At 34.5% G+C, this 72,089-nt stretch overlaps 2 protein-coding genes across 2 annotated transcripts; one reads left to right on the plus strand and one right to left on the minus strand.

Moving 5' to 3' along the window:
- Positions 1-5,894: 5,894 nt before the first annotated feature.
- Positions 5,895-31,999, minus strand: LOC126967044 (cellular tumor antigen p53). The gene is made up of 10 exons (XM_050811362.1): positions 31,699-31,999; positions 31,382-31,447; positions 28,085-28,223; positions 26,796-26,894; positions 26,234-26,423; positions 24,785-25,013; positions 21,725-21,818; positions 19,699-19,788; positions 16,563-16,640; positions 5,895-11,424 (listed from the first exon to the last, which is right to left on the minus strand). The coding sequence occupies exons 1-10, from the start codon at positions 31,707-31,709 to the stop codon at positions 11,236-11,238; spliced, it is 1,185 nt and encodes a 394-aa protein (XP_050667319.1). The 5' UTR covers positions 31,710-31,999; the 3' UTR covers positions 5,895-11,235.
- A 10,665-nt stretch (positions 32,000-42,664) lies between these two features.
- On the plus strand, positions 42,665-67,977 carry LOC126979588 (uncharacterized). Its single transcript, XM_050828963.1, has 16 exons — positions 42,665-42,842; positions 42,992-43,121; positions 43,193-43,408; positions 44,922-45,091; positions 46,664-46,754; positions 48,382-48,441; positions 49,113-49,157; positions 50,287-50,362; positions 52,941-53,028; positions 53,772-53,980; positions 54,370-54,580; positions 56,964-57,038; positions 59,531-59,723; positions 61,716-61,892; positions 63,601-63,757; positions 64,607-67,977. The coding sequence occupies exons 2-16, from the start codon at positions 43,013-43,015 to the stop codon at positions 64,608-64,610; spliced, it is 1,881 nt and encodes a 626-aa protein (XP_050684920.1). The 5' UTR covers positions 42,665-42,842; positions 42,992-43,012; the 3' UTR covers positions 64,611-67,977.
- The last annotated feature ends 4,112 nt before the right edge of the window (positions 67,978-72,089 follow it).

Consider the following 72,089-nt stretch of genomic DNA (forward strand, 5'->3'; position numbering starts at 1 on the left):
TGAAACTGGTAGATCGAATTGCCGTAACACCTCTATCTGTTTAAATATTAATAATCGTGCTATAAATTCGGAAATAGAAATTGCAAATGAATTTGATAAATACTTCTCCAAATCCCGATTGTCACGACCAAAGACCTTAACTCTTCGCCAAAAGCGATGATATGCTTAAATTACACGTACCAGTATCTTCCACTGATTTGAAATTTAAGTATGTTACAGGTAGCGATATAATAAAAATCTTCAAATTAATTAACCTAAAAAATACAAAAAACCTATGGGGCCATTCGACTAATATTGTAAAATACATACTTGACATTATAGCACCTGAATTAGCAATAATATTGAATGAATGCATCTCTCCCTCATCTGAGGGTGTGTTCCCTGACCTCATGAAATACAGCAAAGTTATACCTTTGTTCAAATCGGGCAGTCCTTTTGACCCTGCTCATTTCAGACTTATTTCAGTGCTGCCTGTTTTTAGTAAAATTTTTGAAAAACTTTTGCTTCAACAGCTACAAATGCATTTTTGTAAATTAATGAACAAAAATCAGTTTGGTTTCACTAGGGGCTTATCAACAATTAATGCGGGTACTAGACTCATTGAGCACATCTTTGACGCCTGGAAAGAGTCACAGGATGCATTGGGCATTTTTTGTGATTTGTCCAAAGCATTTGACTGCGTCCACCATGAAACTTTATTCCTAAAACTAAAACATCATGGAGTGAAAAATAGAGCCCTAAATCTGTTAAAATCATATTTAAGCTAAAGAGTTCAGATAGTCGATGTAAATGGCAAACGGTCTTCGGGTAAACCTGTGGGAATAGGTGTTCCACAGGGTTCTATTCTCGGTCCTTTCTTGTTTCTTATATATATTAACGATCTACCGTTTGTGGTAGATGATAGCCATGAGATTTTATTGTTTGCTGATGATACGTCACTTATTTTTAAAGTGAAGCGACGTGCGGATATTGATGACGAGGTAAACAATGCACTCTCAAAGATAGTGTGTTGGTTTGAGACGAATAATCTGCACTTAAACAGTAAAAAAACAAAGTGTTTACGGTTCATTACACCAAACACAGCGGAGGTACAAACCAACGTACTTATAAATGACCAGAAATTGGAACTTGTGGACCCTACGGTCTTCTTGGGTATCACGTTAGATAAAAAGCTTCAGTGGGGTCCACATATTGCCCATCTAGCAGATAGACTCAGCTCTGCGGCATATGCAGTTAGAAAGATTAGAGAGTACACGAATGTTGCGACCGCTAGATTAGAGTACTTTAGTTATTTTCACAGCATCATGACGTACGGTATATTACTATGGGGTCATGCTGCTGACATTGATATAGTGTTTGCACTGCAAAAGAGAGCTGTTCGTGCTATATATCAGCTTGGTTATAGACAGTCTCTCAAAGAAAAATTTAAAGAAATAAATATTATGACTGTTCATTGTGAGTACATTTATGAAAATTTAATATATGTTCACAAAAATCGTCACCTTTTTGCTCTTAATATTGACTTTCATTATTATAACACTAGAAATAAGGGATTGCTTGTAACTAATTCTAGTAGGCTTCATAAGATACATAATAGCTTTAAGGGTAAATGTATACACTTCTACAATAAAGTCCCAGCCACTGTTCAGGCATTATCTATAAATAAATTTAAATGTTTTATAAAAAAATGGCTCTGTCGTAAATCCTATTACTCCACTGCTGAATATCTAAATGATCGGACAGCCTGGGACTAGATTGTGATTATTTTATAGCGATAGAAATGACTGTACAATACTGTATATTTTTTTTGAAAAGAGCGCAAAAAAAAAAAGAATGCTGGGAGAGTTTCTTGCGCCGCTTCTTCTCTCTCAGAGCGCCATTTGTTTCCGAAGCGGTAGTAGTATCTAGTAGTATAAGAAATGACATCAAAAAGAATTCTAAAGGAATCAATTTTGAGAAAATAAATGCCTTTTTATGCCATACAATAGATTTACAGCTAAGCTCTGTCTGATACACTGGCTAAATATTACAGAAAAATGAAAAATTGTAAATAGATAAAAATGAAGGTCAGTAGAATCCAAAAATTAAGAAAATTTGAGATTCCATGGTGATAGAACCTTTCCAATACATTCATTAGTTTGGAGTATATAAGTATAGACATAGAATTTCCTGCAAATTTTTGCAATGATGTATTGTTTGTTTTTGGTTTGAAGAATTTTGTCTAAAACAGTGCTAATACAAATAGGACTTCTTTAATTATTTAATGTGCAAGTCTGAGCTTTAATAAATATTTCTTGAATTTGTTCTCAGTGAGTGCTGTAAACTGTCTGGTATTTTATTGTAAAATTAAATACCAAGACCTATGAAGTAACCATTGACCCTGTGGCATGCCTGTCTCTATATTGGAACCCTATAGTTGTATATCACAAAAATCTACAGACTGTTTACAACTCTTTTAAGTAAGATGTCATTAAGTTCAAAGAAAGCTCGCAAAGACCACAAAACTTAAGCATAAATAAAAGGGTACTAAAATCCACTCAATCAAAAGTCTAAGAATGGTCACAGAAAATAGCTATTTTATTATGGGAGTCCTTCCAAGAGTCAAACACATGTTTAACAAGTGTCATCTATTGTTGACTTTCCCCAAGTAAAATGAAATTGCTTGGGGTGTTGGTACCTAGTTTTTTGTGTATTACTGTAAAGTATGACATAAGACTTAGGAAATTTATAAAAATGATTTTTTAAAAGACAGGGTACCTGTCACATTAAGCTGTATTTCAGTAGATATATTATCTTTTTTAATGATACCACAGACTGGGAATGGAGCGTACACCCTCAGGCTATTTAAATTGTAATGAAGCATACCAGCTTATAAGCTGTCACAAACAATCCTAAATATTCTGATAATGGATCGTTAATAAGTTCTAGAAACTTCTGTGCATTCAGGTTTGCGTTGATAAAAACAGGGCCGATTCTTTGGTTTCCATGAATACCTGCCAAAACATTAACAGGAAAGCGGTATTTATGAGATTTCCTCAATAAATGGATTAGTATGGCTCAACTGACGCATGGTTCATCTATTTGCTGTCGACGTTTCGGCAATTTTGACGTAAGGGTCTATCTGATTGCGTGTAGATCTTGAGGACCGCGTTCGCATCGACGCGTCTGTGTACAGGTCATCTGGAAGGTAAAGCCGAGAGCTCCTCGAACTTCGCGTTACAAAGAGACGACGTTCCATTTTATTGCTTCTGCCGCTTTTATTACGGGAGTGTTCCAAAGAGCTGTTTGACGTGATACCAGCTTCCGAATTCCAACTTCGTACGATACGCGACACATTGGCATATCATCCCCACCGCCTGGATTTTCTCTGGCATTTCTTAACTTTCATCCACGTACAACCATGCTATGAAATGAGCTTCCTTGGTAGGTTATTCCGGGGATGCCTTTTAAAAAGGGCTTACACCTTTCTAAAAGGCCCACTACTGTGATTCCTCTGGTTTTGCAAGAGAATGTAGGCGGCGGTAATCAATTAAGGTCAGGTGACCTGTACGCTCATTTGTCCATAGAAAAACTTTTAGCAGCAACTGGCACAATTGTATGTTAAGTAGCATTCCCGGTTCAAATGCAAACCTGTATATTATTATGATCAGATATATTGCCTCGAAAAAGCAATCCCGCAAGATAATCCCGCATGTTTTTGCGTGACTGAACCATCAGAATCGTGATATTTGCAGGATTCAGCAAGAGGGATTAAGACCTCCGAAATCAGTCGTAATAAAGACATAAAAGACCATATTTTGTAAAAAGGCTTTGACATGGGAGAACATAGTTTTTTTTATTTGTCTGGACTGAAAAAGTTAGCTAGTTATTACAATAGTCAGTCATTGGTGTTCGTATTTGAGTTGAAGGTATATGGATCATACTTTACTCGACTTGTAATTTCCTTTATCAGAACCCCAAGGTAGCTCATATGGCCAGGTTGTTAGGCTTAGGTTAATCCAAAACCTTAACACCGGTGAATTAACACGTAAGAACCACTCTATTATGTAATCCCGCCACTCCAGCGTGATCCTGTAAAAATTTCGTCCGAGACTAGTCTCGCAAAAATGTTGTGGGACCCCGGTGCATTCCCAAAAAATACTTAAGGCTAGGGGACCGAGCCAATGGCCTTGAGGCATCGATCGGAGCTAAGTTACCTCTCTCGCACAAGATTGCCATAGCTTTAATTCAGAAGTAGGAGCATGTTTAATTTATTACAAACACAATACAATTTTCTTTACAAAACTATGTTATGTTAAATAGTATTGGTGTACAATTAATAAATTATCGTACAATTTTTATCCATATTGAATGATTAGCATGGCTGCAACTGTAAAACTTAGAGGTATTTTGGTGATTTTTTATTTCGCACTGTATATAAAAAATAGAAATGTAAAGAAAAAAAATGTAATTTCTTCTCATATTCTGCAGATATATAATAATTTTTTGTAAAAATAAATATAAACCGTCAAGAAATGGTTTCAATTATGCGCTTATTTGGCAATTTTGGTAACATCAGAAAGGTGTTTGTTTCCCGCACCACTGCTTACAATTTTATATATGTCCTCGACACTCATGCGTTCAACACACGTACCGTATAATATTTGTGATCTATTATAATATTATAGAGGTGCTCTTTGCGAGTTCATCTAACGTCAGAGGCGATTATTTTCTTTAGTTTTAAAGTTTTCTTTATTATTTATTTTAATATTTATATTAGTGTTGTTGGCAAAATTTTATAAACATAATTCCTACCTACTAAATTAGATTGAATAAAATAAATACCATAAGGTCCATTCTACCTACTTGTTTCAATACAATGTTGAATATTGATAATAATTTTACGACATGCAGGTGCCTTTCGGTATTCCTACGAAAATAGACCGTTTTTGCGAAAGATAGTTTTGCTAAAATATTTTTATCTCTGGCCGTATCACTAAAGTGCCGACAGCGATAAGCCGAAAACAGTTTATTGTTCTAATAATGGGAATTGCAGCTTTACACGTGCAATATAACAGATGCTCCTAACAATGCCTATTTTAAATGAGTTGTTAGAACTAAATAATAAATTATAAGGCCACTAGTAATTTTTCTAAATGCAGTGCAGTCAATCTGCACACGTACATGTAACATAAGCCTTTATACCTAACAATTGCACTGTGCAAATATATGTATATTCGCTACTACATCCAACGAATAGGTTATGTATGAAAACACACCCAATCATTATAATGAAAAAAATGGATGGCATAACACTAAATTATTATCCTTTTTACATTTATGAATAGATTTGATTGTTATCCACATTCTTGCTGCTATGAAGTAATATGTAGGTATGAATTATCGTATTTTTCAAAATAAGGTGAAAAAATAAATATTTCAATTCTAAAAAATACAGTGTATTTGGGACATATAAGTAATGTTCATTAAATATCGTGAAAAAAAATATTTTGGAAAATATAACAATAAAAAACCAAAAACGTGGTTTTTTGAATTTTTCATATAAATTTTGAGGTTATTTGGAATTGTAAAAACAAAAGTTGTAGATCTTTAGTTTTTACCTTAAACACCCCCCCCCCTTTCCACTTCCCGACCTCGGATCACCAGTAATTTATTTTTGTTATATTCTCTTCCATTACCAATGGGCTTCATTCTGCTATTATTAGTTTTTCACTTTTATCATTTTCAAAGGCTTCAGCACTGGTCTATTTGCAGTATGTGCGAATATATAAATATGGGTGAATTCAATTCCATAATATAATATAGGTAAAAATCTCAAAAGTTATTGTTATCTAAACTGCAAAAAGCACCCAATGTATTAAGTATATGGCTGGTATTGACAAAAAAAAACAACCTAGGAAATAATGTAACTTTATTTTGTGTTGAGAGTAAACAAAGGTTCTGTCATAGAACATAATAATAATAGTTTATCAACACCATAGACTTACAATATACTAGAGGGATACAAACAACACATTCGAGAGAGGACATCTCTAACAGGCTGTCGTATACACTACAGCCATTCCCAATATACTATCTACAGATTAAATTACTACCTTCTTCTGTCAGTAATTAGCTGTCAATAATCTGAAGCTGTCCTGATAAGTCACTCTTATCACCTTATATTGGGACGCGTGAATTGCAATTTCCATACAAACTTCTATCGCTGGTAAGCTATACGTCGTCCCATTGTAAGACAGTTTGTACGGATAAGGTGAGTTACCGTCGATAAGTTTAATGGGACAGAAAAGTCAACGATAGTTACGATTTTTATCTCAAGTAAGAGATAGACTGAATTTTGGGGACGGCTGTAAGTCTACGATCAACACAATTAGGTACTTACTACAAAAATTTACATAAAAAATCAAAAACATGTCAAAAAAAATTTACTCACTTAATTAAAACTGGGCCTTACGAAAGACAAATTTAAATTATTTTACTAAAGGAAAACTGTTACAAAACATTGATTAACAATACATATTATAGTGCCAGTATAATTGTTTTTATGTAGGTACTTGCAACAGCAGAGGATTCACACTTTGGTTGGTACTTTATAATAAGGAGTGTAGTTTTGTATGACTATTATATTCAAAATCATATTTTTTTAATGGAAGAGGAGGCGTAAGGATCACCTGGTGTTAAGTGATCACCGCCCCCACATTCTCTTGCAACACCAGAGGAATCACAGGAGCGTTGACGGCCTTTAAGGAAGGTGTACGCCCCTTTTTTTAAGGTGCCCATGTCGTATCGTCCCCGAAACACCGCACAAGGAATCTCATTCCACAGCTTTGTAGTACGTGGAAGAAATCTCGATTATTAATTTATCAATGATTGTTCACATTTCCTTTGATCATATAAATGCAGAGTAAATTATTTACTAATAACGTAATACTTTCCTTCCGTGGTTTTGAGGACAGCCCAATTATTAATATAGAATATAGAACTTAAGCATGTAACTGAAATTTAAAAAAAAGTGTTTTAAAACTAAAGGCGGAACATGAAGGCAATTAAGAAAATGACACTCGCAGATAATTCAATAAGTGTGCAATTAGTAATTTATATATAAGTATGAGAATTTATTTCCATATCAATTAATGTTTCATCTGTTCGAAAAATGTTCGACCGAAGTTTCGTATTCAGTTCAAACCACATTCGGCCCATCAATTATTGTAATGTTATTCGAGTATTTTTCAAGTGGTATTAATGTTTAGTGTGAGCTAAAAATGGAGATTCTTAATATACAACGGTGAGATCTATTAGGTATACGATGATCTCCGATCAAATGGCCACTAGGGTGGTTTTCCTGTCACGCGGAATTCCTTTCGCATCCCTATTATTTTAAACGTTTGTTTCCTATCACGCGCCAGGAACGCGGATTGGTCATTGTCTTGCGTATAGCATTTGTTGCAGGTGGGACATAATTGTCTTGCGTATGGCCAGGAGCGTTCTTAGTTAACGCATGCCGACTAGCTCCGCACGCGGAAATAAATCTACGTGACAGGCAACCGTCCTTACGCTAAGGATAGTATTATGCGTGTGAGCTACGGGCACTCTCGATAAGGTGACCGAGTATTTTGATCAAAACATACGGGTTTCATACGTTTTTCGACACACCTCAAGGAAAGAACTGGACTTATAGTAATACAAACTTATCTGTGAAGTGGCAAAAATAGGAACTACGGTCGCCACGTTGAAATATCATTCGACTGTCAGTGTCCACTACTTTCGAGTGTTCTGTGTGTTTTATTGCGATACTTCTGAATTTTAAGCGTGTAATATATAATATATATAAAACAAAATAATAATATAATTAGCAACACTGAAACTACGATGGCGTCACCCATCAGTTCACAGATAAGTTGGTAACACTGTTCTTTGTTATTAACTTAATTGATTGCATTTACAAACATAATTGATATGAATGTCACAGCACATATGAGTGCGGTAATCATAATCCTTAAATCGATGTAATCAGATCCACGTCATGATAAAGTTGTAATAAATAAACGCAAAGTAAAGTTACTCCAAAGGAATTTGTGACCCACTGAAATAAGTGGTGTACATCATGGAAACTTATAAATAATTGTAGATCGTAACAAAACTAAGAAAAAAGCAAATCGTAAGTATAAAAAGTGGGAGAAAAAAAAATATACCTAAAAGTAAAATATAACCTAAAATTATTAAACGATATCTACTTGTTCAATCAATAATTTGCGTCTTATGCCTAATTACTGTCTGCTAATAGATAATATAATATATATGAGAAAGGTTGGCCAGCAGCTAATAATTGAGGATTCACAATTCATTCTTTTTTCAAGCAGGTATCGAATCTTGTAGATACCTACTGATTTTAGAATCATAAAACAATAATAATCATAGTGAATCTTATTTTGAATTACCACTGAATTACTGATTTTGAGTAGGTATAGATAATTTGATGGTGTCGGAAAATCCATATCAAAAATGTCACAAAAAATTTAAATGACAATTGCGCAAAACGTTCCGTTAGTGCAAGATGACTTATTTTTTTAATAATTTATTTCTTTTGACTCCCATATCTTACCGCCTCAATTATTTTTGTATAAACATCGTAACTTAAGTTTATTATTAGTATAAACTTGTACGATGCTTCCTTAATTTTTAAATTATGTGGGTCCATTCTCGCCACCCCCTTTAAGACTTATACTGTTTTATAACAAAAAAAAAAAGTTAAACATGCGTTGAACACTTATTTCAAAAAGGTTTTATTAGCAATCTGTGTCTTTCTGTTGTTTAGCGTTCAATCTTTAGACATTGTGTATACTTCAACATGAGTCGAAGCTTGTCTAAGGTGTGTGTAACGAACGGAAAGATCATATTCTTATGGAAAATTTAGGTTATATATGATGACAGCTGACAATAATGGCATTGCATTCCTTTAACTGGTCTTGTACACTTAATTTTATGTTGTGTCTAACGACATTTTAGTTGAACACAAAAGCTGTTACCATTTTAGACGTCACTATTGTTAAGGTCACTGACGTTGTTATAGTTAGGTCACTATCCATGTTTAAATTTTTTTTTTTGTAATAACACCGTTTGTTAATACAGTTAATAAGTAATTTTAAACTTGGGAGTAAATTTACACTGCGTTTATTAATAGGACAGATTAAGTATAATTACATATTATCTCAAAATTAGTAAGAATTGCATCATCGTAAATTTATTATACATGATATTATAAGCAGGAATAGAACAAATATAAAAATCAAAGCCAGAGTTTCAGTTCAAAACCAAAAATCTTCTCACCTCAATAAGGCTACTCGCAACCTAGGCGCTAGCAGCTATTTCGGTCAACGGATCAGCCTAGCTATCCAATGTGGAAATGCTGCCAGTATTCTTGGAACAATGACAGTTTAAATTTAATGTAATCTCAGTATTGTAAATATAGTTATAAAATCAATAAAATTTGAATATCACACATTTGTCTGTCGGAATAAATAGCTACATCTGGTGGGTTATTACGGGTTTAATAGAATTGAACCAATAAATTCTTAAATTAAACCCTTTTAACGTGACAGGCAATACGATTAAAATATGTATTAGTGAATAATTATATCTTAACAATTTGTTATATTTTTTTAAAGTGATAACCCTCACATCTGGGATTAATTACACAAATACAATTTGAAAACAACATTTATGAATGATGCGGCACTAGAACCAGCGACCTGTCGCGTTCCGTGCGAGCGCTCTTCCAACTTGAAGCCACAACCTTAGAGTTTAACAAGGCATACAAGATTTATCAACGATATGTCACGGGTTCAAGTCCCGCATCGTTATAAAATCTGGTTTCAAATTTTATTTGTGAAATAATATCTGGATACATATATAATATAGTAAATTATTATTAAAACTAGCACAAATTAATAAAACATATGGAAGTACATTCTTATAAGGCACTATGGTTTAATCTTAATAAAAATAAGAACTAATTAAAACGAAACAAAAGTTATTATTCTAAAAAAGTGCCTCAATAATAACGGCTTCAAAAATTATATTCGTCATAATTTTGGCACAAAATATCGAACATAAAAATATACCTAATCATAAAACAAATAGTACTCGTTAAATCTAAATTGGGTTTAAAAACCTATCTTACTTATTACTTACTATAAGACTTCTAGACCCACAACATTGGTCCCTTATATTTAATGGAATAAGTGTTGAAAAAGAGCTGCAATGACGTGTCTATTGACTAGTTGTCGCTACTTTATTATTGTCACTGGTTTTTTTTTATTTGCACTCATTTACATCGCTTATAACATGATTAGTCACTGAAACAAATAAACTTATCTTTATCACAAATATCTAAAAGAGTTGTAAAACTTAAACTTGATAATAGTGCTTTCAACATGGGCATTAACTTAGTTTTTTATGGAAATAGGTGAAGAAGCGAGCAGAACACCAACCCAATACGAAAAGTTAAAAATGTAACACACGCAATACGTTAAAAAACGACCTATAGCGTTGCGTATCTCGATACGGCTCCTATCACATAATAAATATACATAAATTATCATTAGTTACTTTATTTTAGTTTATCTTTAAGGCGACGTCACCAAATTGCCCAACGGAAGATAAGAGCTGTTTTTCAAACCAGCAAACATGCTGAGTTGGGACCACTTTGTGACGTATAGAAAATAATATTCCTCAATTTTGTTTTATTGTACTATATCGTTACGAATAAACTATGGCCAAATGTAATTTCCTTGACCTACTTGACTAAAGTGATTTTAACTAGATTAGATGCATCTGCTCAGTTTCTAAGGGCTGATAGATTTTTGACCAACTGGTGTCCTTCGCCGTTGATATACATCGGTCCTCGGTAAAATTCAATAAGAAACGGCAGTTAAAAGTAATATTGATTGAAATTTCTTTGAACTTTTTTTAAATTTAACAGCCAATGGTCAATGGTTTTGAAAAATTCCCTATTTCTTAAGTAGTATATATGCTTTTCCATATTGTAAATCGAAATGACGTACGCCCCTGTATGAGCGACTAAGAGGTCAGTTCAGGTTGTAAATAGGTCAATGACCGACAACACCTGCTGCACGACAGCGCTCTAGTTAATAGACACACATTTTACATCTTTTTATGTTGAGCTAATTCTTGTAAATGTAAAAGAATAAAGTTAACAATATGTGTGAGTATTTTTTAAGGAGGGTTGGCTTTCACAGTCAATGAACTCTCCAAGTTTTCAATGAGTGCCTTCAGATGCGTGATACATCTGTCTATTGCTTCGGTGTGTTTCTGCATCATGAGCTTATATGTCCGCGCCTGCTCCATCATGGTGAGTGACACCCTGAGACCCGATATTGCCGCCCTCACACCAACAATATCCATCTGTTGAATTATGGAATGAATATTATTCGCTGACACTTAATTATAATAAAAGTGATTTATCGCAACACAATCCAATCACACAATATAAAGACTAAGAGACGGAATTTAAAGGAATATAATATGTACGAGGGGAGGTCAAAAAGTTCGCGGAATGACTGGGAAAAAAGATGAAATGATACATTATGTTATTTTTCCTTTTCAATATATTCCCCCTTAACACGAATACATTTTTGGGATCTGGCATATAACTTATTAATACCGTCGAAAAAATAGGTTTTGTCTTGGGCGTCAAAATACGCCGAAATCGCCGACTTGACTTCATCATCGTCTCTAAATTTTTTTCCACGCAGCTCTTTCTTCATCTTTGGGAATAAATAAAAATCGCTAGGGGCCAGGTCTGGACTGTAGGGTGGATGGCGTAGTTGTTCAAAACCGCATCGATGAATGGCAGCCGTCGCAACATGACTCGTGTGAACGGGCGCGTTGTCGTGCAAAAGGAGTACACCTTTTGTCAGTTTTCCTCTTCTTTTTTCTTTAATAGCTTCTTTTAATCGGTCCAATAGGGAAGCGTAGTACTCTCCCGTTATAGAAACACCACGTTCTTTATAATCGATCAAAAGAATACCTTCAGTATCCCAAAAAATAGTCGCCATGATCTTTCCGGCCGATTGCGACACTTTAAATTTTTTTGGGGGTGGTGTGCCTTTTTTGTGCCACTGCATCGACTCCTGCTTTGACTCAGGCTCATAGTGGTGAACCCAAGTTTCATCACCGGTTACAATTCGGGCCATAATTTCTTCCCTAACTTCTCCACAGCGGTCCAAATACTCGCGGGAACAGTTGACGCGCTCACGTTTTTGCAGCGGCGTGAGCATTCTCGGGACCCACCTTGAACACACTTTACTCATGCCAAGATGTTGATGAAGAATATTTAAAATTGTGGTTTCTGATACTCCAACTGATGCTGCAAGTTGCTTCTTCAACCTTCCGTCTTCCAATACAAGTTTTTCAACTTTTTCAATGATTTCCGGCGTAGTGGCCTCAATGGGCCGTCCAGGTCGAGGATCATCTTCAATTGACTCCCTTCCTTGCTTGAAAAGGCCGTGCCATTTGTAAATCATGGTTTTACCAGGAGCAGAGTCTCCGTAAACAGCTAACATCTCTTGCAAAATAGTTTGAGGCGTTTTTCCTTGTTTGGTGAGGAACTTTACGACGGCGCGATGTTCAATTTTCTCCATAGTGGCTAGTTTGTTCCCGATTTACTTGTTCACTCGTTTGTAACTCGAAAGCTAATGACCCAATTAGGCTAGAAATTGGCATATATAGTAATTATGAGTTACTCAAGTAGCGGCTACCTGGAGGAGCGACCTCACCCCCGCCAACCCCGCCATTCCGCGAACTTTTTGACCGCCCCTCGTATCACAAGTTTTTAATAACAATAAAAAGGATTATGTAGAATAGCAACATGTAAATATCCAGTCAGTTTTTTTTTTCTACTAAAGAACTACTAACTATTAAACTTTTTTTAAATGATGCTTCTAATTATGGATAGTGACTAACATCATAAAAATACTACTTGCTGTTATATTAAAGAAAGTGAATCAATATAGAAATCCAGCCGCTAACTTAACATTACATGATGAATTTGAATCAACATAATTTGTAACTCTCAATACATTTAAATTTCTCTAATGTAATTTAGTGTGTACTTGCTTTGTGTCCAAAATAAAAATAAAGTTTGGACACTTCATGCCGTTCCGCATGAGAAGATATTTATATTAAATCTGATTTCTTTTTAATTTTCTACTAGCGACAAAATTATAAAGTGACTACTTACTATGATGTTAAAAATTTTTCAGAATTCTTGATTTAGTATTCTTTCTGGTATCATTTCTAATATTACTACCACTTCCAAAAAGCAAGAGCCCGTGGACCCCAGACCTACGTCATTTTATAAAAGCTGAAAGTTTGTCAGCGCATGCTCCCAACACAGGCAAGAATGATGGTCCATTATGGAGTTTGGGTTGCAGTGGCTTTGGCAGGTAAACGGTACTAAAGGTGTGTAAAATACTGATATAGACACATCAAATAATAAAGTGCGATTCTTCGGTATTACCTTCAGAATATTATTAAAAATCACGTTATTCATTGTCAGACATTTACCATCGTGACAACCCCTTGCCAGACACCCTTAAGGGTCACGAAATTATAATTATACTTACGTCATAGTATAAAAGCTGATTTTTATCTTATATATAAAAATCTCGTGTCACAATGTTCCTTCCCGTACTCCTCCGAAACGGCTTGACCGATTCTCATGAAATTTTGTGAGCATATTGAGTAGGTCTGAGAATCGGCCAACATCTATTTTTCATCCCCCTAAATGTTAAGGGTGGTCCACACGACATTTTTTTTTAATTTTTTTGACATTTTTTTTTAAATTTTTTTGATTATGAGTCAGCATTAAAAAATACATACAACTTCAAATTTTCACCCACGCGATTTTAATATCGGCAATACAACGTTTGCTGGGTCAGCTAGTATTATATAATACTTAGTTAATAAGTAGATGATGTTTCCTCATTAGCCGGCCACTTTTGATAGTTCCAACCCCTTGCCAGACGAACATGTAGGGTAGCTGTAGGAGAGCGCGAGGGAGTATGATATGGTTGAGTGCGAGTGAGATGGCAAAGTCTACCGCGGTCTCTCACTGCGCAGTTACTATTTCTACTACGTATGTATTGTTTAGTACTCAGTACTTGTTTACGTCAGCTAAAATAATATTGTATGCTATCTTCAAGTAATATTATTTTAATATACATTATTAATTAACAATGTAAAATATTCGAATATATAAAGACTATAATTCTACAATAAAGTCCCAGCCACTGTTCAGGCATTATCTATGAATAAATTTAAATGTTTTATAAAAAAATGGCTCTGTCGTAAATCCTATTACTCCACTGCTGAATATCTAAATGATCGGACAACCTGGGACTAAATTGTGATTATTTTATAGCGATAGAAATGACTGTACAATATTGTATATTTTTATTGAAAAGAGCGGAAAAAAAAAGAATGCTGGGAGAGTTTCTTGCGCCGCTTCTTCTCTCTCAGAGCGCCATTTGTTTCCGAAGCGGTAGTAGTATAAGAAATGACATCAAAAAGAATTCTAAAGGAATCAATTTTGAGAAAATAAATGCCTTTTTATGCCTTTATAAAGTTAATTCAATATTATTGGTGTATGATACGTAGATTATATGTTTACAATTTGTTTATGTGACTTTGTGAATAAAAGTGAGTTTGTTTTAAAAACAAGTCATGGATGATACATTAATTTGTGTTATTTGCAACAAAAGTATTGATAAAATAACATTATTTTCTGACGAGACATTGAAAAAATGTGAATTAAGTTTAAAATAATATGTAATGTCATCAATCTATTTTTTTATCCTTTATAATGACTAGTATCATAAACATTTTCCTTTTTTTAAAGACGTTATTTACAGATTAAATTAAAAATTAGAATAAATTAAGGTAGTTGTAGCATCGAATGTCTTTTCTTAGAATGTTTTCAAAATTTACATAGACTATCAGTTATATAAGTCTGCGCCAAAATGTTTATTTGTATAAGTCATTCTAATCACGAATATCTTCTTACGATTTACAATGTTTGTCTGGCAAGGGGTCGGAACTGTCAAAAGTGTCTGGCTAATGAGGAAACATCACCTACTTATTACCCAAGTACATATATATCTAATATATAAAATTCTCGTGTCACGGTGTGCGGGACCGAACTCCTCCGAAACGGCTTGACCGATTCTCATGAAATTTTGAGTGCATATTGGGAAGGTCTGAGAATCGGACAACATCTATTTTTCATCCCCCTAAATGTTAAGGGTGGTCCACACGAAATTTTTTGGAACGAAGTTCCTTATCACGCGTTGTGAAAGGGGGCTAGACGGAAAAAATTCTTACGAAAAGTTGTCACGACACTTTTTGCTATAGTAAGCTATTGTTAGCTGTGCGGCGTGCGCATATTTCTATTAAAATTATTAAATATTATTAAAATTTTATTACAATTCCTTTATTAATTATTAATTAACTATTCATGTTTCTATTAAAATTATTAAATATTTTTAAAATTCCTTTATTAATTATTAATTAATTATTCATGTTTCTATTAAAATTATTAAATATTATTAAAATTTTATTACAATTCCTTCACTAATTAATCGAAAGGAACTTTGTTCCATCCGGGTGTCCCTTGACACCTCTCAACTTTTTTTTTAATTTTTTTGACTTTTTTTTTTATTTATTTGATTATGAGTCAGCATTAAAAAAATAATAATAATAAAACTTTAATTTGGAACAATTTAACAAAGATAATACAAACAAGTAAAAACGATGATAGCTGCAAAAGTATAAACTGCATTAAAAAATACATACAACTTCAAATTTTCACCCATCTACGATCAACAGTTACTTTTGTATCGCGATTTTAATATCGGCAATACAACGTTTGCTGGGTCAGCTAGTATATTATAAAAATCAGCTTTTATACTATGACGTAAGTATAATTATAATTTCGTGACCATTAAGGGTGTCTGGCAAGGGGTTGTCACGATGGTAAATGTCTGACAATGAATAACGTGATTTTTAATAATATTCTGAAGATAATACCGAAGAATCTCACTTTATTATTTGATGTATTTAGATCAGTATTATACACACCTTTAGTACCGTTTACCTGCCAAAGCCACTGCAACCCAAACTCCATAATGGTTCATCGTTCTTGCCTGTGTTGGGAGCATGCGCTGACAAACTTTCAGCTTTTATAAAATGACGTAGGTCTGAGGTCCACGGGCTCTTAGACCAAGAAGCGGCGCAAGAAACTCCCCGCATTCTTGTTTTGAGCTCCTTTTAATAAAATATACAGGCTGTCCGAACACTTAGATATTCAGCTGTGGAGTAGTAGTATTTACGACAGAGGCAATTAAAAAAAAACATAAATTTATTAATAAACAAACCTGAACAGTGGCTGGGACTATGTTATAAAACTGTATACATTTACCCTCAAAGCTATTATCTATCTTATGAAGAATTTTACGTGTCGTTAAAGTTATGTTAGTACTTACAGCTGGCAATGATACGATTGTGTCGTCTTCAACATCTGTTTCTTGTTTGTCTACTTTCAGGGGCTTTTTAGTTTTAACCTGAAAAGACAAATTATTTAATTTCTATTTAATTTTAATATTGACACACTTTTTACACAAATTATCTTGCCCCAAATTAGGCATATATAGCCTGTGTTATGGGTATATATATGCAAGACAACGATATATTTAATACAATATACTTACTTAAACATACATAAATACATTTAAACATCCATGAATCAGAAACAAACATACACATTCATCATATAAATGCTTGAACCTACTGGGATTCGAACCAGGGACCTCTTGCTTAGTAGGTAGGATCGCTAACCACTCGGCTATACAGGTCGTCAATTAAATTAAATGTTATGATAATAATTATAATGATTAACAATCTTTTATAATTCTTACGAGCTTATTGATATTGTGTTACCTGAACTCTGTTTCAATCGAACTCTGTACAAAGGTAACGGGCATAAAAACAGCAAGACAAAATATGGCCTCAAAAACGTGTTTCGTAAAAAAACCTAAAATTATAATTTTGAATTTGGCTATATGACTATATGTAATCAATCACATTAAAAAAAACTAAAATTTTTTTGGAAACTTCACTGGTGAAAGTGTGAGTTTAAAACTCAATCTATATCTATACTAATATTATAAAGCTGCAGTGTTTGTTTGTTTGTTTGAACGCGCTAATCTCTGGTACTACTGGTCCGATTTGAATGATTCTTTCAGTATTGGGTAGTCCATTTATCGAGGAAGGCTATAGGCTATGTATTTTTTTTTCAAAATAAGGGATCCGTAATAAAATTGCTACTTTGTAACACAAGGTGTAAAATCGAAAACCTATTTTTGCGTGCGCTGCAAAAACTATTGACAATAGAACAAAATGATGTACAGGCTATAATATAGGCAATATTTTATTACTTATAAAACTATCGCGTGAATTATACTTTATATGGCAAAACAACGTTTGCCGGGTCAGCTAGTAATATATAAAAGAGAATGTATGTTTGTATGTTCCTTAATAACTTGTAATAATGAAATATTTTGTAATAGATTCGTTGAAGCTCAAGGAAGGTTTACATACATAATGTATATGGCAAAACAACGTTTGCCAGGTCAGCTAGTTGATCAATAAAACTCTGTCAATATTTATTATTGTAATACTGTTTGTTTCCTAAACGTTAACAAATAAAGAAATAAATATTCATATTTTGTTTGTAACGCATTCTCTGCTGTGTAGTAATAATTTTAAAAATGTAAGTTTCAGTACAGAAGAGGAACAATTCAACGGTATGAAACTCGTGAGGAAGTAACTGCTCACGAGTTTCAACCAACAGGCTGCAATAGGCAGCCTAGGCAAACAATGTGTAATAGTATTTACGTAAATCAATAGGGACTCAGGCAGCCATACAATAAGGTGCAATTCATATCCCAGCAGCTGTGATATGCGCGTGAATTAAGTTGTTTTATTTCAAAAATACATCGCAAGTCTATTATAACAATTATCAATCTACTAACTAATTACAATCAATATATAATTATAATAATTTTAATGCTAACAACTAAATATTCCCCACACTTATGTTCTAGTTAAAGTGCTGAGGTGGAATTGCACCTAAAGTTAATTTGGGTAGGGCTGTCACTCTTAACTCGTGCCCATGTGGGTTAAAAAGGCTGACTTTTAACCTATTTTTTATTCACCTAAAAGTTGCCTCTCTTTTTATTTTTTATTTTAATGGAATAGGAGGACAAACGAGCGTACGGGTCGCCTGGTGTTAAGTGATCACCGCCGCCGATCTTGCAACACCAGAGGAATCACAAGAGCGTTGCCGGCCTTTAAGGAAGGTGTACGCGCTTTTTTTGAAGGTACCCATGTCGTATCGTCCCGGAAACACCGCACAAGGAAGCTCATTCCACAGCTTTGTAGTACGAGGGAGAAAGCTCCTTGAAAACCGCACTGTGGAGGACCGCCACACATCCAGATGGTGGGGATGATATCCTAACTTGTAGCGTGTCGTGCGAAGGTGGAATTCGGCGGCAGGAATCAGGTTGAACAGCTCTTCGGAACACTCCCCGTGATAAATGCGGTAGAATACACACAATGAAGCGACGTCTCTACGCAACGCCAAGTGATCCAGGCGTTCAGAGAGCACTCTTTCTCGTATAATCTTATTAATATTTACCCACAACCATATCTTGTAACTTGGACCACCACCTTCAAACCGGAATGCAGAAATGAGCTAACAAGAGGAACAAACATAAACTTGTTATGCCTACTACTCGGTTGGGTCGAGTTAGTCTTTTGATGGGCGATGTATATGCTTCTACAATATGATCCCAGAAAATGTACAAAAAAAAATGTGTTACGAAATTTAAAAGAATTGTTAAAAAACGTTTGTGTGGGAAAGGTTATTAAAGCATAAACGATTTTCTTAATGACACCACGGACTGGAAATAAAGCGAACACCCTCAGGCTCTTTAATTATAAATGTTTATTGTACGATATCACATTGTAATCCGTATTTTATATTAAAAAAAAAGCCCGCTGAGTTTCTTGCGCCCATTCTTCCCAGGTCTGAGGCAGTCTCTTTTAAATGGGTGGTAGTTTTTGACGTTCAATAAGTGATTTTAAATCCTATTTTGAATAAAAATATTTGAATTTGAGCATATTCGGTTCTCACTGATTTTAAGTTCCATGTAATGACGACTGTCACAATGAGAAATAAAGTTCTTTAAACCGAAAAGCGCTAAGCTCGATCAATGACAGCCAAAATTTTTAGTTCAGTATTATCAGTGCTATCCAAAAGTTAATTAAGTACAAAATAACAAACGCAAATTGAGACTATGAATATTAAAAAATTATATCTTTCAAATTCAGATAAATACCCCATTATTTACTAATAGATTATAACAGCTGTGAAAAAGTGGAAAAAATTTAGTTTAGAACTAACCTCTATTTTGAGCACGCCAACTAACACATAATGTCATACAAATCGCGAGTGTAAGACGTAGCTTGTCACGAAAACTAAACTAATACACCTGGCCGGTTTTTATCGGTTGTCTAGACGTATAAATTATCTAAGATTAAATATAAAGTGATTCAAACCTCGGTAGTCGCATTTGCTTCGTTTTTTGTGACCACTTCAATGCGAACCTTCTTGCTCTTATCCTCCCGAGGTGGCGCCGGTCGCTTTTCCTATATAGTTTAATATAATTAACAATTAATTTAATTACACTTATCGGGTTGCTGAACCCGGTGAAACTTAGCACCTGCCCTGTCGCTTATGTGGCTGTTACCGTGGCCACTATGAGGTTTTTTTTATGACAATAAGGGACGAGACGAGCAGGACGTTTAGCTGATAGTAATTGATGCGCCCTACCCATTACAAAGCAGTGCCGCTCAGGATTCTTGAAATACCCAAAAATTCTGAGCAGCACTACAACTGCGCTCGTCACCTTGAGACATAAGATGTGAAGTCCCATTTGCCCAGTAATTTCACTAGCTACGGCGTCCTTCAGACCGAAACACAATAATGCTTACACGTTACTGCTTCACGGCAGAAAAAGGCGTCGTTGTGGTACCCATAATCTATCCGGCAAAGGAGCCTCCCACTGGTAGTGTCTGTCATGTTTTTAATTGGGGGGATTTCACCATTATCGTGGTGATAGTGGTTTTAGCAGGCGGGTCAGCGATCGCAGTTGATGGTGATGTTCTCATTAAAATATGCTACTGCCCATCCTCCGTTCTTTATATATCTTAGTCGCAGTTACGACACCCATGGGATGGCCGTTGAAGCAATTAAGTCCTGGAATGGGGACCACGTACCGGAAGACGTAGTATTGGTCTCCCACAAGATGGACCGATGATCTGGTCAAGATTGCCGGAATACGTTGGATGAGCGCAGCGAAGGACTGATCACCGTGGAGATCTTTGGAAGAGGTCTTTGTCCAGCAGTGGACGTCTTCCGGTTGAAATGATGTTACTCATTGAATGTAAACAGTGCCAGCAATGTTTTAATACAAACGTTCTCGACAGTATTCTTCTCGGTTTTTACAACTAAATCAATATGTTTTTAAATAAAATCAATATCATCCGTTTTCTGGGTCGCTTTGATTTGCTCTATTTGATATTGTATTTGTTGGATGCAATTACTATTTGTGACAGTAATCACGACCATCATGCTCACGATGCATGCCTTACACTAACAATCAATTCAAGCTCTAAAGGTATTCCATATAGGATCATTTATATTTATACAGTTTATTATTTATAACTTTTTAAGCAATAATTTATATTATTTAAACATGATTCATATATTGGATAATCAATCAGTCAAAATCCTTTACTCTTTGTGGTCAAATAATTTTTCTACAGAATTATGAAATATTATCGGAATATTAGTTATCTTTATCGCACGGTGCGTTCGTTCGGTCGCGTTAGCGAACTTTGAATGCCTAAAAAAAATTTTACAAAAAAACAACCTACTTACTTAAAAAAACTATTCCAAAAAAATAGATATTATATGTGTCCTCCAATGTGTATGTAGTTACAAAACTATCGTGGCCGATACCGACTCCAAAAATAACAATAATTGTAACTAGAACTAAATTAGGATATCATCCCCACCATCTGGATGTGTGGCGGTCCTCCACAGTGCGGTTTTCAAGAAGCTTTCTTCCACATGCTACAAAGCTGTGGAATGAACTTCCTTGTGCGGTGTTTCCGGGACGATACGACATGGGTACCTTCAAAAAAAGCGCGTACACCTTCCTTAAAGGCCGGCAACGCTCTTGTGATTCCTCTGGTGTTGCAAGATATTGTGGGCGGCGGTGATCACTTAACAACAGGTGACCCGTACGCTCGTTTGTCCTCCTATTCCATAAAAATAAAAAAATAGAATTAGATTAAAAAGATTGTATAAAAATACGTATTATTTTTACTGTTTAGTTCATCAATTATTGTTTTGCAATAGTTTTTTTGAAGTCTCTCATACGAATATCTGTGTATAACTTGTAGTACGTTCTTCTTTGTCTATAATAATTATAGAACCTAGAATTCTGTTTATTCCCATAAGAACTGCCTTAATAAAAGTTTTTTTTTTTGTAGAAATGTTTATTGTTGAAGAATATACCTTATTCTTGATATCTCCCTCGTCTCGTAAAATGTCACGTCGCGGACACGAACACGCCCGAGCGCCCACACTCTGACGACCGAACACCGTGCCCCTGTAAGCGATATAACTAAATAAAAATAGTTCACAAAAAAAAAGAACTTATGACTTCAAAACTCAAAAGTAAAATAACTTGATAGACATTTAAATTAAAACACCTCTTATGCAAATGTTATACCTTTAATTTTAATAAAATACTATTATTTGTATATAATCAAACATAGGCTGGGGCAGAGGGCATCCACAGTGCATCTCCATCGCAATCGGTCCTGAGAATCTCTCTTAATTTCACTCCAAGTCTTTCCGTAAAATAAATGAAAACTCATAAAAAAGCCAGTACACAAACTATGACAACATCATCATAAAACAACAAGAATATTCATAAAATGAAAACTACTGGGCCAAACTATTTAAATTTTTTCAATCACGTAAATTGGATCATAAATCTCAGCGTAATAGGTGTACATACATAAAAAAAATACCAATCGAATTGAGAACCTCCTCCTTTTCGAATATAATAGAATAACATACAATTCACCTGCCACCACTCTAACATAGAATGATATGTTGTCAGTAAACTAATTTTAATTAAAAAAAAAAATATTGAATTAGGCGTTACTTTGCGGAAATCCATAATTATACAAATGATTTAAGATTTCTTTAGTGTTAATTCCGCCAAAATTTGTTTTAAAACAATTCGACACGTGTTTCGCCTCCACACGAGGCATCCTCAAGACGTGTTGTCTCGCCAAAATCTGGCACGAGACTGAATCAAATCTGGTGGGTCTTCCGCGTAGGTCCTTACGGGGCTCGGGGTAACTGTTCGGGGCGATGGCCCCTTTCAGTAGTATAAACGCCGCCTGCAACTACAGACGGGGCACTGGGTGGGACCGGTTGGTCCGTGGTGTCATGTCCGGTGGTATCTTGCTACCGTGCGATCAAGCCCGCGTAGTGTCGCGAGCGATCTGCGGACTGCAGCCGGTTTGTAGGTCCGTGGTTAACTTGCGCCCGCCGCTCAGCGAGGTCGAGCCCGCCGGTAGTGTACCGGTGAGCGCCCATCAGCCAGCGGCGAGGAAGCAGTCGTGTCCTAGGAGACTAGGTCACGTGGTAGTCCTCTTATGTCCGGCGGTCGTCGATGGTATGAATCAAATGAGCCGGAAGCCGCTCTTTTATACCCTCGTCCCATGAAATGACGCACTGTGATTGGTCGGCTGTTGTGACGTATTACCCCCGGAAGAGACACGTAACAAAGGTGATGGGACTAAATTTGTTTGTTCATTCAACAATGTAAACATGTTATTTTATTATTTCTAATTGCTCTAACACATTTAAGCGAAATCCTTTTTCACATGTATGTAAAATATTAAAATTATTATTGTTTCCGAGTGAGTGACCTGTATCAATTAAATGTTTCGCGAAGTGTGATTTTCTAGTGTTATAATAATGAAAAATGAGAATATATAATACAACTGCAGAATTTGGTGAGTCTTAAGAGTTAGATAAAATTAAGTAAAAAAAGGGGATGCTAAAGAAGAGTAAATACAGTAAAACAGCTATTTTTAGAATGTTTTTTTGCAAACATCTTTGATTTCCATCATTGACGTACGATAAACAGCTAGAAGGTAGAGCGGTGTTGTATACGTGAACATTAACTTGTACAGATAACATTAAAACATTCATTCAAATAAACATACGTACATATACGCTCATAGCTTTATCAACTTATCTTTAGAAACAAAAGTTTTAGCAATTCAAATGTAATTATTTAGCCTAATGATTAAAAACGTCAAGTTACACAATTTTGTTAATTTAAAGAAGCACTTACCAGAAATGCAACACCATCCTTTTTAAACGCGGATATGCTGTTATATGGACAGTTTTTCACTGAACACTTTGTCATTGCGTGGCGTTGTATTCAAGGCGCGGTCGATATTCAACTCAACGAAAACTCTGCCTGATAGACGCTTAGGCAGAGTTTTGCTTTTGACAATTTTTGAGCGTGATTGTTAGTTTAGTTGTTTATTGTACGTAAATGATTTTCATGTAGTGTTCACGGGTGGACATAAAAAAAGTTTGAGTATATAATTTAATATATAACATGGGTTGCATTTTATTTATAGTTTTCAAATGTGGACTCAGAAATAATTTGAGTAACATGAGCTGTATTTTAAGTTTAGTTTTCACTTGTAAAATTAAACATAATTTGAGTAACATGAGCTGTATTTTAAGTTTAGTTTTCACTTGTAAAATTAAACATAATTTGAGTAACATGAGCTGTATTTTACGTTTAGTTTTCACTTGTAAAATTAAACATAATTTGAGTAACATGAGCTGTATTTTATGTTTTGTTTTCACGTGTGGACTTAAAAATAACTATAGTAACATGGGCTATATTTTGTTTTGTTTTCACAAGTGGACTTAAAAATAATTTGAGTAACATGGGCTTTTACATTAGCTGGGCTGAAACATTTTATATTTAGCTCACGTTATTAAAATTATTTTAGTTTGGGTAAAATAACGTGAGCTGTATTTTCTTTCATGTGTAGACATTATAATAATATGAATAACATAAGCTATAAATAAATATTTCTTATTTATAAATATCTTATAGAACAACAGCATGCGTTGTTTTTTTAGACATAAATAAATATAATAAAAAAGTACAAGTACTAAAAAAGAGTAATACACCAAACAAGCGATATTTCTGCATGTTTGTTTGTACTAAACTAAACTACTGGGTGATTTTTCATGTGTCTTACTTTGGCACGGGTGGACATTAAAATAACTTGGGTAACATTAGTAGTAGTATGTAATTTAAAAAAAATCAGTATTACTTCAAAAATTGCAATAATGTACACATCATAGCCAATTTTGATTTGCAACATTGCTGTTAAAAAAGCGAGGTGTTACACTTCACTTTTTCATACTATCAAATAAGCCTGAATGAAGCCGGGTTGATCAGCATGTTGCAGATATAGTTCTTATAAAATATTCAAAATTAAAAAATAAAGCAAGACTTACATTGCATCTTCCAAAGTGAATATTATATCAATAGCTCTCCGATTGATTCCCGATGAACAGCTGTTCTTACAGACAAAGTGGTACGCGTGTTCTGTGGGCTTGGACAGTCTTACAAGCACCGAGTACCACGAGTCAGCCAAGTCCGGTCGACCACAGTAGTAGACATCCTGAGTTCCCATCTCTCGGCTCGACCTCAACACATTCTTTATGACGGCTGGACTGAGATTCACTGCAAAATATACATTCCTCATATTTTTCGTTTATCGGTCAAAAAAAAATTAAACTATTATAATGTAATTAAGATAAAGGATTTTTAAAAATAATCAGCAAGTTCGTAATCGAATGTACTATTCTAGTTCCGGTTCCCATTTTCGCCCCCGTTCCCAACATATTATATGAATCTTATTGCGAGGAAGATTGCTATGGCAAACTAAACCATATACTATAGTTATAGCTTATCGACGTGAATTTCAGTTTTTCACATATCCCGCGGGAACCATGGACTTTTTACCGGGATAAAATGTACCCTATGTGCTTTCCCAAGCTCTAGTCTAGCGCTGTACCAAATTTCATAAAAATTGTTTCAGTAACTCCGGCGTAAAAGCGTAACAAACAAACTTACATTCACATAGACAACAACGCCTTTTTCTGCCCTCAAAAAGTAGTGTAAATACTATTTGTGTATCGGTTTCTAAAATTTCTGGACTTGTTATAAAATTGCTGCTTAATAAAGGCAGTGTGTATAATTTACTATCAGGTAAATATTTGAAAGAGCGACATCTCAATTCAATTTCTTAATATGCAATTAGGGGATTGAGCATTTTATCAACTGTAATGAAATAAGAAGCCCACTGAGTTTCTTGAGCTTGTTCTTATCAGGTTTAAGGCATACCTTTTCGAATGGGTGGTAGTTTTTAACTTTTAATAAGTAATATCATATCCTATTTAGAATAAAAATATTGGAATTTATTTCAATTTGATTGCGTAATACTACAATAGATAGCGCTACAACTCGAGGTTGAACAAACATACCAAGATTTATGGATCATTTGGACAATTACATTAAATTTTGTCACAAATTAAATTTACACTACACAGATTATATAAGTACCTACCCAAGATTATAATTATATCGTTTTCAAAAGATGAGATCGTGAATGCAAAGCACATCCACAGATCACTAAGCAGGGACTACTCTAAACAATTTTTTGTTTTAAAGTTATATCCTTCGTGGGTCCCGCACTTCCAAAATTTTGGTTACAAATTTAGAGATTACTCTATAAATTTGTCACTTAACTAGGTAACCTCTTAAGTGTCACATAGAATGATGACAACTATCTTTTGCTCAAGAGACATGTAACCTTAGCAAAAGAGTTCTATAGATGAATAGCTGATCAGGGCATGTACGCCAAGACTGGCATTAGACTATTATAAAACAATTTAACTTACTAGCATTTGAAGATTCATGGGCGTGTTGAAAGCACCGTTCAACTCTCTTCTCTGCCTGAGCTAGATCGGAGAACACTGTGGTGGCTCGTACATACATGGGCTGACCAGCCAGCTTGCTCGAATCCCAATTAAATCTTATAGAGAAATTGCACAACATATCCACATAAATTCGGTTGAGATGGTGAGAATACTGAAAAAAAAAAAATTTTTTTGTTTCCTTAATTATCATTGACTGTTGATTGATGTTAAATAAATCATTATGGGATTAGGATATGTCACTAAGAGGAGACAATTCGACCATCTGAAACGGTTTTTAACTGATAAGGGACTCTCTAGTCACTACACAATTGCTAGTAGCTTTATTGACTACGTATTTGTTTAAGTAGATTAGTAGTAGTATTAGTAGTAGTAACTAGGGTAACTAACTTTAACCATTATCTTCAGAAACTGTGGTATTTGGAATGAGAAGATTTTTTTATTTTGATATGACATTGCTAAAAATAATATAACAATAAGGGAAATAACAGTTACTATAGAGAGAAATTTCACTATTAAAAATTACCAAATATTTCCTTTTTATTGTATGAGATCCATCAATTTCCACTGCGAAATTATATTCTCCAGAGAAATTTTTCCTCTCCGGTGGGCCATGAGGGGTTACCTAAAAATAAATAACAATTTATATTTTGTGATTTGACATTATGAATATCAATCACATCACACACATTAATGAAAAAGAATTTTTCATTCACATAGAAGTAAATGGTGTTTTGATATAACATGTACTCATGTTATATCTTTTTATATGGAAGAAGAGGATAAATGAGCATATAAGATTATAATGTCACCTAATGTAAATTGATAACCACAACCCATAAACCAATCTTACAACAATATAACAGCCTTTTAGCTGGCAGCATCCCTTCTCACATAATTTTTTTAAAGCTGTCCTTAAAATAAATTGGTAAAAAAAAATTACATATTTGGATTATAAATAAGTAGGCAACACTTAGAACTGGGAACAATGCTAAATTGGCCAAAAAATTTTATTCTATTCTTTCTAGTGGCTTCTGTTGAAGGGGCACCACAACTCGCCAATGTCACGTTTCAGTAGACCAACAAGCTAAGAGTGTGTCATTTGATCAGTGTAAACGAATTTACAAGTGATTATAGGAATGACCAGTGCCCCAAAACCAAAACAAAAAATTAAAATCATAACTGACAGATATAATTTTTTTTATTGCCAAGATCCTACAGAGAGAAGCATCTAGAAGTTCAGAAGCATACAATTACAAAAAAAATGGATATTTGAAACAATGATAACTGATGCACTTACACTAGGTTTACATTATAACGCAGGACATACTGCCAGGATGTAATGGCAAGAGATGGACTTTGCTTACAACAAAATGGCCAGAGCATATAGGAAAAAGACAACAGTTATTAGATTACTATTGCTAGATGCTTTTATCCTATGTAGGCCACATAATAAAATGACATAATTAAATCTTTGTTTTAAAATAGAAGGCATCAACATACTGGAAGAGTTTTTCGCCACTGATTCTGTTTTAGAGCGCCTTTTGCTTCTGAAGTTGTAATTTAATGAATATCAAAAATATTTCTGAACAAATTCAATTTATAACAAAAACGGCTTTAAGCTGGGTATTAACTTATTTTACTATCTGAATACACTCACACCCCTCACTCATGTGGTGTGTTGGTGATAGTTGTAGTCATCCAAGTGAACTTGGTCTAGGACAGTGATAACCAAGATAGCATAGGCGCCTGGATTAACCAGCAGGCATGATATATTACTGATCAATTAAAAAATTATTTATCATTCTCACTTACTGGTATAAATTCGTTTTGTGCATTCATAGCATTAACGGCTCCAATGTCCAATGTGTCTTCATCAAACTGCAGTTCAATTGAAAAATCATTGTTTTGTGTATAATATGCCAAGCTGTCTATGCATATATCATTGAATGTCCTGTAAATTGGAAGAAAAATAGTACATTAGCTAATTTTATTGTATCTACCTGTCAAGGGCAGCACTTCACTTGTGAGCCTCATTGTGGAGTAACACATGTGGTGAAGATTAATCTGAGTGTGTGAATAAGAGGAAATTGGTGGCAGTAATTACAAGAAAAACAGCTCATTGGATCAATGAAATAAATGTGGTACTATCAAATGATGTTATTACATGCTGTGCCATGTGATGAAGCCATTCACAGTGCTGTAAAATGCTGTCTATACATATACAATGACTTATGCTGGGTAGTCTTGTACTAGTTTTCAAGAGTGCTCCCACAGACGAACTAAGCCAACTAGTGCCCACATCCCTTGCTCCTTGTTCTTTAGTTTATTATCAATCCATAATATGGATGCTATATATTAGTAATATGTGCTACAGATCTTTTGCGAATTCCAAATACTGTTATCTACTTCTCAAACTAAATTATTAAATTGTTTAGGCTCAATGTACAAAATATTCTGTTCACTAACTATAATAGTTTTAGTTCATACCTGGGGTAGTCACTGTGGTTCAGAGTTCTTTTGTAAACTACCCAAAAAGGCTGATGGGGCAAATGATCAATATCAGATTCGAGAAAAAAACAAACAAACAGACCAACCTAGTTTGTTAAGGAGTTGCGAACGAATTGCAATTCAAGTAGAGAACTATTTTGGCAATCCTAATGCTGGGCACAGTTAGGTTGGTGTTCCTCTTGGAAAAACTCTCAGGAAGCCCAAATGATGGCTACATTGAGAGAACACAAAAGCCTTTGTTGTATCCAGGTGAGTGCCAAGCCTTCTCCCACACTTAACACATCACTACAATATAATTGTGTTTCAACATCAAAGGAGTGTTTAAATACATAATAACTTGTTTTGTGTGTCTCATCATTTTACAGTGCAGTAGTCTGGTGGCCACACACTAAACTTAAAACCGCATGTAACAAACTACAACATTTCCAAAGACTAGCCTGTATGGCTATTACAGGATGTATGCGAACTAAACCTACCGCAGCTTTAGAAGCCATGCTGAATCTTCCAGTGCTACACCTATTCATAAAACAAAGAGGCAGCCTCCGCTTAGGTTAAAGTTTAAAAGGTTAAAAACACAAAATCTTTGTAAGACCAATAAATCTGTATCTTCAGAGGTTCTAAATGAGGTGATTATAAAGGAACCACTGCTGTTGGCAGTAAGGTTTCCAAAGCAATTTATTTTTGACAAGAAATATAAAATACAGCTGCATGAACAACCGAAAGAGTGTCTTAATGGAAAGGAGCTCTGAATCTTCACTGACGGCGGCTATCCCGATATAGAGTGTTTTCGGAAGATATAAACATAGCTGCAACACTTGAAGCTCATAATTCTGCCTTCCAAGCGGAATGCATGGGCATCATCAAAGCGGCTAGAGCGACTTTGACATGTAAGTTAAAGGATTACTCCATCCGGATCCTTATGGATAGCAAATCATTACTACAAGTCCTACAAAGCAATATTATTACCCCAAAGCTTATATACAACTGTAACTGTTCCCTGATGGAACTATGTGATAACAACAATCATGTAACTCTGCAATGGATCAAGGGTCACAGTGGCTCCAGAGGTAATGATGCTACTGACGAATTAGCAAGGAGGGGCTCAGAGATGATAGCTATTGGACCGGAACCAATAGTCCCTCAGTCATAAGGCAGCACACCAAGGAGATGAGTGGACGCCGACAGACAAAGCTAGGCTCTACCATGCATACATCAGAGGCTTTCTCGCAAGCTGGTGAAACTTACACGATCAATATTACATAAGATAACTCATCTAATAATGGGTCACGGCCCCTTTAACAATCATCTGTTTAATATAGGTGTCACTGATAGTCTGTGCAGGGTGTGCATGGCAGGAGAGACAGCCACACACCTCATCTTGGAGTGCTGTAGTGTGGCCACATACCAGGCCAAACACCTGGGGTCAACGAGGACTCTCCCCGAAGTCATGGCTGACATCAGAGGTTTGAGTAAATTCCTTGAGGAGTTGGGATGGCAAGATTAGCAACCCAACCCTATGACACAAAATAGGCGCATAGCAGACATCGAGTTGCGGAAAGTAGCCAGTGAATACCTATATGTATACCTTTGTGTGTCTCATAGCACATATTTTTAGAACATTTCCACAGTCCGGGCATACACCCAGCTTTTTCTGCCAGCTTCACACCTTTCATACATGCTCTGGAATCTGATCATGGAATTTGGGGCAAGATCGACCTTTCCTAACACTTCATTTCACATTAGCCTTTAAATAAATTAGCGCAGTCCTTCTATTTTCATTAATCCTCTCTGCATGATCAAACCACTTACATTTTCTTAACAATAGCTGTCAGTACAACTTCAAAGTTCTAATTTCTACCACATTTATTCTGATTCAGCCAAAATGCCTTTATAAAAAGGCAGATGAACCTTGGAAACATTCTGGCCTGCGAATTATGTAAACTTTATCTGATTTTACTCTATTCTGACACCTTCACACTATCCATCTCTTGTAAACAAACCTAAAAGTACAAACTCTTTCGCTTGTTCCACTGTCTCACCAACCAAACATTACATTCAACTCTCTTAAATACCAATAGTATCTTACTTATGTTCACATTCATTCTTTTATGAAGGTGACACTGAATGATTTTAGAACTTGCCACTTGTAAACAGTATGATAAAAATATATAATTTATTTTATTTTTAAAGGAACTCTTTGCCAATATGTTTTTTTATTCATATGTTTTACTAAATGGTTAGAAAATGAAAATTTTCTGTGTCACATCAGCATGAATTTAATGTGAGAAAATTTTAATGCAATGTATAATGTATAGTAAAAGTTTGTCTATTACTAATAGAGATATTTTTACCAAACTAAAAATTATGGAAAGTAATAGATGGCTATCCAGCTTTTAAATATCTATAAAATATTAATTAATTTTGTGAGAGGTTGTGGTAAACCAAATTATTTTATGGAATCCTGTTTTTCTTTAAAAAGACAAGAGAATGGTATTTTAAAAATTGTATATTAAGCCATAGAAATTACACTTAATATTTTAAGGGTACTTTAAAATTTAAAATAGTTTCAAAAGATTGAAATTACTTTGAATTGATACATACATTAATGTGTCACTATCTGGTAACTGCATTTCTTCATTCTTCATCATATTTTCTTGAGTATTGTAACTGAAATATAGGTTAGAATTAATGTGACTGAACAGAAATTAAATAATAATTTATTTTAAGTACCTGATATAAATATCTCTAATTATTAGAATGTTATTATTTTTACAATACTGGTTTCCAGTGACGAAGAATAATTTCATTTCCAGCATAGTAGCATTGCACAATAAGTACATCGATTTGATATACCGCCTAAGCGTCCTCAGAATATATAAAACAATTGTAAAATTAATTGTTATTAAAATAATACACACCCGTTCAACATTTTGTAATTATTTGATTTAAATCTAGACTAGGTTAAACTTCCAGGTTTCAACTTCGAACCACAATATACCCTTACCCGCCGTGGCCTGTGATTGCCAAAGCGGTCTAGCGAGCCGTTAAACTTTGTAATTGAGCATTAGAATTTTATTATACTATGCGAATTTCCTAGATAACAACCAATGGATTATAAATATAAGAATTACTATCTAATATCTATAATACTCATAATAACAATAAAACCCTTTTGAAACTAATGATCATTCTTCTTACAGGTACACAAATATGAAATAAAAATAATAAAAAGTAAAAACAGAATAGCATTTATCAAGCACAATTTTTTTTTTAATTTTATGTCCAGGGTAACTATGACTGTAAGGCTTAGCACGCACTGCGATTAAACGCATAATTTTAAAAGTAAGTCTGAAAACGTAAAAAAAACACATAGCTTTCTATACAAGCGCACGCATTAGCGACTTTTTTCAGTAACTGATTTTAAAAACGCAACTTGCTACATTTTGATCGCGGTTTGTAAAAGCGTGTTTTTTTGTGCCCCATAGTATTAGTATGATGGCGCACGCACGGCGGTTTACCGCATTCGGTTTTCTATTCAGGCTTGACTGGGCGAGCGCAGAGGATAGATCTTTAGGTGATATTGCCTTACGAAATGCAGTGTCTTTAAATTGTAGATACTGCCCCACAGATTGTTATAACTTGTCAAAAGGACCAATGGACATTCTGTAGTAATTAATAAACTTATCGGGATGCTGCCGCACGTCGTTCTATATTTTGCAAAAATATCCTTTCAAATGTCTTTGATCTGTTAATGGGTGTACCCTATGGCGGCGCTGTTTTCGTATATTTTTTTTCTATTTTGAAAATCAAAGCCGCAACACATGCTGCTCGCCAGAATGGTGATACTGGGATAAAATTAAGCAAAACGCCAACCGTAGTGCGAGGTTGCATGCGGTTTGGCCTTTTCCAAGCCGCTCGCCTTTAATCGCAGTGCGTGCTAAGCCGAACACCAATATATTATTACACTCTTTGGTCAAGCTTTTAACTGATAAAATTTAATTTGTCTATGCTTTTCATTTCACAGTTCAGCAGAGGTATTCTATTCTTTATATTGTGGATTTTGTGGAGAGGTCGAGGTTGAGGTAGGCTATCAAGTAATGAGTAAAGGTACGGTGTTAAGAGCATTTCAGTTTTAACGGTAATGATCAGTGTTTATAAACAACAGTTTTAAAATTTTATTTTAAATCTGAAACAAATACAGAAGCTGTTAGTAAAATCACAAAATCACTTAAAATACACAAAGATATACTAAAATATATAAATAATCATGTTAGTGTAGCTGTACCTACAACAAATAACATCAATGTCTAACATCTAACCTTTAACGTAATGCCTTCGTAGCATCACAGATCGTAAAAATATTAATCGTGCATTAACAATAATAACGTATGCCAAAAAACTCTTTCTTAAAAGAACATGTTATTATTATTTTATATACCATAATATTAGCTCTGATAAGAACCATTTAATAAAGATGTACATCAAGTCATAGAATCATGCAGATCATCAGTAGTCATCTCATCGAAGTACAAGCATCGTCACGTACTCACGTGACCAGTCATATTCTACGCGTTACACAACCTCACAGCAAGGACGAGCGTGCTCTACTAAAGCGCGTAAATATCTATTCATTCAATTTTAATCAATCAGCAACAGGAGTGAGTGCTCATTGACACCCGCCGATCGAGCATCGACGCGAGTTTACACAAGCGCTCGCTGGCCGGCTCACTACGACAGCATTAGTTTTAGAGCGAGAAGAACACATTGTATTATTCTCAATTCTAATTGAATTAAACGTTTAACTAATTGGTCAATATGTAAGCTTTAGTATTGGTGTTAACTAATTTTAAGGATTTTGTGTATATATCGTGTAACTGAAATAAATCATACATTCCTTATATTCCTCACATTCTTCTATATCTATTCATTCAATTTTAATCAATCAGCAACAGGAGTGAGTGCTCATTGACACCCGCCGATCGAGCATCGACGCGAGTTTACACAAACGCTCGCTGGCCGGCTCACTACGACAGCATTAGTTTTAGAGCGAGAAGAACACATTGTATTATTCTCAATTCTAATTGAATTAAACGTTTAACTAATTGGTCAATATGTAAGCTTTAGTATTGGTGTTAACTAATTTTAAGGATTTTGTGTATATATCGTGTAACTGAAATAAATCATACATTCCTTATATTCCTCACATTCTTCATACTACTCAAGCAGTAATTGTTTTATTCAATCTCCAAACGCAGAGACTCCAAATTAGTATTAAAAGTGTTACTTAAAACTTAATCCTCTTTCTCTTAATATATTTACATAAAATATTTTCAATTGGAGTAAAAACCTGGGAAAAGATATACTTAAAAGATGTAGGACGTGGAACTATGAATATACGGTAGACATTTCCCTATAAATCTAGACAACAATCACACAGTGATCCCTAATCCTAAGTTTTGCCAGAAATACATAGAGTATACCTGGAGTGCAGGCATGGTTTAGCTGTACCTAAGCTGAAATTGTTGAATTATTAGGTATAAGAGAGCTCTTAAATTTCAAGAACTATGATTTTGGTGGTGTATCAGGTTGAAGATCTCCATAGTATTTTCCTTTCAATATTTTGGATATTTTCCAATTTCTTATTGGATCAATTATAATACATCATCGATTTCAAATTGTATCGTATTATCAATCGGCATAATAATAATCCAAACATTTATATAATTTACTTGAAACGCCCCAAAATTATAATGCAAAAGTTGCTTACGATCTACTTCATTGAGTCTGCAAAATAACTGCTTTAAAACTGCTGTCATTGCAGTTCAAATTTTAAAATAATTTGACAAATACGATTATTTTGTAGTAAGCGGCGTGCTGTTGCAGTAAAATTTTAGTGGAATAGCTATTCCTTCACCGCAATGTACCAGCAAATAACTGCAACAGGCCTGCTTAATGGAATACCGATATGTCAAAATTTTATCTTTGTAAAAGGCGTTGCGTTGCAGTTGCTGCAACTGCACTCAGTTGCAGCTTTTGAAGACTGCACGAATCCTGCAGTAGAACTGTTACAAAATTAATTTCTACTAATGAATGAATGCTCGAAAAAAGATTTGAATTAAATATAGTTGGTTACGAAACACTGAAAATACTTGAAGAGGGTTAATTCTAGTAATCGCGGAAATTGAAATCTATTATTTTATACATTTTCTTGTCTGAAAATATGTTATGGTTTGAACTGATGGCCTCATCGAAAAAATTAAGTGCAAACCAATATAATATACAATACAATATGCAACTTGGTTTAAGCTGATGGATTGATTGAGTATATGCAAGCATAATCTAACTAAATAAAATGAAAATAAAGTTAAAAAACTCATAAACGCTTTAAAAATCTAGCATTGTAAATAATAAGAATTTGGTAAAATTTATAAATTTAAAAATAAAAATGCATAAATGCCTATTGCAAACCGCGCTACGATTTACTTCATCAAACCTGCAAAATAACTGCAAGAAAACTGCTGTCATTACAGTTACAATGTTAAAATAATTTAATAGAATACGATAATTTTGCAGTAAACGTGCAGTTGCAGTTCAGTTTAATTAGTGGAATAGTTATTCCTGCACCGCAACGTTCCTGCGTTTTTAAACAATACGTTTAACATGTTTTATAAACCGATTAGGGGCGTGGCTTAACTGTTTGGTTAAATGGATAACATCACCCACGTTCCTGCCTGCGGTGCCTGCGGTGAGGGAAATTAGCACACAATAATATTAAATTATTAAAACTTTCGTGAGTCATACTAGTTTCGGACCATTCGGAGGTCCTTCATCAGGACCTAGGCTAGGACTAGTCGGTAACGACACCGACAAAAACGTGAGTAAAGCCGTATTAATAAATAACTAATATGTTAGCGTTCATTGAATGAAGACATATCATTCGTAGTTAGTGATAATTCTATTTAGTTTGAATTTAATAGAGTGGAATAAAGAAATTACTTTGTTTTTTATGTGACTGATTACAGAACGACTGGTTCTTTGGGATGTTATATTGGTAGCGTAAAGACACTACTCACATCATTCTTCCACATCCTTTTTTTTATACGGTGGGACTACATATAACAACAACTTTTGAAAATCACAATCGTTCAATATTTAATTCTTAAATATTGAACGAATGTGATTGCAGGTATGGTCGAACCCGGAATCAATTCCTGTTTCGTCTATTGAGAACTAAATCTACTATGAATACAGCAGTTTTGTTAAAAAATTAGCGTAGTGGACCAGGCTTTACTGGAATACCGATACGTCAAAATTTGATCTTTGATAGGCGTCGCGCTGCAGTGCAGTTACAGTTTTTTTGTGGAATAGCTCAGCAATAGATGCATCGATTCGCTAACACTGTATATGTAAAGGTATTGCTCGATCACGATGTAATAATGAAATATAATTTAAAAAGATTTAACATTAAATATAATATTACCAAAATTAATACTAAAAGTCCCACGATTCACGGTCCCTGATTGACCATTTATGAGCATGATATAAGGCCATCGCTTCTATCACACAAAAAGCCCTGGGCTTCAACGACCGGCCCGGCTGGTGTGAGTTGTCCAATGTTGTCGTGATTTATCACAATCAATCACAATTCGGTTTATTCTGTTCAGTCTTTTAATTTGCTGTTAGTGGTTGGTCATTATCGTATTTTTAAAAGACGAAACGCAAGCGTTCTCCCGACGACGAAAACCGTTGTAGAAAACGGTTGTCGTTGAAATTGGGTTGAAGATGGTTTCTAAGCCGTCTTCAAACCAGTACCGACCACAACCGCTCTTTAAAAATTAGAACGAAACTTATTTGATATGGAATACAATTGCGTTTTTTTAGTGAAATTGTTGCAGTTATTTATAACTGTTAGTGTAATAATTGTAATAAATATGTTTCATAGTCAAGAAATCTAAAATCTATACTTGAATGGATTTAACCATGTCATTTCGAACGATAAAAGGTTGTGATCAATGGTTTTGAATCTGAGACAGTTGATATTAGCTCTGGAGTTCCACAGGGATCAATTCTTGGCCCTCTCCTCTTCATCTTATTTATAAATGACATTGACTCGTGCTTTGAGGACAGTAAATTCCTGCTATACGCTGACAACCTTAAAATATATCACTCTATAAACTGTGTTGATGATGATTTATTCCTTCAGAATGATTTCGACTGATTCTCTGTCTATTGTGCTAAAAACAAACTAAGCCTCAATCTTCAAAAATATAACTTCATATCATTTTCACGGAAAATAAAACACATTAACTTCACTTATTTACTTTGTGGGACTAGATTAACCAGGGTATATTCTGTACGGGACTTAGGAATTTAACTCGACAGTAAACTTATTCTTGATACACATGTTAATAACATAATTAATAAAGCTTATAAGATGTTTGGCTCTGTGATGCGTAACATTCATAGTTTTAAGAAGACTTCAACTGTTTTACATTTGTATAGATCACTTGTTCGATCGCAGTTAGAGTATTCTGTGAGTTTATTCAACCCTTTTTACACTAAATATGTAACAAATATTGAAATGATACAAAAATGTTTCCCCGCAATATATATTATAAAAATACAAAAACTTATATCAATTACGAGCAGTTACTTAAAAAATACAACATGTTGAGTTTAGAAACGAGGCGTATACAGTTAGAGATTATGTTGTTATACGACTTATGCAACAATAAATATGACTGTATTTTTTTATTGACTTAACGCGTAAAATTTGTTATCGTGTACCCATTCGACACCACGTGAGAGCAACACGTTACACATCAATTATTTGCCTTGACAAAATGTCGTACTAACGCTGGCTGTCACTGCCCTATCGATAGGGCCGTAGATTTATACAATAAATATTTTAATGAAATCGACGTTTTTAATGAAGAAAAACACAAATACAGGCGCTTAGTCTTGGATAAATTAAAATTGTTAAATAATATATAAAACTATTTGCTTCAGGAAACACGTCGTGCACTTAGTTTATAGGTAATAATTAAGTACAAAGTTTATAAATATTATATAAGATCATTCATGACCCCACTATTATTAGTAAGTCGTGGATAACGGGGTTGATTGTACACATACTTAACTATTTGAACAATTAGTTATAAGTAACACTGTTTGTATGATTGTTTGTTGTCCTAAATAAAATAAAATAAAAAATAGCATAGGTTGGTGAGTCTATCGGTAATAGATTGTCAAGCGTATGTTTCTATTGTCAGGCAAAAAGCAAACTTTTTATTGTAAGAACTACTTTGACAATGAACGTCGAACGATAAGGACGATGCGACGTTCGCGGCGACGCAACGTGTGTCGTTGCATGGTCTAACACTCGACTGTATTTTCTTTGGTCTCCGCTGTGCTACAACTAGATATTGCACCACCTAAGAACAATAGCTTCTTTATTGCGGCAACTTCAAGTCGTGATGATATTTTGGCTGCAATTCAAAAATACAACAAAACCAACGCAAACAACAAACTTAATACACAACTGCTTCGTATTGGAGGAGAATAAGCTCAAATATATGTATCAGAGCATTTATGCCCCGATAAGAAAAATCTTCATGGTGCCACCAGGATAAAATATAAAAAGTTGGTCTACAAGTTCATCTGGGTTCGAAATGGTCAAATTTACATTCGCAAGGATGAAAAGTCACAGGCAGTACGTATATCATCCCTAAAGTTTCTAGATGATATTAAGCAATAGTGTCGGAAGTCACTTAGCTATTGATCCCTGAACGTAGCTAATCTTCATGCTTAATATTTACTACCAAAACATCCGCGGTGTAAAGACTAAATTGACAGAGTTCTATTTAAGCATTCTGAATCAAAATTATGATGTAATTATTCTTACCGAAACGTGGCTAACAGCTGATATACATCATGAAGAATTATTTGATCCTAGATATACTGTTTACAGAAATTGATAGGAATTGTTCCCAAAAATCTAGAGGAGGTGGAGTCCTAATAGCAATCCAAAGCTTCTATGTAACCAAAAGAATGATAAATCTTGAAACCAAAGATGAAAATGTGTGGGTATCCTTAGGCAGTCAATATAATAGTCACCAATCAAGTTCGAACCAAATAGGGAATGTGCTGTTTACCTTCCCCCGCCACTAAATAGAAGTGACGTGAAAGATTTTTTTGAGTGTGCAAATGAAGCTGTTTCCTACTTTCAGGAATTTATAATCGTGGGTGACTTCAATATGAGCTCAATATCATGGACTGACAGTAATCAACCAAATGTTTATGAACCCAGGAACTATGATAATTACTTTGGGTTTAATTTGGTCGATTTTTTATCATTAAGTGGTTTAAAACAAAACAATAATGTAATGAATTGTTATGACAAGATTTTGGATTTGGTTCTTTCAACTAATCAAGCTCGGGTAACTAAGTCTAACATAATCATTAGTAAGCTAGATCCTTTACACCCACCTCTTAATATTCAAATAGATAAAATAAGCTTACAATTTATGAAAAAAAAGCCAAGAACCAAATTTAATTTCTTTAAAGCTAATTATAACACTATAATATCAAGTCTAATAAATGTTAATTTGTCATAAGATTTTCTTGTATATATTCATAAATTGTTAATTTCTATAATATTTTGTAATAAGTTTAATTTAATTTACTAGTATTTTGTTTTAATTTTTAAGTCTTGTTTTTGCCTATTGTAAATATCTATTATGAAATGCTGTGAATGCCTTAAAGTAATAGATATACTAGACTATATAGAACCTTAGAATATTGTGTAAGCAAATGTCATGTATACGTATTGTTGGTATTCCAATAAATAAATAAATACATTTGGATGCTTGTATGCGATGCATCTTGACACTCAATGGCATCTTTCAAATTTTGTATCATACGCTTCGTGTTATTTTACGTTCAAATTAATAATTACTGATGATATGTGATCCCACTGTCTTTCTTATTTCTTGTAGTATTGTTTTTGCAATGATTTACTACGCAATCCAGCATTTTAGTTTCAATTATTAGCAAAGTTTAACAGAACAATTGGCACGTCACACATTGTTCGAGACTGGCTCGAGTACGCCCATTTGGGCGTAGTATCATTTGCCGCACTATGTGACTACGCCTGCGATATTTAGTTGGAGTGCAGCGGAGACCAATCCATTATGTAAGGCTTTTTTCACCTTGGACGTAAAAACGGTGTCGTCGTCGCAGAACAGAAAACGGTCTTTAGAAACGTTTCGTCATTGCAACGCCCACCAATATTTGCTGTCATTTCTTTTACATGCAAAAGACCGTTGATGGAAGATGTACACTAGATTTGCTGTCAGCATATGTAAATGAGATAACAAAAGTCTACGTAATATAACTATAAAACTATAACATAGTACTGAAGTCTATTATGTTTTCTATTTTTCCTTCTGGTCGATTTGTACTAGGTTATAGACAACATATTTGTCCCATATTTAAATAATAACTGAATTCACACCAAATAACTCAATTTCGTATTAACAATCAGAATTTATTCAATTAGAATTTAAATGAAATAGTATTGCACCATGGCAACCAATGTTTGTTGGGAACCGATGAACTGGGTCGAAACAAAAAATTCTCATACGTGAAAGGGGTAATGCCTGTCCAGCGACGAATAGTGGCAGAACACTGAAAATTATGTGAAAATAGTTTTGATACTTTGATAACTTCTGAGTTTTCTTAACTTGTAATAAACGTACTTTATTGATTGACAAGGTAAACAAAAGGTATATAATGTTTTTTATTAAAAAAAAGTAAATAATAAATCAAATTTTATGAATATTAATTTATTCGGTTTCATAATCAAAATCAGATTCCAAATATTTAATTCCAGAAAATGAATCATAAATAACATCCGAGCTGCATATAAACGGTTCCAATGCAGTATTTGTACTTTCAAACCTCTCTTCATATTTATTTTCTACGTTTATTACGTGATATATATACTTTTTCAAGTCTTCTGGAGAAACATCTGGAAAACAGGCTTTTTTTAACTCTATTTTTGCGTTGTCCACTCCTAAATTTTTGCTAGCTGTTTTTCATAATAATAATAATAGATAACAAGCATTATCCATTACTATGACACAGGGTTCATTCAAATTGGGTATTAATAATTTTTCATGTAACCATTTCATGAAATTGCTTCTATTCATGTATTATGATAATCTGCCGTTTTTGATTCTGTGCTATATACCAACAGTGCAGGAACAAACCCCTTATTAACCGACTTCAAATAAAGGAGGAGGTACTCAATTCGTCGGTATGTTTTTTTTAATGTTTGTTACCTCTAACTAACTTTGGACTGGGTGAACCAATTTTGATAATTCTTTGTTTATTTGAAAGCTAGGGCTTTTTGCAATTTTGGAATTTGATCCAGATCTGACAATGGCAACCATGAAAAAACCATAAAAATCTTTAATTTGCTATAAGTATGTGAGCGACAAATTTACGAATAACTAAATATGGCGCCAACCGATTTCAATAATTATTTTTGTAGTGGAAAGGATATGCTTCAAAGGAAGTTTGGTAAGAGTTTGGTTAGCTTCAGATTCACTTAAATTCTTAATATACAATAAAATTTTAACATAAAAACAACCAACTTCAAAAACACTATTCCAAAACAATAGATATAATATGCACTAAAAAGTATGAAAATAATTGCGTAGTATTTTTATACAATCTAATTAATTAATCTACTATTTTTGAAGTCAGTATCAGACAAGGTAGGTTTGTACTACATACATAGATATAGGTGAGATGTGCTTGAGTCGGACACGCGACGTGAGAAGGCGATAGCGGGGCCGCGGCTGGAGGACACCGATTCCAAAAATAACATCAATACAATCTGAAACCAAAATGCGTTATATTGTGATAAATAAATTAATAAATAAAGAAAATAAATTCCAAGTAACTAATTAATTGTCTTGAGTTACGTAACAGCAATAGAAATGATTGAATTACGTCATCGAAAATATGATATTTTTATATATTTAAAAATATAAAATAGTGTTGGCAGATTCAGAATTCATAAAAATTTGACTTTCACGACTCTCTGGTCAAACTCTAGCAGATATTGTAGTGTATTTCGGGTACTCACAATACCAATCAAATTTATGTGTCTCTGTTGTTACATTATTATTGTTATTTTAGTGACGCATCTATTTTTCATCTTCTTTCTACGCAGTAGACCAAGAACACACATTATTAAAGTGAAACTTTTATAACATCGTCTCAAACTTTTTCATCTGTGTGTTGCATGTCGCGTGACGGTCGGGCGGCGCCTATAGTTCGCAGCAGCTGACCGTGTAGTGTAAAGACTATTACTCATTTGTGCCAATGCTCCACGATATTTTATTTGTTTATTGATTAAAACATAATATACGATATATAATTTCGATACAAATGCTTATATTAGTAATTATGTGGAAAGTAGAAAAGGAAAATTTTGCTGCGTGGCTGCATACATACAACCAATAAATATATATTATTTATTCTAATTTAATGCCTACAACTCCATTGTTGATAGAACTTTTGCGTGGTAATAAATATGCTTCATTTATCTGGCTTATTTTCGGTATTATATCTCTTCCTACAAGAGTACTTGTTGAAGCCAGTTGAAGCTTTCCGCAACATGAAATTATAACATGAATAGAATTTTCGAGGGCAAACCGTGCATATAATATCTGCAATGCGTTTAGCCCTTTGTGAAAAGTTGCACTTTGTACATCGCTGTACATAATAGTATTTTCAAGAGTAAAAATATTCTTTGATCTGGCTACACTAGTTCAGTGTGGCAATAAGGAAAAAGAAAAAAAAGAGAAGTTCTTTAGCTTCACTTGTATTTTTTTATCTAATTTTTATGTCACTGGGTGTATTTTGTGGATGAATATCTTGATGTTTATGTTTGAGTAAACAGTGTTTCCGATTATGAGTTATTTCATGGTGAATAAGATTCTAAGTGATTCAAGGAATTAAAATCAATAACAATCAGTGGTTAACAAAGGTACGCTGTGTTTGCTTTTAACCTGTGTTTAGGCTAGCGTCCGGTTGGCGTCTGTCATACCGCAAAATTGCCTAAAAAAATTAGTTTTACCCTTCTAAAACGTTATTTGTGAGTGAATATGTGTATTTAACCCGTGTATGTGTAATTAGCTAATACTTGCAGTTACCAAGATGAATAATTATGAAGCAGAAAGAGCGATGAATCAAAAACGTTTACGAATGGAGGGTGAACCAGGACACAGCGTTGTCCAGGGAAACGGTTTGCCGCTAAATTACATTGGTATGTTTGAATACATAACTATTGAGATGTACGTTCTGTGAAGAGGTAATGATGCAAGGTTTATTTTTTAGACAATGGTCATCAAATACCATATCAACCATATGCCGGAGCTTATAACACGCATTATCCACCGCCCGATGCATTTGCAGCATATGGACCGCCACCCCCTGGAGGATATGCCCCTCAAAACTTGTCATATGCGCCACCAGCTCATCAGAACTATGCACACCATCAAAGCTTTCCATCACAACAACAAGCTCAACTGCATATGGCACAAACACATATGGGTAAGATCTTTCTTATGATAAATTTAATACAATATATTACATTACCTAAGACTTGCTAAAGTAATAAACATATACTCTTTTGTAAAATATAGTAAACAATTAAAAATTAGTTTTGTAACCATGTTATTATTGGTCAGTTTAGGTTAGTCACTTGGGTTAAGTTTTGTAAATGTAATCAAGCTATAATTTATAAATATCCTCTATTCTAGCATTAGATATAACCCTCTTTAGTTTGGGATACAGACTGAACAGTGTTATTTTAACATCTCCACCAGATCAGTGGTCAGTTGTTTTGCAAACATTACTTACTTTTGAACTGCCTGGACTTGATATTAATAAGGTAGTTGACAGCTTGCAGGGATTATAAGAAAAATATTAATTATTGTGAACAGGTTAGAGATGTACAATCATGTGGGATGTAAAGAGGTTTTTATTATTTATTGAATTTGAAAAATTTAAATTTTATATTAGCTTAAAATTATTAGTCATTCACCAATTTATTATTAAAGTTGTGATCTGGGGCTCTTACCCTAGTATATTGGAAAACTAATTGTTGATTTTGTTTTTTTTGCACTGATTAGTACCTAAATGAAATAGTAGAATGAAATGGAATTTTGGTAAACTATTAACGTTTAAATGTTTCGATGAAGTTTTAGTATATACATATATATAATTTAAGATTTTAGTACATATATAATTTATCGATTACATATCAGGAAGCTATATTTCTTGATTTACAAATACCAATATATTAGCAATACAAATAACTCAGTGAATGACAATTCATACAATAAAAGGGTGCGGGGTACTTAATTTATGTGACTAAACAATGTTTTCCAGGTCATATAATAGTAGATACAAGATTAGCTAGTAACAATATGCACAACAAGACGCAAAATATATTAAGTCAAAGAATTTAATAAAACACAAAAAAATATGTGTGCAATTCACACATGGTTGTAGAGAAACCTTCAAAAATTTTGCCTTCAAGATAATGAGACAAATGTAAAATTTCGGGAAGAGGTTAATTATAGGTTTTAGTAATGATCATAGTAATACAAAGTTCGATTAATTAATTTATTTTAATATAAAACTTTAAGTGTCTATTCACAATACAAATAATTCAGTCAATGACATTTAATTACGTAGGTTTTCATACAATGAGCAGGTGCGGGTACTTTTATTATATATATGGCAAAGCTACATTTACCGGGTCAGTACTAGTATAATAATTTTAATAAGTGTATTGTGCATGAACCTCTAAACTGCATATGTAGTCCTGGTACATGTTTCTAGGATGACACATGATTTCAACCATATAATGTAATATGTCATTCGCATGACTTCAGAATATATTAAAGTATACTTGTCTCATACATAAGACAACCTGTTCTTCAACTATGATGGCCGGGTACCAAAACACTATAATTCTATTATTGTCGCTTTTTCATTTTTTAGATTTTCGAATCACAACAATGCTAAAGAAGTTTTCACTTTAATAATATTTTTCTAGTTCAAGGTTATGCAGATGTAGGTGTTCACAAACCAACCTGGCCGCCACAACCTCATCTTCTGCCCCCACTTGACACACACAAACCACTTGATATTAAACAGCTGAAGCCCGAAATTAAATTGGAACCATCCGACTCACAGAAAAGACAACATCAAGAGAATGAAATGATGGTAGGTACATGTTTTGTTATTAAATCCAATTATTATGTCCAGTAACACCTTCACCCTTAACAAACATCTCTTGTGTGGGGTCTATGCAGCATACAACATGCAATCTTTGGGTGCAAAAAACAATTTCCCCATTAAGTGTCAAGCCTTCTCAACCATAAAAATAATTAACAAACCTAGGTAAATAAATTTATTATAATAAATCTAAATTACTATTTTCCATGGTCTCGACTCAATCAAAAATATTCTGTAATTATATCAATTCACGAAATGAACCCTGATCAGTGAGTAAATTTTATGTTTTACTATATTTTAAGAATTGATAAAGTTTGCATTGATAAGGTTGTAAAAATTATCACTGTACTCATGATGCTTTTCCCTTAGTTCTGAGAGTTTGCTATTCCATCCAAGTATTCTCATACTTTTAATGCTTATATACACAAGCATCAGTGGTGCCTTTATCTTTCATTTGGAAGGTACTATGTATGTAGGTACCATGTTTTAACAGATAAAATAATTGAGCAGATTCTTATTATATATTCTGATTTCATATATACGTTAATTCGGCTCTCTTAACGTGAAAGGACACATAGTGAGGAAACTTAACTAAAACTCATGAAGATATTCAAAGGTTGTCTGTATACAAGACTAACTTGCATTGGGCTTTCATAGGCTTCAGAGCCTTTTTACACACTTACCTAATGTCAGATTGCAAGTCAGCTTGTTCATTACAAACAAAATGCTCGTTTTACTGATTGCCAAGATGATAACTGAATGAAACAAAACTATTATTAAAATTATAAATATTACAGCAAATATTTTATTATCTTATATATAAAATTCTCATGTCACAATGTTAGTTACCTTACTCCACCGAAACGGCTTTACTGATTTTTACCAAATTTTATATGCATTTTCAGTAGGTCTGTCCCGTAAATGTTAAGGGTCCACCCCTTTTTTTTTTTGTTTGTTTGGACGTAATTTTTTGTTTTTAAATTTTTATGATACAGCATTAAAAATATACAAACGTATACGATCAACCCCTATTTTTGGTTCGCGATTTTTATATTATTCTGTTCCATCCACAAATCCGCTATAGGGTTGCAAGATGGCAATGGATCAATACCTACAATAATTTGTAGTACAATAAATTTGGTAGGTCTGAGAATCAGTTGCATCTACTTTTTACACCCCAAAAATTTTTTTATTACTTTATATGGCAATACAATGCTTGGTCAACTAGTTTACTATATTAGAATTGCCTTTGAAGTACAAATGTATATGTGGTTATATGACTGGAATCGAATTTTGTTCACAATTATTGCATGGCTATTAATTGAGCCTATACTCATATAAAATAATTCTTTTGAGATATTTCATGTTTAGCCAAAGGACAATTGACAGAAATTCCATTATATTACGACTTGCTTTTCTAGTTTAGATTTCATGTAAAACTTTGTAAATATTTTGTATATACTGGTTATTTTGATATTTCATTGATTTGATTTATAATGATAATATATTAAGAATTTCAAAGTCAGACACAAATGTTTATTTCATATTTTAATTTTTCAGTCAGGCGACCTGGATCAGCCGAAAATAAAAATTAAAACAGACATTTTCAAACCAGATGACATAGCTCTAAGAGTGGATGACAAACCCAATGGTAAGTGCATTCAACTTTTATTCTTTAGTTTTTTTTTATATATACATTTAGTTACCTGCACATTGCATAGGTATCGAATGTGTTTGCCCATGCATTCTCCAACAAAATCACATCCAAATCAGACAAAATCAGTCTTGTCAATACAGAGAAACCTTGGCCCACATAATAGCACTTTATTGGCTCAGGTTTAATTTTATGTGGAGTTTGCTGCTATCGCTCCCCTGGTGGAGTTTTAATCTTTACCATTTACATGCTGTAGTTCTATGCAGGGCAGCTCTGTAAATACTTAGCTCAAAGACACATGTTTGGGCAGTTCACTGTGCAGGCTCTCTACACTGAGTGTCAGATTTTAGGGTTACAAGAGACTGTCACATTTAGTATTGTTACACAATCTATACAAAAATTAATTGCTGTTCGTTAGTCTCGCTAAAACTCGAGAACGGCTGGACCGATTTGGCAAATTTAGGTCTTGAATTATTTGTGGAAGTCCAGGGAAGGTTTAAGAGTTTGAATAAATGGTAAAAAATGCTGCTAAATTAAATAAAAACAACAAATTTGTTTTTCCTTTGATGTGTCCATACATAATTTCTATGAGAGAATTTATTGACACACGGTTTGACAGTTCTGCTGTGAAATAATTTCATTACGATAGCAGGGTGCATATTTTAATTTTAAGTAATTTTTGATGTTATGATATATTATTGACAAATTCATATAAAAACATTATTTTATTTATTATATAGATAGAACAACGTAAGGTATTGAAAATGAAATGAAATGAAAAGGAATTTATACTGGAAGAAAAACTGACACATTCACACAAAAATGTTTATGAGAGCAAAATATATGCTTAATCTAATACTTAACTTACTTATACAAAATATACAAAAGAAACATAAGCAAAACTTGATGTGGCAGTGGTCTTCCAAAACTGGAGTCCACTCAGTTATAGTTGTGTCCATACATTATGAGCACAACACTGATTTTCAGTGACCCCATTGTGTGAAGTTTGGAGCTGAACTGATATATTTTAAAAGCAAAATATAGTTAATTGTGGGACTAAAATAATTATTATAAAAAAATTGATTAACAAAAAAATGATACTAAAAATAAATAATGACAATAACAAAAATAATAAAAAACGTGTTAGTAAATATATAAGGAAGAAAAAATAATAAGAAATACAAGTAGCTATTTTATATAATACAATGGAATTTAAACAGTGCTCACCAAGCCAGGAGACATAGGGAGGTATTGGTCATTAATATGTATTTTTTGTATTTTTATCTAAAATATAGTATACAAGGTGGTGTTTTAGTATGGAATCACAGTTTCGAAAGCCACCACAATTTTTGTCACGGCTCAGATTATCACATATTTCAAATATTATTCCACTTAAAATAAGGTGGGATCACTTCATCGTAATCTGTGTGTTAAAACGAATAGTGCTATTAAAAGCAAAACCATTAAATAATCATTCACCTTAAACTAGATCTTTCCTGTTCCTAGATTACAATATGTTTTAATCTGTTGTTGTGTCCAGACAGTCACACCTACAACCGACACCTTTACCTACATGTATATGTATGTTTTGAATTATAAATCTAATCATCTGATATTTTTACAGATGCCATAATAAAACCACAAGACATTCAGAAGTCATCGGAACACATAATTATTTCAAAAGGTATTTATATTGCTCACATTGGCCACAGAAATATTTATTTATACACATGCTGTGTGTATAAATAAATATTTGTTTATATTATATATATATATAGTTTTGTCTAATTCATAGACTTCTATATAGAAGAAGACAAATCATTACCCTCAATTGCATAGAATCAAATTGAGGCAAATGAAAATCTATGTGTGGTTCACGAAGCGGGCGTCGAACCCGCGACCTCTCGCGTTCCGTGCGAGCGCACTTCCACTGTGCCTACTGTAAAGTACATCCTGTAGATGAAGCAACAACCTGGGAGTTAAACAAGACATACAAGATTTATCAACGATAGGTTACTCGAAAATTTGGCTCAGTGGAAGAGCGCTCGCACAGAAAGACCTTAAAGTTGACGAAGACACCAGATTTATCAACGATACGTCACTTGAACGGTTCGCTCAGTTGAAGACCGCTCGCACGGAAGGCGAGAGGTCGTGGGTTCGAGTCCCGCATCATTCATAAATTTTGTTTTCAAATTCAATTTGTATAATTAATCCCAAAAGTGAGGGTTATCATTTATAAAAAATAACATATTGTTTAGAGAAAACAAATGACTCATATGAGATCATCTTAATTGGTATTAGTATTCATAACCATCGTTGTTTAAAACGTAATATAAAACTGAAATTTTATTTCAGATGAGTCCCAAAAGCACACACGAATGGAAGGAGATAAACCTATGGGTATGTGTCAATAATTATTTACTAAAATTTTTAATAAAAAAAACATCCGACTTCAAAAACACTATTCCAAAACAATAGATATAATATGCACTAAAAAGTATAAAAATAATTGCGTATTTTTATACAAACTTATTAATTAATCTAATTCTAGTTGTAATTTGGTCCAGATCTGACTATTTTTATACAATCTAATTAATTAATATAATTTTAGTAACGATTATTATTATTTTTGGAATCGGTGTCCTTCCGCAAAAATAGTCAGATCTGGACCAAATTACAATGGTACCACACGGGAAGCACCCGCTTTCAAATAAAAAAAGAATTATCAAACCCAGTCGAAAGTTTTGATGTAACAAAAATAAAAAAAACCGACGAATTAAGAACCTCCTCCTTTTTTGAAGTCGGTTAAAAAAGTAAACATTACCTAAAAAAAACACAGCGGATTATCATTCCACAAAAAGGCAATATTAAAACTATACCTATTAGTTACAAATAAATATTTTAGTTTTGTAATAAAAAGTTAGTAATATATGCTGCAACCTACATTATGCATAATGCCATCCCTGAAATAAAATAATGTATTCTAAATATTTGTTTTATCTGTTTTAAAAATCCCGCCTGACCGGGATCCGATTGTACTCACTCGCCTAACCGAACTAATCCTTGCTTGCCGGGACAGTTTGTAAGCCCCGCCCACTAACGTTATAGTTTTACTTACGCTATTTTATAGCGTCAGAAGTGCTTCCATGTTTTATTAATATATGTTAATCGAAAAAAATAGACACTTATGTTTACGACAACTTGATATAAATCACAAATACTGTTTAGCAAAATTTAATAATAAATATGTAAAGAGAACTGTCAATTACGTAATACCAGATTACATCAATAAATTTCCCAAAGAGTTGCAATAAATGTACATAAATACCACTAAAATTAAAACTCGCTTTAAAAGATACTTCCTGGAAAAAGACTTTGAAAAATAAAAATTGAAATACAAAACCCGTGAGGTTTTCGTGGTACTTATTTCATAAAAATGTTATGTATTTGTTCTGTGTACAAGAGTTGTACGGATCCTCTTAGGGATGACCAAGAATACTTATGCTAAATTATCTTTTTATATTTGTAGAAGCTGCCAAGGAGTGTACATTAGAAGCACGGGGGGATGGTCGGCCGCCGGATATCATTGGTACACCAGTGAAACTGTGAGTTATAAATTATATAATAACTAGTGGACCCGACAGACGTTGTCCTGTACACACGTCTTAAATTTGAAAAATCGGTCCAGCCGTTAGTAGGAGTTCACTAACATACACATGAGTAGGAGAATTATATAATATGGACGGAATTGAGAATATAAACCAATCTCAAATTCACTGGAACACACAAAAAAACTATCAAAATCGGTCCAGCCGTTTAGGAGGTAGTTCAATTGTGAATCTAAACCATTTTCGAATCCTTTTGGAATACACACAGAAAGTTTCATTAGAATCGGTCCAGCCGTCTAGGAGGAGTTCAGTGTCATACACACGCACACAAGAAATATATATATATATATAAAGATATACATAAATATAGTAAGTAACTAAGTATGTTGTATCTTTCGAACAAACACTGCAATTAATACAGAAAAATATTTATAAAATAATATCACAACAAAGAATGTGAACAAATTTTGAAAAACTAGTAAATTTAGCTCTTTCCCTCAAATATGTGCGAAGGGAACAAAGGTTGGTCTATGTGTCAACTAGTGAACGTATAATCAAATCAAAATCAGTTTACTCACGTAGGTCACGAAAATGACACTTATGAATGTCAAAAAAAAAAAATCTTATTGAATCTACTGCTACTTCGTAAAGGGTTGAGCTAATGAGAAGAAGTAACAAGAAACTCATTGCCACTCTTTTATATAAAGATTTACAGATCATTTCAATTACAATATAATATGTTGACTCGTTGACTGAGACTAATTTAAAACAGAATTTAAAAAATACTTTTTAAGACTTGACTGACCACAGATCAACTTATCGTGCTTAACTATTAATTGTATCAAGTACTTTAACTTTTATTTGTATAATTATAATGTATAGCTAAGTTTCTAACGATTGTGAACTATTTTTTCTTTTATTAATTGAACTCTGTTGGTGTAGACTTAATTTAGCAATTGTACAAACCTCAGTGGTTTTTATTGCTTTGAAACCGCAATGTAAAATTTGTTTTTTATTAATAAATATATAAAAAAAGAAACAAAAAATGTTAAATGATGCAAAAAACACACTCAAACATCAAATAGTTAATGTCTTACACGAGTAAGTCAAAAAAGTAAATGTAAATGAATACAAAAGTTATTGAGCACAGTAGTTGCATCATCCACATACACCATAAATCAATAAAGGTATTCTGTGAGCATTTTATAAGCGATTATAAATAAACATGTATATATCCATACATATATAATATATATACAATAACTTTTAAGAATCTGAAACCGAGTCTCCGGCAACAGGATCATCCTGCCACCACAAGCAGCGCCCGTTCACGGGCAAGACGCATGAGCCAGCCATCGCCTCCCTCAACCATATTTTAGGGAAGAGGACGACCCGTCCCATGTCGCCGCCACAAGCAGTGACATTTAAGCGAGCATGACGAAACCTGTTACGAGAACTCAGCACACAACAATAAAATAATCCTAATCTACATATCATGCAATACTCACCAAATACCTCTACTTACAATTTGACAATTCTGCTTAAACTTGTAATTAATATTATATTTTTACTAACAGTAATCAAAAGCTCAATCCTTTAGGGTACTCAAATCAAAATCACCTTATTCAGGCAGGTCAAGGAAATGACTTTTCTTTTTATATCCATCTTCTTTGAGGGTTGAGCTTTAATAAGAAATGGCAAGAAACTCTTTGTGGCAATCACTATATAGTAATGGATTTTCCAAAATTCCATCCGCAAGAGTTTTTTTTTATTATGAACAGAACAACATCTGGTGGGTCAGCTAATAGTTAATAAATCAGTGTATTTTTTGGATGCAATTACTAATTATTACAGTACAAAGCATTCTTACACAAACAATAAATTCAAGCTCTAAAGGTTGATGCATCCAGATGATCTATTATGTTTATACAAGTTTCTTTTATGGTATATAATTTTTAATTTTGATTAATATATCTGATACAGCACTTTACACAGTACAGACTAATTCATTATGGAAACTTATATTACAGCTGTTATAAAATAAACAATCATTTGAAAGAGTGGCTGTTGAGTTTCTTGTGCTTTTAACTTTAATGACGATTAAAAAGCCTTCATTGCTCAACAAAAACTTAACTAATTAACATGTGAATTATTTTCAAGATTTTGGTCTGTCTGTCTGTTTATTCCGGTTAGTCTAAAGATCTGGACTTTTGACAGGATGCTTACATTTACCCTTATTTAATTACTTCACTACATTAATAGACATTCGACCGCTAGTACTAAATGAGTAACAAACTGAAGGGACCCATTTTCGTTTATTTTAAGCTTGAATACAATTTACTCTCCGCGTTAATACTTTTGTTTACAAGTTTTCCAATTAAACGCTCACCTTAAAATCCGGTAACGCATTTCTTGACCCCTGGTTTAGTGGATGTCCATGAGCGGCTGCCTCTCCTCTCCCCATCACGTGGCATTCTTGTCCGTTTGCCCCCTCTTATAAAAAAACAATTTCTAGAGTAATATATCTATTAGTTTTAAGAGAAATTTTCGATTCAACATTTGATTTATTTAACAGTGATGAAGATAGAAAACAACAATTTGGCAGCCCTGATTCAAACAGATCAAGTATCACACCTGGAAAACTATCCACTCCTGGCTTAGAGGTAAGTCTCTATTTATTTGTGTATTGTTCGTTCAATATTACTTTAGTGTGCGTGACAAGCTACGACTTTCGCGATTTGTATGACACTTTGTGTTAGTGTGCGTGCATTGCTTAAAATAGAGGTTAGATTTAAACTCAATTTTTTTCGACGTTTTCACAGCTGTCATTGTCCATCTAGACGTAAAAATAAAATAAAAAATAGATTAAAATTGGTAAAAAAGTTTAAACAATTTTTTAATCTTCCAAATTTGACCTATTTCGAAAAAAGCTGAAAAGCTTGATAATTCAAAAATGGTTCTCTTTTGCATAATGCATATGAGTAATTATAATTATACATATTAAAGTTATCGCAAATAGTCATCTTAAAATTACAATATTTAAGTTGAATAGGCCACTTGCTTATCAGTGTCGATTGTAGATTTTTGATAAAACTTATCGTACTTAATATTATGCTAAGAGAAAAGAACCCTTTCTTGGTTTCAACGAACTTGGTTTTTGTTATGTTCTTAAAATGATAACCCTCACTTCTAGGATTAATATACAAATAAAATTTGAAAAATACAATTTTATGACGATACGTCACTCAAACGTCAGAGGTCGTGGGTTCGAGCGACGTATAGTTCATAAAATTTTGTTTTTCAAATTTTATTTGTGAGCTTGGTTTTTTTTTTCAAAGTCAGGCAGGTGCCTAAAACTAAATAGATTTTACTGTAGTGATAAATATCTTATGCCCAATTTTTACAGCCAAAAAAGCGCGGTCGACCGAAGGGCTCTACTAATAAACCAAAGCCATCATTTCCTCCGTTGGGTGGAGCGGGCCCCGTGTCAACCCCGCCCGTGAGGCCCCCCAGTGTGGGGCCCCGCCCAACCCCTCCGGGCAGACCCCGAGCTCCCGCCTACCAGTACAACGTGAGGCCATTCCGAAAAGATTTCTCTGGAATACAATTCAGGAGGTATGTTGTAACATGAATTACAAATGAATATCGACATCAGTAGCATTTTACCATCACAATGCCAGTGGGAGGCGCCTTTGCACAGGATACCGGCAAGTTTATGGGTACCACAACGGCGCCTTTTTGTGCCGTGAGGCAGTAATGTGTAACGGAACTACAATTGCGCTCGTCACCTTGAGCCATAAGATGTTAACTCTCATTTGCCCAGTAATTTCACTAGTTACGGCGCCCTTCTGACCGAAACACAATAATGCTTACACATTACTGCTTCACGACAGAAAAAGGCGCCGCGGCCGGTGTGATACCCATAATCTCGCCGGTATATTGTGCAAAATAGCCTCCCACTGGCCGTTTTATAATATGCACGTATAGATGTGATAACTTGACAGGCGATGGTCCGACGACTGCCTCGACTCGTCACACATCCCCAACGAGGTGTACTTCGGCGACGTGCCTGTGCCGCTGTCCGTACTCTACAACTACTACGACGCAAACGCCGAGCGGGAGAAGCTCGCGACTCAGGCGGCGCAGATTGCGGCGCAAAAAGCAGCCGCCGCCAAACTGGCTGCCGCCAAACTTAAGGGAGTCGTTTCCGGAGAGGTAAGAACAACTCTGAGCTGCTAAACTAGTATTGAGTCATCTCCTCATGGGCCATGACTAAATCAAACGAGTGATTACACGTCCATTATTTATTAATAAACACTCGTCTGATGCGCACCGGGGCCCGGAGACAACTGCCTCGCGACTCGTCATTTGCACACGTCGACAGCTGTCCCCACACTAGTTACATTTTCCCCGATTATGCCAGACGTTCTGCCTGCATAATTCTATACTCCTACGAAAACAAATGTAAAAATATTGACAATTTTTTTCCTCAGCCATAATAAATTTATTAACTAAGTGATCGAACACAATATGTCCTAAGTTGAGAATGACGTCCATTAAACTGAACACTACCTCACAACACTCACATACTCAGAACATCACTAGCATACTTTACTAAAAAAAGTACGTAGAGAAGACATAAGATTGAAAACCAAGATTACTGATCCACTAAGACACGCACTTACATTGAAATGGCAATACGCTGGCCACATTGCACGCTACACAGACAGAATGTGGATAATAGAGACCACCAGGCAAAAAAAGCACTGGTACATCAAAGCAGCGATGCCCAGGTGACATCGTGCAGGCGATTCGAAGGAACTGGATCGATCAGGGCAAGGATAGAGAAAATTGGAAAAAGTTGGGCGAGGCCTATAGTAGGGCGGGGCTAGTTGAGCAATTTTTCACTTGAGCGGCTATAGTTCCTCAACGATAACTCTTAATGTCTTGTTCTGCATACTGATCAATTACTAATATATCCCTTAGCAAAAGTGTCCATAGTAATTATTTCTAACTAGATGAGATTAAGAGCTACAGCTGCTTAAATACCGAAAGTCATGTTTGCTCAACAAACCCCATGGGTGAGGTAAATGGGCAAGGATATGGGGCAAATTGAGCACTCAGATGGATTCAATGTTAACTAGACCAGGAATCAAATTTGTTTTTGACAATTATCTTTTATTTATAATTTCTATGGGCAAAACGACAAAACTAAATTATTCGAATAATGAACTCATGTCATTGTTGCAATTGACACAAATGATAGTAAGACCAACACCAGGCTCACATTTTGTATGAGCCCATTTTCTGCAAACTTGACATTGTATGCATGTTTCTCGCCTTGTAAACTTTAAACTTCCCAGCTACAATCTTATTTGGCTTCAGCACAGTGGACACTCCTGTCTCATCCACATTCCAAATACACTGAATCCATGTTTGTTGAGCAACTATAGCTCAACTAGCCCCACCCCGAAATTTTAAGACAAAGGTGAGATTATGAACTATCTGTAAGAATTATACGCAGAACCTTTACATGTATCAAAAGTAGAATAAATTTATCGTTGTATAACACTTACCCGATTGAAAACAAATGAACTGACAATTTCAGACGAAATATTACTGTTTACAACTATTTTACTCTTTGTTGTCAAAATAAATAATGCGGTCATGTACTTTACTCGATCGACGTGGCACCACTGGCGGTCGTGCGATAAGTTCTTCTTTGTCGACGCTTTCTTTTCGCTATTTAATGTTTCTGCGTGCGGTGTATAGTTTCCGAGATATTTTGATTGCCCAACTTGCCCCTATGCTCAACTAGCCTCGCCCTACCCTACTCAAAAATTATATAAGAAAATATAATTAATTTGGTCACTTTAAATAACAAACATTAGATTTTAAGAACTTTAAATTACTAACTTTTTATTGTAGAAAAAGGGTAATTATTAACAACTTGTTATGTTTTTAAAGTGATAACACTCACTTCTGGGATTAGTACACAAGCCACAACTTGAGAGTTGAACAAAGCATACGAGATTTTATGACGATACGTCACTCGAACAGTTAGCTCAGTTGGGAGAGCACACGCACGGAACGCGAGAGTTCGAGTTCCGCATCGTTCATAAAATTTTGTTTTCGAATTTTCGAAAAGTTTAATAATAATAATAGGCCAATCACATTATTGGCTTATTATTATTATTATTAAACTCACTCTTACATCATACACATTCATACACGCTATACGCATACTTACTTATTTTATAATAATATATCAGAAGCACATATTACTCTTTTCATATGATCACCACAATAGTTAAAACAATCATAGAATATTATTATTACCGTTATTATTTCATTATAATTTTACCTGTCAAACTTTGTAATAGGCCAATACATGTATATAATATTACAGTTTGAAGTATTAGTTTGGAAAATAAAAATGCTGTAAATTAATAAAAACAAAAAAATCGTTGCATTATGCTTAAAAAACATCGTTCAAACAAAGTTCACAATATCCCTTGTATTTTTTCCGAACAGCCATTTTGTTATATTTTTTTTATCTATATCTGTAAAAATTCTATGAATTCCTTAATTATTTCAGGTTACGACGGTGGACTCATCGTCTGATGATGAATCATCAGGCTCATCCGGCAGTGGAAGTGAAGGTAGTGATGAGGTATGTATTCTGTAACGGATGATTTTTTTTTACGTTATCGTAACGATTGGTAATTTTAAGTGAATTACCATCACTTCTGGGATTAATTATCATACAAATTAAATTTGTAACCAAAATTTATGAACGATGCGGGACTTAAACTCGCGCCTTTTGGGTTCCGTTTGAGCGTTCTTACTAACTGAGCTAACCGTTCGAGTGACGCATGGATCGTAAATTTTGGTATGCTTTTGTTCAACTCTCGGACTGTGGCTCCATCTACAGGATCTACTTTACAGATACCTACCAAACAAATATAAAAATAAGAAACCGTTTACATAATATTTAAAGAAGGTAGAGGATTTGGCATTTAGTCTGGATACGGTCTTTGATAGAGTATGGCAGTAAGTGCTGCTTACAAAACTTCGATAATACGGGCTTTCGAGCCGGGGTGCAGCATACACGTCGTTGTCGACGGTTGCTGCTCAGATACTGCCGAGCCATGCAGGTCTCTCTCGGGAAATCTTCGACAAGTGCCGGAAGATACTTGCCTTCTATCGTCTTCTCTTAAGAAGCTTGCGAAACTAATTAAACCTTATTAAATTTAATGTATGGGGGGATACACTAGATTGCGCGTCAACCACAAAAAACGCCAATTTGTTGTATCGCCGCTCTTCAACTACACCTCCATGAATTCTTCGTCGTGTATCTTGATACTTGGTCTCGAAATCTCTAGCAATGACTTCCTCGGCCATCTGCTGGGTAAACCTCAAATTGGCGAAGAAACATCCAATACTTCCGGACCACTCTAGCTAGCCTACACCTCAATATCAGCTTTTACCAAGGGAGTCTCCTTTGCTCAGGATTCCGGCTAGATCATGGGTACTACAACGGCGCCTATTTTTTTTTTATGGAATAGGAGGACAAACGAGCGTACGGGTCACCTGTTGTTAAGTGATCACTGCCGCCCACAATATCTTGCAACACCAGAAGAATCACAGGAGCGTTGCCGGCCTTTAAGGAAGGTGTACGCGCTTTTTTTGAAGGTACCCATGTCGTATCGTCCCGGAAACACCGCACAAGGAAGTTCATTCCACAGCTTTGTAGCACGTGGAAGAAAGCTTCTTGAAAACCGCACTGTGGAGAATCACATCTTCATCATCACACATCCAGATGGTGAGGATGATATCCTAACTTGTGGCGTGTCGTGCGAAGGTGGAATTCGGCGGCAGGAATTAGGTTAAACAGCTCTTCGGAACACTCCCCGTGATAAATGCGGTGGAAGACACTCAATGAAGCGACGTCTCTACGCAACGCCAAGTGATCCAGCTGTTCACAGAGCACTGGGTTCCCTACAATTCGAGCTGCTCTGCGTTGCACGCGGTCAAATGGATCGAGCTGATTCTGGGTTGCGCCAGACCAGAGATGACAGCAATACTCCATGTGTGGCCGGACCTGCGCTTTTTACAGCGCTAGAATATGGGCGGGCTTGAAGTATTGCCGTGCTCTATTAATGACGCCCAGTTTCTTTGAAGCCAATTTGGCTTTGCCCTCCAGATGGCCACGAAATTGGCAATCGCTCGAGATTTCGAGACCCAATATTCCGATACTAGGCGAGGCTTTTTGGGAAGTGCTTTCTGCCGTGAAAAAGTAATATGTAAACATTACTGTGTTTCGGTCTGAAGGACACCTAGTTTAGTGAAATTACTGGGCAAATAAGACTTAACACATGACGTCTCAAGGTGACGAGCGCAGCTCAGAACGCTCAGAACTTTTGGATATTTCAAGAATCCTGACCGGCACTGCATTGTAATGAGCATGGCGTATCAATTACCATCAGCTGAACGTCCTGCTCGTCTCGTCCCTTATTTTCAAAAAATAAAACCATTTGACCACGTGCAATGCAAAGCTGCTTGAATTCTCTTGTATCCAGTACTCCGTGAACGATGTGTGTCGATTCATTGTATGTACCGTATATAGCGCATTGTATGAGCTCATTTGTAACTTAGTATTTTATTCACCTGTCTGTAACACGGTGGGTCGTTTTCTTGCCTTGTCTGGTTAAAGCTGCCATATCAGATGCGGTAATCTTCTTTTAACCATTTTTCCATTTTGTCTATGACACCATTCTAACATACTTTGCAAACCATCGACGTCTTAACTTGGCCTCCGACACAAATTTAAGCCACACTATAAATAGCTTGGGAGTGCTAATCTAATATATAAAATTAACGCCATTTTTTTTTAATTCTTTTGACATTTTTGATTATGAGTCAGCAATAAAAAATACATACAAATTCAAATTTTCACCCATCTGCGATCAACAGTTACTTTTGTATCGCGATTTTAAAATCGGCAATACAACGTTTGCTGGGTCAGCTATCATTATAGAAATCTTTACAACACAAACGATTCAATTATTTTGAAGTTCGTATCACCTTTTCCGTTCCATTTTCTGGTAGGAGAGTAGAGGTTTTTGAGTTTGTTTTGTTAACAGAAATTTATAAATCATACAGGATACACCAGTAAAGCGAGGTCCGGGGCGACCCAAAGGCTCCAAGAACACGGCAGTTCCGAAGACTCCGTCTACGCCGGGGCGGAGGGGACGACCCCCCGTGCCGCCTGAGCTGAGAGGGCCCGGCATTACCGACATGAAGAAATTTTGCAAGGCGGCAGGGATACGGTTCGACTACAAGAAACTTGTCGAAGGTTCGTTTTTTGCGTTCTACATCTATATTCTAAAGTGTCAACAATGAAGGATATTTCAAACCTTAAGTTTTGCCTTACAATATGAACGTTTTCTTCCTTGACCTACTCCCATTGATTTGGTTTCGCTTTTTCTTGTTCTTTTTAGAGTTACATAGCCAAATGGCAAACACATAACCCTTATAGAGTCGTCATGTCTGTCTGTCTGTCTGTCCGTCCGTCCGTGTATGTCACAGCGTGTGTCAAAAAGTGTTTTTAGATAGTGTAGATGTAAAAAATATTAGAACTGAAATACAAAAAAAATTTTCATGAAACTCATGCGTGTGTTTTCTGATATAATTTTTTTCTAAACTGAATAGCTTGCGTGAGAGACAGTTCCAAAGTGGTAAAATGTGTAACTTCTAATTAAGAGAAATGATAAATAAAAAAAATATATGATGTACATTACCATGCAAACTTCCATAGTAAATAAAAACAAAAACCGATTTCAAAAACTGAAAAGTATCAAATAACTGAAAATGTAATTTAATACACCTCTTATGCAAACCTTTACCTTTAATATTAATAAAATACTATTATTTATATGTGCTACATATCGATAGGTTTTAAGTCAGTGCCAAGCCCTAAATAAAATAAAACTTAATATTATAAACAGGTTACTTACTGTAATTATTTAGGTTGTCTGGCCACGCGTGCCTGTCCACTTGGGTCGTTTTGTTCTAGACGAAGCTATCCCGCTCAAAGTCACGCGTGGCGAGTGTAGGTACCTTTATTACATTAGGCTTGGCACCGACGAAGCTATCAATATGGAGCACATACATATAATAGTATTTTATCAATATTAAGGGTAAAGGTTTGCATAAGAGGTGTATTAAATTAAATTTTTAGTTATTTGATACTTTTCATTTTTTTTTAAACGTAGTTTACTTTTTACGATTTAGTGTCGTTTAATAATAATGTATAATCAACTTGAATAAAAACTCCAAATAAAGCCGTACACAGAAAACAATCCATAAAATGAAAACTACTGGGCCAAACTATGTTAAATTTTTATGGGACCAAATGGCATCTATTTCGCATCAAACAAAAGAAGAATTACGTAAATCGGATCATAAATCTCAGAGTAATCGGTGTACATACATAAAAAAAATACCGATCGAATTGATAACCTCCTCCTTTTGGAAGTCGGTTAAAAACAGATTGAGTTTCAATATCGCTTCGCCTTTTCCTATTAGGCTGAGGAATTGAGTGGATACGGCTATGGGTAAAGCAGTAATGTGTAAGCATAACTGGGCAAATGAGACTTAACATCTTATGTCTCAAGGTGACGAGCGCAATTGTAGTGCCGCTCAGAATTATTGGGTCTTCAAGAATCCCGAGCGACACTGCATTGTAATGGGCAGGGCGTATCAACTCCTATCAGCTGAACGTCCTGCTCGTCTCGTCACTTACTGTCACAAAAAAAAGTGATCACAATGTTTTCTAGGCATGGTCATTATAGGTACACAATGCTGGCTAGACCTGTTTGTGTCAAACCCGAAAATCCCGAGACCAACCAAGTACAGCGTAGGGATTTTCGAAGTCATGTAATATTGGAATGTTACATAATATGCATAAAAGGCATTTATTTTCTCAAAATTGATTCCTTTAGCATTCTTTTTGATGTCATTTATAATATACTAGATACTACTATCGCTTCGGAAACAAATGGCGCTCTGAGAGAGAAGAAGCGGCGCAAGAAATTCTCGCAGCATTCTTTTTTTGCGCTCTTTTCAATAAAAATATACAACTTTGTTATTGATATAAAATAATCATAATCTAGTCCCAGGCTGTCCGATCACCTAGATTTTTTTTACAAAACATTTAAATTTATTAAAAGATAATACCTGAATAGTGGCTGGGACTTTATTATAAAAGCTATTATGTATCTTATGTATTCTGTAGAAGTGTGGATATTTTGGGCATGAATAAAAAAAAATTTTCTTTGTGTTACAGGTTGCACGAAAAACAAGGAGCGTGTTGCGAAAATGCAAAAGCTATTAGACGAGGCCGGTGTGGAGGGAACGCCAACGTTAGAGAAGTGCAGAGCAATCAAATTAGCTAAGATGGAGAAGAAAGAACAAGAGAAACAGGCGAAGAGAGAAGCCAAGACTAAGCGTAAAGAAGACGATGGTGAGACTTCTCTATCTATATATATATATATAATAACGGACGTGTATATCTTCCTTCATCATCATCAGTCGGAAGACGTCCACTGCTCCCCCAAAGGTCTCCATGATGATCGGTCCTGCTTTGCCCTCATCCAACGTATTCTGACGATCTTGACCAGATCGTCGGTCCATCTTGTGGGGGGTCTACCCTATAAAAACGGATGTGTATATCTTCCTATATATATATAGGTACATTACCGTATTTACTCCAGCTGTTTAAAATATTGTTGGTCAATAAGCAGCAATGTAAAAAAAAAATCAGTTCAGATTTGATTCGGACAGTGACAGTTGACACCCGACTAAGGAGAACAGTGTGTTTACATTGTCTTTAAGCCCACTTTTGTCGTTCCGCTATCAGACTACGAATGATATGGCCCTTATATGTTGGAGTTGTCATTGAGTTGGAGACAGAGAAGTGCCCAGAATATATTTTTCTGTATGGGGCAGGATTCAATTTCCCAAGGCCGCAGGGCCGGCTCGCCGAAGTGACCACAAGCAGCTATCGACGACGATCAGAACTTTCTTGTTTTAATAATAGTGGAGGCTCCTTTGCACAGTATGCCGGCTAGATTATGGGTACTACAACGGCGCCTATTTCTGCCGTGGAGCAGTAATGTGTACGCATTACTGTGTTTCGGTCTGAAGGGCGCCGTAGCTAGTGAAATTACTGAGCAAATGTAACATCACATCTTATGTCTCAAGGTGACGAGCGCAGTTGTAGTGCCGCTCAGAATTTTTGGGGTTTTTCAAGTATTCTGAGCAGTACTTTATTGTAATGAGCAGTGCGTATCAATTGCCATCAGCTGAACGTCCTGCTCGTCTCGTCCTTTATTTTCATAAAAAAATCTTGTCTCAATAAAGTCTGAAGGATTTTAGCATTCAGGATGATTAATTATAAGTGCCATTAAATATGCTTATAGGAAATATTGGTCACGCAGATTTATATTTCAACTTTGAGTACTCGGGAGATGTACAAACTAAGGACAAAATGTCGAATACGTACTTCATAGATAATACCAACATGAATTGTGTATTAATTTATATTATGAATCGTGTATAAATTTTTTCTACACATTAAATTTGTAAATTTAATCCCAATTGGAGAAATAATTAAACATTAACAAATTATCCTAATGTTTTGAGTTTTCTTTAGTGTTAATTCCGCAAATATTTGTCTTTAAATAATTCGACACGTGTTTCGCCTCTTTACGAGGCATCCTCAGGTGATGTTGGCTCGCCAAACTCTGGCACGAGACTTTGGTTTAAATATTAGCGGAAGTAACACTAAAGAAAACTCAAAACATTTGGATAATTTTGAATTTACGCATTTACCTGGTGTTAAGTGATCACCGCCCACATTCTCTTGCAACACCAGAGGAATCACAGGATCGTTGCCGGCCTTTAAGGAAGGTGTACGCGCTTTTTTTGAAGGTACCCATGTCTTATCGACCCGGAAACACAGCACTAGGAAGTTCATTCCACAGCTTTGTAGTACGAGGAAGAAAGCTCCTTGAAAACCGCACTGTGGAGGACACATCCAGATGGTGGGGATGATATCCTAACTTGTGGCGTGATAAATAGAGAATACACAAAATAACGCCTACCTCAATATTTTTTGTTAATTAACATAATTATTTACATGCCTTAAAGAAGGAACTGTTTTAAAACAGCAGGTTCGGAAGGTACGCGGCGAATGACGCGCGGCGCTACGGGCGTGAAGCCGCGACAACGTATCGTGATCTCGTCGGACGAGGAGGACGGCACGCCGGCCGCTAGGCGCACTCTCTCCAAGCTACGGTCTAGTGTCAACGACGAGTCGGACTCAGAGTGAGTCGCCGTAAATATGAGTAAGAGAAGAAAAGAGAACGAAACTCATCATCATTTACCAGTAGGAAGCTCCTTTGCACAGGATGCCGGCTAGATTATGGGTGCCACAACGGCGCCGATTTCTGCCGTGAAGCAATAATGTGTAAGCATTATTGTGTTTTGGTCTAAAAGGCGTCGTAGCTAGTGAAATCACTGGGCAAATGAGAGTTTACACCTTTTTATGTCTCAAGGTGACGAGCGCAATGCAGTGCCGCATTGTAATGGGCAGGGCGTATCAATCACCATCAGCCGAACGTAAGTCCTGCTCGTTTCGTCCCTTATTGTCATGAAAAAAATCATCATCAGCCTGAAGACGTCCACTGGTGCTCTCCACAATGGTCCAACATCCAACTTATTCCGGCGATCTTGGAAGGATCGTCGGTCCATCTTGTGGGGGTCTTCCAACACTGCGTCTTCCGGTACGTGGTCGCCATTCGAGGACTAAAGTCCGGGCAGTAAACTGCCCCAAAGGCCATCTTTCCGTCGAACTATGTGCTCTACACATTGCCACTTCACTTTCGCAATCATTAAAATTAATTAATCATTAAATAATTGGAAGGAACTCAACGTAAACTTTTTTAAGAATAGCCAACTGAAGCGGACACTACCCACCTTCCATTATGGCGCCTTAAGTGAACGTAAAGAATCCAATTTTCAAAATCGAATAAAATTGATGTTGGCATTATTTAAAAGTATTCCTTTATTAAAATGATATTTTGACTTATTTTAATCATATGAATATTATCTATTCTATTTAACAAATTATCAGAAGTGAAACAGCAATTTACATTAGAATGTTGTAATTTTCAGGTAATCCAGAATTGTGCAATGTGATGGTAGACAATATTGGGTGACTAACCCGCTAAGTGCTAAGGACTGTTCTAATAAGAGACCTTCTAGAAAGTGCTTCGACGGAGGTTCGTTTATTTTGTATCGTCCAGAACATGCGCTTATATTGCTCTGACACACCGACTCTTTAATTTCGCGACACAATACTAGTTGGTTAAGAGTGTAATTAACGCGTATTATTAAAACAAGCGAACCGTGAAAGTGCGAGCGAGATCGCAACATCGGCAATACTGCTCTGTCGCGCCTTCGACGAGTTTTATCGATATCTTCTTACCTTACCTTCTGGCTATTATCTTAACATATTTGCATCAGCGGTCTTTCTATGTCACTCTTGTTGTGTTCCAAGTTATTATGACGTTATGTTTATTCCTAGTCAAGTTATTATCATAACGATAGAGACTTTCCGCTATCTATTGTAGTTAATTATAATTTAACAAAGTGACAATTTAAATTGTGTAAATATGACATTGAATTTTATATGAGTAAATTGACATAATTATGTCTCTTTTCATATGTGTATGTTCTGGACATGAAAATTATTCCTATTAATATTAGGTCGTCAAAATTACTGTGTGTGCGAATGTGTTGCGAATTATCAGTCGTTTCCTGGAGTGCAGAGGTGATGAACCTTTATTTGTGTAATTAATTTTATTTGAAGGACACTGTCCAGAAATATAGTGATAATATTTATAGATATATTATATATTTCCCCAATGCTTTATAAATATAAGAATACTTCGTGTATGCCAACTGATTTAAAATTATTCAGAGGAATAGAAACATACGAATGTATGACAATATTATACTTAATGATAGAGATAACTCTTGAGTATTAATGTACATCGGGATTATCATTATAAACCTGTTATTTTAAACAATTTTGCCTCAGGATTTTGGATTGTATTGTGTTTTTTTACGTTAACCATTTAAATAATCGCGCTTGTAGAGTCTTGGGCCAGACAAATTTATAATAAAGTGTATTTTAGAAATTTCTTTCGATTTATGGTGAAACATGCTTGTTAAATGCTTTCCACATTCATTATTCCTGTTTCTATTTCGTGCATTACCAACAATATTCTTAGAAGTTTTCAATGTGACCGTTATTTAAATGAATACTTAAATATTATTAACGTATAAAGTAATTTGCGCCTTTAATTAAATTTATATCTCAAATGAAAAACTTCGTATTAGAGAATAAATGATAGCAAATAAATAATTTCGTGCCGCAGGTTTTTCAACCCTGGATTGTATTTTGGCGCCTATAAGAAGGGTTCATATCGATAATTTGTAATCGATTTAAATATTTTTAAAACATTTTTAATATAACCTAAGAGTGATTATTATTGATAAGTGATATTATATTTTATTACAAAACGTAGTTGTGATTTGTAAAGCATTTATGTTTCGCTCTTATTGATTTTAAGTATTTTATGGTACTCATTACTTTTGATGTATAATAATGCGGAAATCATGTGAACACTTTGGACTAATATATTTTGTTACATACCCTGTCGCCTAGATCCACAATAGTACCATACACCACAAATTCAAATATGTATTACTATCCAATGTTGGATTTTTAAATTGCTTGTTCTTTTATTATAATATACCACCCCTTCGGAAATATAACGGGTGCAAAGAAACTCGGCAGGTATTTTTCTAAAGACAAATTGTATAATAACAATTAGTTTAATTTCACGAAAATTCCATTTCCAAGATGTTTCTTCGTTTATAAAGTAGCTCAATTATAAACATACGTTTTGTTAACCGACTTCAAAAAAGGAGGAGCTTCTCAATTTGTCGGAATATTTTTATATTTGTTACCTCAGAACTTGTGGCTGGGTGAACCGATTTTGATAATTTTTTTATTCGATTCCAAAAATATCAATAACCGTAACTAGAATTAAATTAATTAATGAGATTGTATAAAAATACGCAATTATTTTTATACTTTTTAGTGCATTGTTTTTGAAGTCGGTTGTTTTTTATTTAAATTAAAAAAAAAGTCGAATTAACGTACAAATGAATACGAAAACCTAAACACATTGTTACGTGGCGGGGGAGAAAAAATAATAAATAAACAGATAAAAGCAATTACCCGAGTAATTACCCATCACAAGCTTTCTGGTATATTAACAGTATGATAATATGTTGCATTATAAAATTAATGTTTTATTTTGAGGTTATTATTATACGGGTACTCACGATATATATTTTATTAATTTGATGCCGATATTTCGATCCAATTGCATGTATCGTGGTCGCGGCGGAACTGCGGAGGCGGCGAGAAACACTTGACACTAATAGTACATCAATCTGTCCACGTGGCGCTTGTGGTTTTTTTGTCGGTTGAATTCTTGCTGCAGGCTTCATCATGCTCGCGTTAAATATCAATGCTTGTGGGGGCGTGGTGGGGCGGGTCGTTTACATCCCTAACATATTGTGGAGGGAGGCGTTTTATAGTTAATGTTGATATAATGCTTCCGTAATTTATTTTAGTTATTTATGCAACTGTTGTGTAATAAGGGGTATTAAAACACGAATGTGGATTTATCTCACGAGGCGAAGCCGAGTGTGATAATAGTATCACATGAGTGTTTTAATACCTAATTATCAACAGTTGCATACAAGACTTTATCTGCACACATAATATGAATCCTCTAAAAGATTCTGAAACAGTTAACTTACTGCTAACAATGCTAATATTAAAACAGCCAGTCCTAGTAGTAACCTAATATCATCCATTACTGATTATTTACAAATAAACTAAGTGTTAATGAAACAATTATTTATTTTATTATTAATTTACATTTTGCATAGTGTAATAATTAAAATTCACTTGAATATTATGTTCTTTTGCAGCGTTTAAAATGAATCGCTCATTTTTTATAAACAAAACAATAAAAATGTCGAAGAAATATGGCGGGGCTTCGAATAACCTACTTTTTTTTCGGCGCGCGACGTTCTGGTAGTGTGGAACGCGCGTAAACGTAAATGTTCTTTTTTTGAAATTCATACAAATACCACGCATCGTGCAATAAGAATGTGGCTGTCTGTTAAAACTCTTTGAGCATGAAGGGATTGAAAAAAAAATGGGAGTGTTGTTATGAAATTCAGTACAACATTCCAACACTCGTTTGGATGATGTAATGGTTATTAGAACATTGGGTGTTTTAATGTTGGCAATAACCTAACTGTTTCAGAATCTTTAATAGAGGATTTAAAGCAGGGGTGTAGATAAATTAATATACGGTATGTCTGAATTCATGCATCTATTAAAGTATCAATAACTCTTGTTTTATATTTGAAATAGATTATATATTTTTTAATTATTTGAGTATTTTTGTCGCATCACTTCACATACAGATTGTTATTAAAATAATTTGTAGAATGTAGCAGCTGCAAATATTGATTTAATTTTAATTGAGTAAGAGTGACAATGAGTTTCCTGCCACTTCTTCTCATTGAAGCTCAAACTCTCGCAAGTTGTGTTAAATGTATGTTGAACTTTTGACATTCACATGTGTCATATTTTTAACCTAATTGAATAAATTTGATTTGATTTAATCACAATTACTACAAAGGTCGCTCATGAATATTCATAGATAATGTACTTTTTACATTATATTATCATAAAATATATAATAATAATCAATATATTAATTTATTTAACATTTCTCATAATGATTCTCTACTGTTTTAACTTATTGCTGTTAACTCTTTGTGTTTTTACTTATTACTGAAGTTAGATTAAGGATTGGTCTCCGCTGCGCTCCAACTAGATACAGCACTACCTAGGAACAATAGCTCTTTTACTAAGGCAACTATTAGATGCTTGTGTGCAAGTATTATATCTTGACACTCAATGGCATCTTTAAAATTTTGTAACATATAGATTCGTCTTATTTTACATTGAAATTAATGAAACACAAAATACTTACTGATGATATGTGATATTGGAGACCAATCGTTAATCTAAGGTAGGTGCATTGCTCAAAATAGAGGTTAACTTTCAACCTCAATTTTTTCAACAACTGTCATTGAAATAGGTGAAAGCTCAAAGACCGGTTTCATTAACCATATCTGTAGTGTAACATTATTTAGGATCCAGATTGTTTGCTGAATTTAAATATCACAGAGATACATCAAGCTTGTCAGGCACACTAAATTAATAAACCTGGCCTGTTTTTATCGGTTGTCTAGCAGCAAGAGAAGCTCTATCTAGACGTGCAAATTAGCAAAGATTTTCTGATTAGCTTCATTCTTATTACACAAATAAAATTTGAAAACAAAATTTTATGAACGATGCGTGACTCGGACCTCTCGCGTTCCGTGCGAGTGCTCTTCTAACTGAGCTAACCGTTCGAGTGACATCCTATTAATATTTTAAATGTGAAAGTTTGTATGTCTGGATGTATGTTTGAACTTCTTTAACGCAAAAACTACTGAATGGATTTTGATGAAACTTTATAATAATAGAGCTTACACACCAGAATAACACATAGGCTATTATTTATAAATCTATCGCGCGAATAAAATAAAAAATAAAATAAATACATAAAATCTTGTATGCTTTGTTCAACTCTCAGATTATGAAGCCACAACCTGAGAGTTGAGTAAGACATATCAAGAGTTATAAACGTTACGTCACTAGAACGGTTAGCTCAGTTAGAAGAGCACTCGCACGCAACACGAGAGGTCGTGGGTTCGAGTCTCGAATCGTTCATAAAATTTTGTTTTTAAACTTTATTTGTGTATTAGTCCCAAAAGTGAGGGTTATCACTTAAAAACATAACAAATTGTTAATTCTAATTTGTAACTAGTATTCAATGTTAAGTTTGAGAACTCCTTGCAGTGAATATATTGGGGTTATCAATTTTTCGCAGCATAAAAATGCGTATAAAAAGTAGGAATAATAGCCCTCGCTTATTATAGATGTTAGATGCTTGACACCTGAACAGGTTCATTTGTGCCTACGATACAATAATTACGCATTAGTTAGTCGTAAGTGTTCGCAAAAGTATTGACGCGAGTAAGCGTCAGGCAAGTATTCGTATGAAAACTGTATAGCGCCCCCTGGCGGCAACTTTATGAGGTGATTTATGCATGAGTGATCCATACACATCTAAATGGGAAGGTACTGGAAGCGACAACCGTGTTTACATGCCGATATCTAGGCTCAGACTTAGAAAACCAGCGAGTAAATATGGTATATTTCAGTTAGTCTTGTTTTCGAAGTTACTTTGGTAGGGAATAAATAATATAGTGAGTTATTTCGACGCGCGATACCGTCACGCAAATTCGACACCCTGAACTTAGCTGATTAACTAGACCATTTGTTTCATACTTCAGCTACCATAAGCCTCTTGCATTTCACGTGAACGGGAATTAAGTAAATAATAATATATAATTTAAATTTTTTAAATAATAAAAATTAATTTCTCTCCAATTGTACAAAAATACTTAATAGTGATATTAAATACACGTTACCAATCTATGGTATCATTATTAAAGTCATTTATTTTATAGTAACCTTTGTCACGTAAACGTCTTTTAACAATTATTTTCAATTTCGTAATAAAATATTTTTTTAACATTGTTGTACTTATATACACTTATATGGGCCCGTGTACATCTATAACACTAGCTGACCCGACAGATTCTACAGTTCTGTAGTAAATAAAATACTGTTTTTTATGAATTTGTCAATATTTCATAACACCAAGAATTATTTTGTAAAATATGCTCCCTGTAAATGACATTCTATATTATGTATCATTGCTCTCTGTTGTTATAATGAAATTGTTTCACAGCAGAACTGTCATCACCGTGCGTCAATAAATTCTCTCATAGAAAATATGTCTATACAAAACAAATATTGGAAATAAAAATAATTATGGGTCCCAAATCGAAATAAAAAATATCCTATCTCTCAAGTTGGACTAAACTGTACTCCATGAAGTAATCCCCATTAAAATCCGTTCATTAGTTTAGGGAGTCCATCACGGACAAACGTGTCACGTAATTTATATATATTAACGGCCGTTCCCAATATTCAGTCTATCTCTTACTTGAGATAAAAATCGTATATATCGTAAACTTTTCTGTCCCAATAAACTGTTCGACGGTAACTCACCTTATCCGTACACACTGTCTGTCAATGGGAGGACGTATAGCTTACCAGCGATATAAAGTTTGTATGGAAATTGCAATTCACGCGTCCCAATATAAGGCGATAAGAATGACTTATCGGGTACATTGGGAAAGCTTTAGCTTATTGACAGCTAATTACTGACAGTAGAAGGTAGTAATTTATCTCTATCTGTAGATAGTATATTGGGAACGGCCGTAAGAAGATTATCAATGTCATTTATGTATAATATATACAGATGACATTCATCCCGCGAGAAATTTTCACTTATATAACGACTTTCTATGACTTTCTCATTTAGATCTCTATGGTTTAAAAAAAACTTGACGGACGCACAGATAATACTTGTATTAGAATAGTTTTAAACAATACAGTGTTAAGGAGAGTATTGAGACACCAAGTCTGTTAGATTTTAGTTTGTAGGCTTTCATATATCTGTATATATATATATATATATATAGTGTCGAAAATTGTGTTCTAATTGTATATGTGTCTGCTTTGTGAATAGTGGCAGTTTTGTGATTCAGAAATGCAATAATAATAAATCTAGTTGTAGTGATTGAGACAAAATATGTGATCATATTTGATCGTGAATAAATTATTTTTGGGTTATATTTAAATGTAATGTCGTGTGTGTTTTCTTGTAGGTTTGAATTATCAATGTTGATTGGCTTCACAATAATTGGTATATATTATTATTTGAATTTGTCTGTCACATTGTCGCGTATATATTGTTATATCATTAGTCTTAAGCGAGCGGCCACGGTAGTATTTTTATCAACAATTTATTTATTGCTAGAAATGTTAATATACTTTCCAGCCTAGCGAAACTCTCTAAGAAAAAAGCGATTCACTCGATTGTATGAAACGTGCAGTCATTGATAGATTGACAGATGACAGCTATAATCTTGTTAAAAACGGAGTTAGCTGAAATCCACTATATTATCAGCAACTGTTCCCTTTCAAATTTAGCCGGATTATACTTCGTCGATAATAGCCACAATGTAATTACTACTATTTTGAATTTCAATTATTACTGTCTGTCTCTTTTGTTAACGATCGAATAAATACTGTATTTACTTTGACATATTCACTGCCTAGCCCTGGAAAGATTTAATACAGCTATGTATATACTATTTCGGTATCAACATTAGAGAAAAACTAAAATTTCTTCAATGTTTTGATATGCTTATTGTATCTATGAACAATGCAATGAAATATTTGGATGTTGGTATTGAATTTTATGTATGAGAATCTCATTGTTTTAAAATGATAATTATTTTACTCTTCGGT

The sequence above is a fragment of the Leptidea sinapis genome, chromosome 1 (genome assembly GCF_905404315.1).
Source record: "Leptidea sinapis chromosome 1, ilLepSina1.1, whole genome shotgun sequence".
NCBI lineage: Eukaryota > Metazoa > Arthropoda > Insecta > Lepidoptera > Pieridae > Leptidea > Leptidea sinapis.

Bases quoted from the DNA above. Each gene is read 5' to 3' on its own strand.
- LOC126967044 (XM_050811362.1), bottom strand. The intron at 21,819-24,784 runs GTAAGTCTTGCT...TATCGCTTACAG, and splicing joins TTCACTTTGGAAGATGCAAT to GGGCACGGTGTTCGGTCGTC. The intron at 16,641-19,698 runs GTTTGAATCACT...TTGTCTTTTCAG, and splicing joins AAGCAAATGCGACTACCGAG to GTTAAAACTAAAAAGCCCCT.
- LOC126979588 (XM_050828963.1), top strand. From the start codon at position 43,013: ATGAATAATTATGAAGCAGAAAGAGCGATGAATCAAAAACGTTTACGA. The intron at 45,092-46,663 runs GTAGGTACATGT...TTAATTTTTCAG, and splicing joins ATCAAGAGAATGAAATGATG to TCAGGCGACCTGGATCAGCC. The intron at 49,158-50,286 runs GTATGTGTCAAT...TTATATTTGTAG, and splicing joins GGAAGGAGATAAACCTATGG to AAGCTGCCAAGGAGTGTACA.